We start from the raw sequence: 71,927 nt of genomic DNA, 5'->3' as shown, positions 1-71,927 counted from the left end.
TTTTTTTTTTTTAGTTTTTTATTTTTTAAATCAGAGCTATTCTTAAAAGTTGGATTATGAAGGAAAGGAAAGGTATAGGTCAGTGCTGGGAGAGGGTGGGGTACAGGAGGACCTAGGCAGAGTTTCTTATTTTGGTTTGTTTAGGAGAGACTTGAATATGCTTATATGTTGGAGAGAAAGATCTAGTAGAAATCAAGGAGCTGGAAGTAATTAATGGCATCAGTTCCTGGAAGAAATGGCAAGATTTCGTTTGATTTAAAAATAGGTGTCTAATGTCTGTATATATATTTATATATCAGTAAGACTACATAGATAAAAATAAATTCTCTGGATGGGATTTTAGCATAGTAATATTGAATATGCCTAATATATATTTAAAGCTTTTTTATTGGTGTATATTTGATTTACAATATTGTGTTACCTTCAAGTGTACAGCAAAGTGACTCAGTTATACGTCTACATGCATCTACTCTTTTTTTTTTAAGATTCTTTCTTCATATAGGCCATTACAGAGTATTGAGAAGAGTTCCCTATGATATACAGTAGACTTTTATTAGGTATCTATTTTATATATGCTGCTGCTGCTGCTAAGTCACTTCAGTTGTTTCTGATTCTGTGTGACCCCAGAGACAGAGGCCCACCAGGCTCCCCCGTCCCTGGGATTCTCCAGGCAAGAACACTGGAGTGGGTTGCCATTTCCTTCAATGTATGAAAGTGAAAAGTGAAAGTGAAGTCGCTCAGTCATGTCCGACTCTTAGCAACCCCAGCCTACTAGGCTCCTCCATCCACGGGGTTTTCCAGGCAAGAGTACTGGAGTGGGTTGCCATTGCCTTCTCCATTTTATATGTAGTAGTATGCATATGTCTCAATTTCCCAGTTTATCCCTCTCCCCCCACCCCTTATCCCCTGGGAATGTAAGATTGTTTTCTAATACAGCTGTGACTCTACTTCTGTTTTGTAAATAAGTTAATTTTTTTAAAAATTGCCAATTAAAAAAATTCCACATATAAACTATATCATGTGATATTTGTCTGTGTCTGACATTTCACTCAGTATGACAATTTCTAGGTCCATGCATGTTGCTGTAAATGGCATTATTTTTCTGTTTTTTGGCTGAGTAATTTTCCATTGTATATATGTACCATGTCATTGATGAGCATTTCGGTTGCTTCCATGTCCTGGCTCTTATACTAGCACTGCAATGAACACTGGGGTACTTGTGTCTTTTAAATTATGGTTTTCTCTGGGTATATGCCCAGGAGTGGAATTGCTGGGTCATATGGTAGTTCTACTTTTAGTTTTTTAAGGAAACTTCATACTGTCCTCCATAGTGGCTGTACCAATTTACATTCCCACCAACAGTGTAGAAGAGTTCCCTTTTCTCCAAACCCTCTCCAGCATTTATTGTTTGTAGATTTTTCTATGATGGCCATTCTGACCATGTGAGGTGATACCTCATAGTAGCTTTTATTTGTATTTCTCTAATAATTAGTAATGTCGAACATCTTTCATGTGCTTTTTGACCATCTGTATGTCTTCTTTGGAGAAAAGTCTATTTTTTGATTGGGCTATTTTATTTTTAATGTATATATTGAGCTGCATGAGCTGTTTGTGTATTGTAGAGATTAATCCCTTGTTGATTGCTTTGTTTGCAATATTTTCTTCCATTCTGAGGGTTATCTTTTTGTTTTGTTTATGGTTTCCTTTGCTGTGTAAAAGCTTTTAAGCTTAATTAGATTCCATTTGCTTACTTTTGTTTTTATTTTCATTACGTTAGGAGGTGGATCAAAAATTCTTGCTGCAATTTATGTCAAAGAATGTTCTGCCTGTTTTCCTCTAAGAGTTTTGTAGTGTCCAGCCTTACATTTAGGTCTTTAATCCATTTTGAGTTTATTTTTGTGTGTGGTATTAGCGAGTGTTCTCATTTTATTCTTTTACACATAGCTGTCCTGTTTTCCCAGCATCACTTATTGAAGAGACTGTCTTTTCTCCATTGTATATTCTTGCCTCCTTTTTCATAGATTAGGTGACCATAGGTGCATGGGTTTATCTCTGGGCTTGCAATCCTGTTCCATTGGTCTATTTTCCATTTTTTTTTTGTTCCTGTACCATACTGTTTTGATTACTGTAGCTTTGTAGTATAGTCTGAAGTCAGAGTGCCTTATTCCTCCAGCTCTGTTTTTCTTTCTTAAGATTGCTTTGGCTATTTGGGGTCTTTAGTGTTTGCATACAAATTATAAATTTATTCTAATTCTGTGAAAAATTCTTTAGTAATTTGATAGGGATTACATTGAAATTTGTAGATTGCCTCAAATCTGTAGTCATTTCCCCAATATTGATTCTTCCAATCCAAGAATATGGTATACCTCTCCATCTGTTTGTGCCATCTTTGATTTCTTTTATCAGTATCTTACAGTTTTCTGAGTACAGGTCTTTTGCCTCCTTAGGTAGGTTTATTTCTAAGTATTTTATTCTTTTTGGGGGATTATACTTAATATTTTAAGTGGAAGTGCTATTAACAGCCAACATGATATAACCTGAACTTAAATGCCAACTTTAAAACTTCATTTTGGAAAGTGATTTTTCCCAAATGCTCTACTTCGCCTTCTTAAACAAAATATTATGAATATAATTTGACCTTATCTTGATGACTTGCTTTGAACGTCAATCATTGTCCAATGCTACAAATGTTGCCATGACCTCAGGAATATTTGAGGTCCTCAGGGCTCTTAGCCCCAGGCTAAGTGGTTCCAGACAGCTGTGCATTTGCAGTTCTTCTGTCCTCCACCCTGTCATTAGTCACTTCTCTGCTGTTTTCAGTGTGTCCTGACTCCCTGCTTTTCACCCATTGCCCTCACTTTGTACATACTTGCTGAGTGAGGGCCCAAGAGCAGCTCCAGCCATACAACGTACAGATGCAGATGTGGGGAACAGCTTGTTCAGCCGCTCAGGTGCCCTTATGCAGAGCCTGGCCCAAAGGGATTCAGGCCTTCCTTTCTCCAGGTCTCTTCCCTGGGTTCAGGTGAGAGCTGAGGGTGCAGAAATCTGACTTCTTGGATATAGAGATACAGCTGGCAAGCCTCCAGCTTGGCTTAGCCTCTCCTTGGTCACTAGGCACTCTTCCATCTTGGAGGTGTGTACACCTGAGTCATCAGGGAGCCCTGATTAAACCCTCATTTGCCTATGGTACTGCTCTAAATGAGTTATGAAATCTCACTAGTGTTCTGTTCTTGTTTTTCTGTCAATGAGGCCAGATTATTTTGTCTCTGATAAAAGTGGCTGGAGTTTAACAGCTTCCTTTTCCATTCTTTAGGAACCATATATGCCAGAGACAGATTACCTCATAGTTAGAATCTTTGTTTAATACCCCTGGTAGGAGGTATAATTCTCTCTCTTGGACTGAGTAGCCCACCTACACACACAGATATCCAGAGATGCAGAGGCAGAAGCCAGGAGGTAATTGCTGCTGCTTTCCCTGTAATTGTATCTGTACCCTGACATCTGTGTTAACTACTGGGATGATTTTGACTTTAATTCTTCCAGCTCTTTCTCTATTAGATAATAGAGATAAGAGAATTGGTTCTTGGAGGTTCAGAATTATAAAAGAAACCAGAATATGACTCCAAAATATGATACTGTTGCAGAAGGATTATTTTAAGCTAAAGGTACTTGAAAACCAGCAAGTGTAAGAAGAGTGCTCTGATCTCCCCTTTTCTTCCTAAAAGCAGGAGATAAAACTTCCATGTGAAAGATGTCATGTCCCTACCAAGAGGAAAGAAACATTCTGATCACCTGAAGTGAGGAGTTGAAGCTAAGAGAATTCTGTACAAACAGGCCTGGTTTAAATGATTCCTTTCTTCCATTAGCCTCCCCGTTTATTTTAGTTACTTTCTACAATTGCCTCTAGTTGTTTAACCTAGTGTAAAATCATTCAGGCTCTGCCACTTATTTGGGTCTTCATTTCCTTTTGAAGGTGCCATAAACTTAGAAATTTTATTATGTAAAACTTATATTACATAAAACTTGTATTATTTTCCCACTGTTCACTCTCTTGTATCAGGTAAATTCTTAGTCCTGGCTGGAAACTCTAAGAGGGTAGAGGTAAAGTTTTGCCTGCCTTACAATTAGCTCTGGAAAATGATAGCTTCGCCTCTGGAAGTAGTGGTCAGCATTTTCTGTTCTCCTACCTTTTAAAATATCTAGTAAATCTCTAGAAGCAGAGGGTTGTGTGGGTGTACACCAGGCATAAACCTACAGGTGGACTCACATTTTCACAGGCAGAGGTGATATAGTCAGGGGTATTGGCAGGAGCTGTCAGTGGGCTTCTTAGCACTCAGCTACCATGACATTACTAATGGCAGGTGTTGCTATCCAGCGTTTATACAGTGCCTATTAGGTGTACAGTGATTGTTGAATCATCTATAATGAGATCCTGGAGGTTGTAAAAGTCAGAATAGCTTCCCCTGTTTCTCTTTTTCCAAAGCAATTTTTTCTCTTCTGTGTTACATAATATGCTTTGTGGTTATGGTGGTAAAATCTACTTCCAAGCAAGAGAATAAAAAATTGAAATTGATAGAAAGCTGTTACACTTGATAAAAATGATACCTTTTTTGTATAAACAAATAAACATGTATATTCATAAACACATAGAAAGATCATTTGAAGAAATGTACATAAGGATATTAACAATAGTTTTGTATGGGTAATGACAGAAGTACTTTGAAAAGTATGAATTGGCTTTTTAGGTATAATTTGCATACAATAAATCACATCCAGGTTGAGTATACAGTTTGATGAATTTTTACAGTATATAAGAATTCATAATCATTACCACCACAAAAAGTTTCTCTATGTCCCCTTTAATCAATTCTATCTCCCCCACCCTCCATGCCCAGGCAATCACTCATCTGCTTTTTTGCAGATGTATTTTGAATTATTTTTCTTTTGCTTGTCTATATAATATTCTTCAGTGAACATGTATCTTTTTTAATAAAAAAAGCTATTTTAAAATTCAAAAATTATGTTTAAAACAGGAAAGGAATACAAAAAATTAGTCTATGAAATAGTTATTTCAAATTTATTCATATATTTCTCTCCCATAAAATATGCACCAAAGAGTAGGATTTTATTTTCCTGTTTTGCCCCTGACTCTGAAGGACCTCCCCATCCATCTCCCAACCCACAATCCAGTCATTTAGCTGACCCAGAGTCATTCAGCCCAAACCTCCCCAAAGTTGGGAGCTCCCCACCAGTCTCTCCCCTCCCTAGTCTCTAGGGCTTATAACAATCTTCTCACCCAAAATGGAAAAAAGAGAGATAGCCCTCTTTTCTGATGTTTGTAGATACATGACATTGATATAATTTATTGCACAGGGCAATCATTCAAATTATTATTCTTCCTTCAATTCTCTTTGAAATACCTCCTGACCACAGAGTGATAATTAAATACAGTGGAAGCTTAACACAGTCCAAATATGTTAAAAAGATTGTCTTCCATGGATAGCTCTTCTGCCAAACCACTGGAAACATTCTGAGACTAAAGGAAATGAGGAAATTGTGGTGAATGAAATAAGACAGGATCTTGGGATTAGGTCAGGATGCTGCAGACCTAGGAAGCTGGTAGCTTCTCTACCTACAAAGGTTATGAAGCAGATCCGAGATTAGCTGTTGGGATATGCAAAGTAATTCCATTAAAGCCAAAACAAATGACCAAATATTTGTTGAAGACCTGCCTGCCTAATATCCAGATACAAAATCCTCTTTGTACCATGTACAGTTTGAGTGACGTAGCCCAGTAGCCCTGATCAAAACTATTTTATTTAGTTTACATTGCTCTAGAGGAGTAAGGATACAATAAACACTGATGCTTATCTTGTATAAGAACTTTACATATATTATTTTTCTTGATTGTCTCCATTTCACAGATGAGAAAGTCAAGGCTTTGAAGGCTTAAGCAAATTGGCTTAGGCTGCATGGAAAGCAGCAGACTTGGAATTTAAACCTTCAAAGCCCTGATCTCATGAAGGGCCTCATGTCTGTTTGCTCTGCAAATATGGCTGCAGCACCCTTTAGTCTACTTATTAATCTTGTATTGAAAGCACTTGCAAAAAATTCTCATGGATATTTGTAAGGCTCATGCCTGCACCTTTCTCTTCTCTGAGAGTATTTCTTATATCCTTTCCTCTTGACTCCTCAAATGTGAGATAAAGTGAAAAATTACTGGCTTTTATTTATTCATCTGTTTGTTACTGAGCAAACATTATCACCAAGGAGAAAGAGAACAATTCAAATAAATGGCATTCTCAGTTCCTTTACTGTATTTACACCTGTGTCTGTTAGACCAATTTCTTCATGGGATTGAGTAGTTGTTAGAGTGTGGTACAGACAGAGCAGTTGATTTTCCCTCAATCTCTGAATTATTAAGATTAATTAATGTAGTTAATCTTTATTATTGGTGTGATAGTTTTAAATGGAAGGTGGGGAAATTTTTTATGTGCTAAGGACTAAGTATTTTACGAAGATTGTCTTATTCCTTTTATTAACATTCTTGTTTTTCAGTTTAAGAAAGTAGCTTAGAAAGGTTACATAATTTGTAGAAGGTCATGCAGCTGATAGTTGCTCAAGTTCAACAGAGCCAGCTTTCAAACCCAGGCTGTGTGATTCCAGAGCAGTTGCCCTGTGTTGTCGTTCAGTTGATAAGTCGTGCCTGACTGCACGCCCATGGATGGCAGCCAAGCTCCTCTGTCCTCTACTATCTCCTGGAGTCTGTTACAATCTGCTACACCTCTTCCCAAATTCAACTGGGCTCTTCTAGGGTGGCATACTGAATTCATTCACATAACAAATACATTTGACATTTCTTTGGCAAAAAAATGTGGGGGGAAAACAGCAACAAAAATCAAGCAATATTAGAAATAAATGAATCAAATGGAGAGAGAAGAAGAAGAAAGGCCAGTTAACAAGGGAGAAGAAGTGAAAGGTGGTGGGGTCAATTGGGATCTTGCTGCCTGAAGCAGGGAGTTGTGTTGATGCTTTTAAGGAGATCTGGCAGAGAGTCACATGGCATGAACCAATGCCTATTGAGTGATGAGTTATTTTAATTGTTTGGCTGGTGTGTGGCTTCTAAAAGTCTTTTGTAAAGAGAAGTGTCAGGAGGCTGGGAAGAATGAGACGAAAGGGATGGGCTTTTAAAGTGATTAATGGGAAAGGACTGTATTTATTGTATAAGTGCTGGCAAGATGGATAAGAAATCATTCTGATCCCTTTATGGTGCTGCCTCACAGAGGCCTGGTCACATGAGGTTGTAACAACTGTTCTGAACGGAGCATGTTTCTAATAAGGTCACAGTCATATAAGTCATAGGGACAGTTTACAATAGAGGACATCGTTTTCACCTGACCATGCTCACCCAGCCACCTGCAGCACACTGGTGACAGTGGATTCTGAGTGAGAGGATCTGTGCAAATTCATTGCCATTGTCACACAAAGGATTCTAGGTATCTTGCAATGTTCAGTAATAGAATCTTTTTATGGCACACAAGCAAATGTTTATCGAGCACCTACTATATTTTGGATTCCATTATGGAAATAACTATAGTTATTATTAATTTAGGCATGAAATCCTGATAGCTTTTTAAAAAAATCTCTCACATTAATCTTTCTGTTTCACTTGTTACTATCTTAGGTCAGGACCTCATATCTTACATCAGGATTATTGTTAGAGCCTCCTAAAATGGAATAGATTAGAAAATAATAAATTGTTTTATAGTTGAAGGGATATCATTTAGTTCAAATCAATTACAAGGCTCAGATTCTACCAGAGATGAAAATCTCTTAAATCATTGCCTTATCATGGTGTTCACCTATCTTCTCAAGGATACTCAGGATTTTCCCACAGAGTGTAATTCATAGTTTTTAAGGTCCCACCTTGTATTGTGGCCCTACTCTATCTGTCTAGTCTCGTTTTTCTCAAGTTCCCAAAGCACATCTTCTCCTTTAGATGACCCTAACTTCTTACAGTTGTCTCTCACTCATATGGTACTCAGGTCTGCCTCTGAGACTCTGTTCATGATATTTCTTTCTCCTAAAACATCTTTCCTCCCATTCCTACTGTCTAAATTCCACCATGGACATGAGTTTGAGCAAACTCTGGGAGGACAGGGAAGCCTGTCATGCTGCAGCCCATGGGATCAAAGAGTCAGACACAATTTAGGAACTGAACAACAACAATTGCATCTTTGATGAAGCCTTCTTGGCTGTTCCAGTCTCCATTTATCATCTCTCTCGAACCACTAGTGAAATTACAATGCATTCCATAAATTAGGGATTAATTGTAGAACTTCAGGATTGAAAAGGTCTTTAAGATCACCCAGTTATACTTTTTAATCTGTGTGCTAATCTCCCCTACTATAGCCTTCCCAATGAGCTTTTGCTCTTCACTCAAACATATATTCTGGCAGATCTCACCAACTTTACATTCATTCATACATTCGACCAATATTCACTGAGCACCCAATGTTCCAGGCATTGTACAAGGGGCTGAAAATTCGACAGTGGATAGGAAGCAAAAGTCCATGTACCACCATGAAGATAATATATAGGGATGAATGCTAAAATAAAATAGTGCTGCATTGCAAAGTGACTGGAGATGCTAACTTAGATAGGGTGACCAGAAAAGCCTTCTCATCAGAATTTAGCTTAATGCTAAGGGCCTTAATGATAAAAGGCCAACCATGGACACGTCTGGGGGAAAAGCTTTTCAGACAGCAGGACTAGCAAGAACATGATGCTGAGGTCGGGTTGGTGAGTTTGAGGAATAGGAAGGATGACAGTAGGTGACCTGTAATGAATGGGTGGGAGAGCAGTGGGACAGTGGCTAGAGAGAAGCCTAGTACGGTAGATCCCATAGAGCTCGTTGGCCACGGGTAAATATTTGGACAACATGGTCTGTACTTCATTTGAGCTGAATGTGATTCACTCTAGTTTTCATTGCTTTATCCTACCTCAGCCTCTAGATGTCACACAGAACAAGTATAGACCCTCCCTCCTCCACAGAACAGTCTTTTATATATTTGAAGACTTATATCCTGTTCCCAGTGACCCTTTCGGGGATAGACATTTCCGTTTCTTTCTACTATTTCCTCTTCTGTCACAGAAGCCGTCTTTACTGTGGCCCATTTCTTGTACACGTCCTTCACTGTTTGTGTATATCTCATAAAGATGATACCTGGGCCACTGCCTATTTACTTACTCTTTCTAATATATGTATGATGCAAACATCTCAGTATTATAGTATCTTCTTCTTTTTTTTTTTCCAGCCAGTCACACTGCATAGTCATATTGTGTTTTCTACCAAAGTCCATGAATCATTTTCTGTCATCTGCTGTTAAATTATATGTTCCTTCAACCTGTTACCTCTATGATGGTCATTGTGGGTTTTTGTGGTTGTTAATTTTGGATTCAAGGGAACAGAATTATACTTATCTTTACTATATTCATTATTATTTAATTTAATCTATTACACCAGCCTTTCAAGATTCCTTGGGAATAAATTTCATCATCTGCAGGATCTACTATTTTTTTTTTACCTGCTTGTCATATGAAAATGTAATTAATGTGTTTTCTGGATACTCACCAAAGTCATCTAAAAATGTTTATGAACAGACCTGACAGACTCAAATTTAAGATCCTTAAGGGCAGAAACTGTCTGTCTTGTTCCTTGTTGTTCCTTTTGCTCATCACAGTGTTTGGTACAGACTATGTTTGATGGATTAAATTGGAAAAAGTGCTCAGGCTCTTTGATATGACACCAAGAACTTCCTTTTAAATGGACATAAATTCAACTTGACTACACTTTGAATAACGTATAAATTCATCGGTCTGTATTCACATTCACACAATGTTATCTTCTTGACCACAGGATATTGAGAGATATCTATTTTGTTGCTATTCAAGGATTTCCTACCTACTACAATTTTGCTGTTGCTGCTGTTTAGTCACTAAGTCATATCCTACTCTTTGTGACCCCATGGATTGTAACTGGCCAGGCTCCTCTGTCCATGGGATTTCCCAGGCAAGACTACTTGGAGTAGGTTGCCATTTCCTTCTTCAGTGATCTTCCCCATCCAGAGATCGAACTCACATCTCCTTCATTGGCAGGCAGATTCTTTACCAATGATCCACCTGTAACTCTTGTCCACATGGAATGAGGTGGTCAGAGATGCCTGACTCTTAGAGGGCTTGGTTCATTCTCACACCTGCAGATTGTCTAACTGATCATTTCCTAAGTGCTTACAATCTTGCCCTTTAAAGATTCACTGCAGGATAATTTTGGTGATTAAATTTCAGACCATACCTTCCATCCCGTTTTGGAAATTAAGATGATATTTGCCTGTCCTCCATGTTTCTGTAAAGATCTCTGGTCTTTCAGTAGTTTTCAGCTGTAATTTATTGGGCCTGAAAACATGAACTCAAGGTAAGGAAACTTTCTTAAAGCATGCTTTCTTAAAATTACTTTGCAGAAGTCTTGATTTAGTCATCCCCGTCCATTTTTCCCATACCTTCTCAGTTTGAATACCATTCACCTTTACTGAAAAGACAGAAATAAAAGAGGCAAAGATTTTTTTTTTGGTATTCACAAACTACTATTTGTTTCAGTGTATCCTGATCAAATATAAGCATAAAACTTTTTTTTGTTAACCTTAGCATTTTTTGCAACAAGTAGCCTTTTTTCTTTTGTGTAATTCTTTATATAGATTGATGCCATTCTTTTACTCTTTTTTCATTGGTCTTTTTCTCTTATGCTTTGTATGCAACTGTTATATATAACCTCATGAGAAAACTGTATAATTACATTTCTTTTCCATTTCTTTCTCATAGAGAAACCACATAGTCAGAACTTCATTTTTGATAACTTCTTAACCTCTTAAACTATATCACCTTAAAGAATCTTCTGCCGTGGAATCATATTTTCTTCTGTACCTCAATCTCAGGCTTTCCAATCTTAGGCTATATTCAACTTGTTTTCCTGATGATCATCCAGAGAAGTTTTCTCCTGGGACACCATTACTTTCCTTTCACCAACAAACTCTTCCCTTCTGGCAAGTTTTGGTCCAGAGTTGAAATTCCTCTAGGCACTTCATCTGCTCTTTGGGAGATGAAATTGTCTGTGTATTAAACTAAAAGTTAATCAAGAATTAACTTTAGCTGGATGAGACCCCTAGTAAATGTCTGAATATTTGAAACTACGTCGTAACTATTATTCTATCCATCAAGTGCTTCCTGTGAAAGCATATTTACCATGCCATGCTACAATATCAATGTATCTCCTTTATAACCCATATTCTATGTTAGTATGTAAAACACCTGATGTTATGAGACTCTGAGACTTGTTTAGGACACTATTCTCTATCATTTTTATTGAAATGATTTGCAACACACTCATAGTCATGCTTTTTTCTACATAATTTAGGTAAGAATTGTTTGCTTGCAAGAATTAGATACCCACTCAAATTAAACTAAACTAAATATGGGGGCCTTAATGACAGAATGCAGGAGTATGTTATAGAATATGTGACCATGGAGGATAGCTGAGCTCCACAAGGAACTCAACTGACATCTGACACCTAGGAATTGCTGTCTTTCCGTGCTTCTTTGATTTTGAGGTTCATCTGTACCATTCTCCAGCTTCTGCATCCTAGCATTTGTTGGTTATGTTTGCACAAGGTAAAAAATGGTGATGTTATCTGCAATGGACATGACCCTCCAGATCAAGTGTCCAATCCCTAAACTCAGTCTTGGTACCCCTACTGTATCTTCCATATCTAATTGCCTTGTAATGGCCTATAACTTATGTTCTTCGGTGTTACAAGCTCACTTGCTCCAGCCATCTGGATCTAGAGAAGAAAGATCTTCTTTTCTTGATACCAACAAACTGGGGAAAATAGCTTTTCTAAGAAGAGGGCACAGAAGAAAAATGTCTTGGAGTTTCCATGTTAGAACTACCATCTTTTACTCTCATTATTATTGCTATAGCTTTATTTCTAACTTTTCTTCATAATTACATTAAGTAGTTTATAGACAAACAGTCTTACACTTCTTGGAAAGGTACAGTCCCATCTTAGACATGGCTCTTTAATTTCATTGTTTTAAGTCATGGTTTAGAAAATTTCATTCACTAATATCTCCCATATTTTCCTCTTTTTCCCAAAGGTAATCAATTTAAAATACCTCATGTTCTCAAATATTTGTTTCCTTCCAATAATGTTATTACCCTAAAGATATGTCCCAATTGTCTCTATGGGAATCAGCTTGACTAGGTAACAGTCCTGGGCACATGATTGAGAAAGATAGCAATACTAGCTCTCCTTTGGTTTATTATAGCTGCCTCTAAGTTCCTCCATAGGGAGTTACCAACACCAACATAGATTCCTTCATCCCAGGGTTGTATTTGATAGCTTTGAACTACCAGGACTATTTAGTTCTGGCATTTTTTTCCTTCCTCAAGGGAGGTCCAGTCATATCCCATCTCTACTTCAATGAGAAACACATCCTTTCTGTGCATTTCAAATGAAACAGCATCTTCTATTTCTTCTCTCTGTCACATTCCTATATTTTTTATTCCATGAATTCTGATTTTTATTCTCTTCTCTGATAGATTGTTCTGTTGAAATTGGTATGAAACCACTTTTCTAGAAAGTCTGGATTTACTTCTGAGAGTAAATCTCATACTTATTGTGCATGTTTAGTTCACTTGAATTTCTTCACCTCTGCTATCTCTTTTTCCTTTTATTCGTTACTCTTTTATTCACTACTCATTTTATTCATTCATGCTGTTGGATCAAGTTTTTCTTACCAAGTCCAAGCTCCCTCTGCTTACTGCATGACAGGCCAATAAATCGGGAGACAAGTTGTTGGGGCAAAGAATAGTGACTTTAATCGGAAAGCTAGCAGACTGAGATGATGGCAGATTAGCATCTCAATAAATAAATAAAAGAGCCCCATCTTTTCTTAGCCCCAATTCCAGGATCCCTTTATACAGAGCAGGGGGAGGGGCCCACTGTGGTGCTGACCAATGGCCGAGAGGGGCTGCTATAGGTAGCTCCTGCCCCACCCCTATTACAGTTTCCCACTGTCAATGTTCATTCCACAGTCTTGTAGGAAAATGGGTGATGATCTTTTTGGTTACATCCCACTGAACAGATGTGATGAGGGTGTGATCATGAAATGGAAGTGATTGGCTTTGGGTCTGAAATATTCCTAAAATTTTTAGTAAGCAATATACTTCTCTGTCCTTATTTACAACTATTTGAACCTAGTGAAATTCCTTCTGTGATGAAATTTGAATCTTATCACATCACCTCTGTGATGAAATTTTACTCTTTTAGAAGAGCAATCTTGACCCTTCTATTGCTCTCTAGACCTCTCAGGAGTTGGGTCATTTTCTGATGTCTGTGGGGCTACTTTAACCCAAGTGTGATGAATCTATGGCTTTACTCTAGCTAGCTTGATGGATGAATGTGTGATGAGTAATACCACGTGTGGTCCTACCCACCTTGCAGTCAGCTGGTGTTCAGGCCCTTGTTTCCCACAGGTTTTAAGGAGGATTCAGTCTCCAGACCAGAAAGGATACAAGACTAACTCAGCTGGATAAGCAGAACTACTGGAAACAAACTCATGAACAGAGGTTAGTATAGTGTCCAGAGTTTAACATAATTGGCAACTGTTAGGTTTTTCAGAGCATTTATAGATTCTCCGGCCCAGGTAGACACCTGGAATGGCCTACCATACAATATTTCAAAGGAGCGCAATTTAAGCCTGCTTCTGGGAGCCATGCTGATCCATAGCAAGGCAACTGGCAAGGCCTTATCCCAAGTTAAATTTGTCTCTTGACATATTTTAGCAATGCTCCTTTTTAATGTATGATTTATTTTCTCAGTTTTTCCTGTTGATTGTGGTCTCCAGGATGAATGTAGCTTTCTATTAATTTGCAATATTTTAGACACTTGTTGGGTTATTCTAGAAACAAACACAGGCCCATCACCTCTTTGATGGGACTTAGGCAGTCCAAATTGGGGGATAATTTCCTTAAGGAGGACTTTAACACCTTCGGAAGCTTTTCCTGACCTGGTGGGATATGCTTTTACCTATCCTGAAAAAGTGTCCACAATGCTAGCAGGTATTTGAAGTTTCCTGTGGCTCGAGGCATTTGAGTCAAGTCTATATGCCAGTCCTTGGTGCACAGGTTCCTGTGTTGGGTCCCCATCTGGGGAGGTCTGACAGCAGTCTTTGGGTTATTTTTAGCATAAATTCTATAATTTTGAGTGACTTGTTGGATGGTCCTTTGTAGGTTAGGCCCCAGTACACTCTTTTGTGTCCACTGTAAAGTGACATCTCTCCTAGAAAGGGTACCATTATGAATGTGCTGCAGCACAGAGTCCAAGAGGGCCTTGGGAAGCAAAACATTTCTGTGTGCATGACACTCCCAGCCAGGAGAGGTGTGATGAAGTGTGAATCTCCACTGTCTGACCCTCTCCTTCCCTTTTCTGAATACACAGGCTGGTATTTTGACAGGCTCAGTCTGTGGGAGAAGTCATGGTTTGACCGTCCCCACCTTGGCTACTTTCTTTATAGCTTGGTCAGATAACTAGTTGCCTTTTATTAAATGAGCATTGCCCTTTTGGTGGCCCGGGAAGTGCATTATGGTCACTTGTGGAGGTTTATGGACTGCTTCAAAGAGTGACAGGATTTCAGAAGCATGTTTTAAATCTTCATTGTTTGAAATGAGAAGCCCCTTTTCTTTCCAGATTGCTCTGTGAGCATGCACCACAGAGAATGAGTCTGTGTATGTATTTACTTGCTTGCCTTCAGTGAGTAGTAGGGCTCTTGTCAGAGGAATGACTTCTGCCTCCTGAGCTGAGCTCCCCGGCACAGGGCTTTTGCCCAACAGTCTTTTCAAAGATTACCACCGTATACCCAGTGCACTGCCTACCTTGATCCATGGAGCTGTTTCCATTGGTGAACAGGTCTGATAAGTGTGGTCTGCTGGAATATACTAGCTGAATGACATGTAGGCAGTCATGCTCTGGGGATTGTGCAGCATTAACTGGGAGCAGCGGGGCTGGATTTATGACTGAAGTGACCTGAAGTCCTACATTGGGATTGTCCAAAAGAATTACTTGGTGCTTTCCCATTTTCTCAGAAGTCAGCCAATAGCTCCCTTTTCGTTCCAGTAAAGAAAGGACATGGTGAGGGACATACACACTGGTGGGTTGCCCCAGGGTAAACTCTGCAGCTTCCTGGAGTAATTGCTTCAGCTCAGAGGAAAGGTGGCTCCCAGACTGTCAGTTTCTTGCTCCAACTGCCAAGTGCTGGGGCAGCTGGTGCCACTTCAGGGAATTTTGAAGGGAAGGTCCTCAGGACAAGTGGTCCTGGAAGCTGCTAGGGCCTTACATGAAAATTCTCTAATTGGGGTCAGCTGGCTTCAAGCAGCAATGATCCTGGCTGACTTTACCAAAATTTGTTACCAAGCTGGGGCTCAGTAACATTTTCACCCTCTTCTTTTTTAAAGTCAAGATTTTGTACTTTAAAATTCCTCTTCTAATCTGATTTTGTTGGAATTATTTATGTTCAGATGCTCTCTGCAAAGCCAAAATATATTTTTCAAATCTTCTTATATTTTTAAGTATGTAAGTTAGCTAGCAAGTATTCAAAATTCCCATAACTTATGCTTGCTTCTAACAGGAAGACAAACTTCGTTTTTCCCTCTGCATTCCACTGAACTAGTGACATTATGTCCCATGAATGTTGGTTAATTAAGACATCAAGATATGTATTATCCTATATCACATCATTGTTTAAAACTCATCTCTTGAAATAGAAGTTAACACCATAATAGTCTTAGAGGTCAGCTGGACCTCTGTGATACTGGAAAAGTTACTAAAATTCTGTAGGACTCACTTTCCTTGTCAGTAAAGTAAGGATTATAATAGTTCCTAAAGCATAGCATAGTTATAAAGATCAAATAAGAAAAAGTGGGTTGGCTGTTTACTGCATAGTAGATGCAGTCCCTGGGACAGTAAGGAGATCCAACCAGTTAATCCTAAAGGAAATTAACCCTGAATATTCATTGGAAGGACTAAGGCTGAAGCTAAACCTCCAGTACTTTGGCTACCTGATGTGAAGATCTGACTCACTGGAAAAAACCCTTATGCTGGGAAAAATTGAGGGAAGGAGAAGAAGGGGATGACAGAGGACAAGATGGCTGGATGGCATCACGACTCAATGAACATGAGTTTGAGCAAATTCTGGGAGATAGTGAAGGACAGGGAAGCCTAGCATGCTGCAGTCCATGGGGTTGCAAAGAGTCAGACATAACTGAATGGCTGAATACAGCAACAAAATGCTCAATAAGTGCTGCTGCTGCTGCTAAGTCGCTTCAGTCGTGTCTGACTCTGTGCGACCCCATAGACGGCAGCCCACCAGGCTCCCCTGTCCCCGGGATTCTCCAGGCAAGAACACTGGAGTGGGTTGTGATTTCCTTCTCCAATGCATGAAAGTGAAGTCACTCAGTCGTGTCTGACTCTTAGTGACCCCATGGACTGCAGCCCATCAGGCTCCTCTGTCCATGGGATTTTTCAGGCAAGAGTACTGGAGTGGGGTGCCATCGCCTTCTCTGCAATAAGTGCTAGCTTTAGTTATTCTTATGATTACTTTTGTCAGGTTTAAGCTTATTTAAATTAGGAACCATGTTCCAAATATTATTAAACAGTGAATACCTAATACAAATATATTATTTATTATTCATTTATATAACAGTTATATTTAGTGATAAGAATTCCAGAAAATGAAACACACTGGAATTAAGATTACTAGATTTAATTCTAGTTTATGTTCCACTTCATTATTTCCCCCAAGTTGGTGGGTTGTTTTATTTCTTCCTCTTAATCTGACAATTTTTTCTTTTTGAAAAATAGGAATAATTTCTAAACTTCCTTTTGTCTTTTCTCACTGCAGGGTGATTCACATTCAAATTCCACCTGTATTTTTAAGTGTTAGCTGCACCAGGCTCTGTGCTAGGTACTTGAGCATACCATACAGAAGAAAACCAAGGCTTAGAGAGTTCAACTGAATGTCCCAAGATCGTACAATTAATGGGCTTCCCTGGTAGCTCAGATTGTATAGAATCTGCCTGTAATGCAGGAGACCTGGGTTCAATCCCTGGGTTGGGAAGATCCCCTAGAGAAGAGAATGGCAACCTACTCTGGTATTCTTGCCTGGAGAATTCCATGGACTGAGGAGACTGGAAGGCTACAGTCCATGGGGTCACAAAGAGTTGGACATGACTGAGCAACTAACACATACTAGTTCAAGAATGACCAATTAGACTTAACCATAAACCACTGAAAAGAACTTTAGGAGGAAAATGACTAGTAGTTTGATGTACAGAGAGATAGAAATGTCTCTTCTTCAAAAAGGGGCAAGGAGGAGAGTCAAGGAATTCTTTGTGAAGATGAAATTACTCTAGGAGATGGCCAGTCACTCCATGGACAATTGAGAGCTGACTAATCTGGAACAAAACTTTTTCCTTACACTCCTTTCATTATATATATATATATATTTAAATATATATATATATATAATAAATACATATTTTATTAATTATATATATGTGTATATATATATGCATGTTTATGGCATATAAATGAAAGTAGATAAATTGCCACTATTTGGAAGAAACACAGTAGCCATGGGAGAAAAGCATTTTATTTGATGATATGTGGATCATAAGTACTGGAGAAGGAAATGGCAACCCATTCCAGTATTCTTGCCTGAAAAAATCCAATGGACAGATGAGCCTGGTGGGCTACAGTCCATGACGTCTCAAAGAGCTGGACATGACTGAATGACTAAGATGATGATGGACAATAAGTAAATTCACAGGCTTTTAATATATAAAGAATGAACCCAGTAGAAGACCCCTTATCAGTGTTGAAAATGATAGCACATATGTCCTTTCACCAAGTTTAGTTACAGTTCTCATAATATAAAACTAATCCTTGAAATGCTCGGTAAATGTGCTGATTCTGGGTACAGATGAATCCACCACTTCTGAAAGCTTGGTATGGACTCCGATTTAGGTCTCCAATACATGTCCAGCGATTTTTGGTGCCCTTGCGGGAAATACACCATTTGGCATGATCCTGATAAGAGCTGAAATAAGAGTGTCTAGATATCTTAATTGCTTTGATATTGTAGACATGGTGGGGAAGGGAGCAGTTTGAAGGAAGCTCTTGTCTCTTTCGCTGCCAGGTTTCTGTTAGCAAGTGTGTCTTCAACTGTTGAGCCATCCAGGCTGCAAAGATGTCTAGAGTTTATAAAGGGAAAAATAGCGAGGTTAATATTTATTCTTAGATAAATCCTAAAAATATCCTCAGGAAGAGAATCATCACTCATGCCTGATATGTGGATGTCACAAGCATAATAAAAACAACATGACTGAAAGAGTGGATGGGAGAACATTTTGTAAATGCTAAAATGATATGAAAACAAGTTATTATCATTATTACTAAGATGATATTGGTGCTGAAAATGTCTTCTGTTCTGCACAAACAAGGGAGCAATATATGTTTTTGTCCTGAAAAGACCTTTGGAAAGACTAAGGCTAGAGAAGTAATCAGAGGCCAGCATCTAGAAATCTTTATAAACCAGGCCAGAGTATATGAATTTTCCTGAAATCAATGTGAAATTTTTTAATACTGTATTTTATTTATTTATTCTAAATTAGTTAGTTTTATTTCCTTTGCTCTGGATCTTCATTGCTGCATGCGGGCTTTCTCTAACTGTGGAGAACAGGGGTTACTCTCTACTTGCAGTGCACGGGGCTTCTCATTCAGTGGCTTTTGTTGTGGAGCCCAGGCTCTAGGCTCATGGGCTTCAGTAGTTGGAGCACATGGCTCAGTAGTTGCAGCTTGCTGGCTCCTGGGCATGCAGGCTTCAGTAGTTGTGGCTCATGGGCTCTAGAGTGAGGGCTCAGCAGTTGTGGTGCAGGGGCTTAGTTGCTCTGAGGCAGGTAGAATCTTCCTAGGCCAGGGACTGAACCCCTGTCCCTTGCATTGGCAGGCAGATTCTTATCCACTGTACCACCAGGGAAGTCCTCAACAGAGAATTTTTTAAGGAGTGTTAGTGGGGGATCACAATAAACTGTGGAAAATTCTGAAAGAGATGGGACTACCAGACCACCTGACCTGCCTCTTGAGAAACCTGTATGCAGGTCAGGAAGCAACAGTTAGAACTGGACATGGAACAACAGTCTGGTTCCAAATAGGAAAAGGAGTTCGTCAAGGCTGTATATTGTCACCCTGCTTATATAACTTCTATGCAGAGTACATCATGAGAAATGCTGGGCTGGAAGAAGCACAATCTGGAATCAAGATTGCTGGGAGAAATATCAATAACCTCAGATATGCAGATGACACCACCTTTATGGCCGCAAATGAAGAAGAACTAAAGAGCCTCTTGATGAAAGTGAAAGAGGAGAGTGAAAAAGTTGGCTTAAAGCTCAACATTCAGAAAACTAAGATCATGGCATCCGATCCCATCACTTCATGGCAAACAGGTGGGGAAACAGTGGAAACAGTGGCTGACTTTATTTTTATGGGCTCCAAAATCACTGCAGATGGTGACTGCAGCCATGAAATTAAAAGACGCTTACTCCTTGGAAGGAAAGTTATGACCGACCTAGACAGCATATTAAAAAGCAGAGACATTACTTTGCCAACAAAGGTCCATCTAGTCAAGGCTATGGTTTTTCCAGTGGTCATGTATGGATGTGAGAGTTGGACTGTGAAGAAAGCTGAGCACCAAAGAATGGATGCTTTTGAACTGTGGTGCTGGAGAAGACTTTTGAGAGTCCCTTGGACTGCAAGGAGATCCAACCAGTCCATCCTAAAGGAGATCAGTCCTGCGTGTTCATTGGAGGGACTGATGTTGAAGCTGAAGCTCCAATACTTTGGCCACCTGATGTGAAGAGGTGACTCATTTGAAAAGACCCTGATGCTGGGAAAAATTGAGGGCAGGAGAAGTAGGGGACGACAGAGGATGAGATGGCTGGATGGCATCACCGACACAATGGACATGGGTTTAGGTGAACTCTGGGAGTTGGTGATGGACAGGGAGGCCTGGCGTGCTGCAGTTCATGGAGTTGCAAAGAGTTGGACACTACTGAACAACTGAATTGAACTGAACTGAGTGGGGGAATTAATAGAAACTGATTTATGATCATAAATATCAACTGAGAAACAATGTGCAGGATGAATTGAGAAGACTGCATTGGACTGGAGAGAGGAAAAACACGAGGTTGTCATAATAACTGTGATACCAAGCACAAGTGTAGACTATGGCCATGACAAAGAGGAAAAGTGAGAGTTATTAAGGACCTGGAACTGATTGTATTTGATGATTTGATATGGGGGGGCAGTGAGAAAAAAGAGGAATTGAGAGTTTCCAGGTGACTATGCAAAATATGAGAAAAGGGGTAACATGTGAGGGATAATGATGAGTTTGACATGTTGAATTTTATGTGGCTCTGCCACTCACTGTTGGATACATCTGTTTAGAACACAGGCCTTGGATGAAGATCTAGATTTGGGAATCTCTCAAGGGCTAGCTGGAATTGCCTCAAGTGCATTGTAGATGAGATAAGGATGAGTAGAGGACCACAGGGCAGCCTAGTCACAGAAGGAGTATGCAGAGGAAGAGGACATGGCAGAAGAGACTTAAAAGCAGGAGGAAGACCAGAAGACTGTATACTGCCAGGACTCAGGGAGGGGAAAGTTTCAGAAAGGAAACTGTTCCAACTGTGCCAAATCCTGCAGAAGCTACTTCTGTCCTGTTAATTTGGGGATCTCTCATGCCTACCTCAGGGCTTGACAAGTAGTAGGTATTCAATAAATTTATTCACTATTAAAGGAAGGAAGCAAGGAAGGAAGACTGAGGTCAATTAATGCTGTCATGGGTGACTGGGGATAGATACAGAGAAACAAGACTGTAGTCAGGGAGCAGTGAGCAAGTAAAGACCCTGAAGAGTTTTCTCAAAATAAATTTAGAAGAAAAGAAAAAAAAAAAAACCAGAGATATAGGGAATCTAGAATTGAGGGAGGATTTTTTTAGGAATGTTTGGGGCTCGTAGAATAGGTAGGCTAAAATACAAGAGGGAAAACAGATTGACTGTAAGAATCCATGTATTCTGAGCCGGGATAATTTCTAGGGCACAGGGGGGCACGGCTTCTGTTGGGAAGGGAGGAACTTGGTAAAAAGGAATGAAAGTAGACATGATTGTTGAGGGTGGAGAGTGCACTTGGAGTGGTTTCTCCCTCTATTCGCTCTGTGAAGGAAAAAGTGAAGATGAGTGAAGAGACCGGGAAAGGTAAAAGACTTGAGGGTAAGGAAGGCTTAAAATAATTGCCTAGGGAGTGAAAGAAAAGGAAGAAAGCTTGATTCTGTGCCCAACTGAGGCTGGAGACTGAGTTTTTACTGGCCTCTAGCTAGTGTTCTGGCCTGGAGAATCCCAGGGATAGGGGAGCCTGGTGGGCTGCCATCTATGAGGTCACACAGAGTCAGACACGACTGAAGTGACTTAGCAGCAGCAGCGGCAGCGGCTAGATGGTTGTGATATACTTTTTTTGGATGGATCAGCAATCCTTCTATTCAAATGGCTATTGTTTGAATTGATCGTTGATGTCCCTTTTCCCTTTCCTTTTTTTGTCTTTCCTCCTTTTCTATTTCTACACCCTTAAATAATCAGTATATTTGCTCTTTGCAATCCAAAGTGAGTCCAACAGCACTGTTACAACATATCATTTTGATGATGGTCTTTCTTACCGTCAAGAAAAGAATCAGACTTGGCAAAATGGAGGAATTTTTGTCCCTGGGCTGACTGAAGTGTGGCCAGGTGCCGGCCTGGGATCTCTGAGGAGCTGGATCCAGCACACAGCTGGGGCATGTGGATGAGCTCCATGTGAAAGGTTACAGGGATGGAGCAGCTGTAAATGTTTGGGTTGTAGACCAAGAGCTGAGAGTCTGAACCGCAAACAATAAAGAAAAGTTGAGAATTAAGATACAAATGGAAAAGCTTGTTGGCATTTTAGATCTTGTTGGCATTTTAGATCTTGTTGTGAATTAAAAAACTGAACAGAACAAAAAACAAAAATGAAAGTATTTCCTTCTTTAAGCCAATAGCCTTCAAACTTTTGATTAAAATAGTTGACACCTATTGAGCACTCCCTACTTTTTATTACATGGGTTTACTAATTTAATCATAAGAATATTACCTTATTATTGGGTAAATTATTTTATCACAGTCCTCATTTTATAGATAAATTAATGGTGAATTTATGCCCAAAGCTATAAAACTTGTAACTGAAGGAGTTGATATTCAAGCCCAGGCAGGCTGGCCTTGGAGACCATGTGTTTTTTATCCTATGTGTAAACGTGCAAAAGTAGAAAACACCCATATACTAACCATCCAGCTCCAAGAATGACCAGTTTATCACCGTGAACACCCAGTCTCTATGCTATTAAGCTCTCTAATCTTTGCAGGAGCTCAGCTAGCTAGACCAGGGCTTAATTTGGGTAAGAGGCTCAGTGATCCTTTCCATCAGATGGAAATTTGATTTAAAAAAATCATATTTGAAACCTCCTATATTAGAACAAATCACTCTTTACTATTTAGCAGCTCCCTCAGTAAAAAATGATTGGTAAAATACCATTACTACTTCTCCTCCTCATTTGCACTTTGGATTTTTAAAGTCCAAGTATTTTTGGCCACTTGAGCTTGAGATCTTAAGGGAAAATCATCTGGTTGAGGCTCAGAAGTGTCACGTTGGTGGCCTGTAAGCAACATGTGGTCGGCACTATTTAAAAAATAAGGTGGAGACCATATTAGAAACTCATAAGATCTCTTTCTCTCTCAATTTCTCTTTCTCTCTCTCTTTTCTACTTTACTCTTCCCCTAGATTTCTGCTTCCTCTGAAAAATATGGAGATGTAGGTCTTCATTCTCATGGAGCCACAACATAATGGAGTTGCAGCTTTCGAGGAAAGCTAGTGGAGAGTTACACCCCATTTTGTCAAATTCCCCACTGCCCATGCGATGTCCACCGGTGCCACCCAGTTTTGTCACCTGCCTGGCCCCTTTAGACATTTGAAACTACCACTTCTGATTAAGTTCAAAGACTTCCTTGGACCAGGAAACCAAGGTTCAGTAAGTGAGCCTGCCCAAGATCTCATCATGGCAAAACCAATATTGGAATCTAGGTATCAGGGTTTATGAATAGAGAAGCAAATGAAGTAATACATTTATTCATAATTTCCAAATCCCTTCTTAAATATTATGTCTTTTTTAAAACACTCTAATGTTACCTATTGCTTCATACTGGTTGTACTTGAAAGTTATACAGATGCCAGCTTGTCCATTTCGTCTCCCTGTGGGTGGATAATCATAGCCTTCTTCAGGAACTGGAGGAAAATGGGGAATGGAATGAATCAACCAGAACCCCTGGACTCTGTTCCACAGAAGTACACCTACCAAAGATACAGTTAATACAGATAAATTAGAAAAACAAGACTTCTTTAAAACCAGAGTTCAAAGCTACAACGTTTAAGCCCTTTAAACTTCAGGCTAATGTTTCCTTAGGCTAATAATGACAAGGATAATGTTCTTTTTCAAAGATTTCAAAACAATTTCAGGTACACATTGCCCCATTACTGATGGTAACCCGACACAAAAGGGAGCTAGCGCAGACACCCTGTGAAGAGTTAAGAGGCATTTCATGTTGAAACTACAAGGAAAATTTGTTTTGGCAGAATGCAAATTTGCTAAATTGGAGTTTGACCTCGATAGACTATATAGTCACCTGGCAAGCTTCAGATAATGTTTTTACTGCTAAGCAGCTAGGCCATTTTCAAAACTCAGCTGAAAAACATAGTTGAAAGAGAAAATATCAAATGAAAAAATGTATTTGCAGTAATTTGTTGTGAGAAACTGATGCTCATTTATGTGCAGAAGTCACCCAATTTCACAAGTTTGAAAAAAAGGAAGCAGAAAAGGGGTGGGGGTGGGGATGAAGGAAGCCGTATTCTAAAGCATCCTAGTTACTTGTATTTTGTAAAAATCTCTGGAGCAGACACTATGAAAGCCAGAAAGGAAGAAAACGGAAAGATTTTCAACATCTTGTGACATGGCACAAAGAACTCTGTCCAACAAGCACCTATGACTATTTCTGTGTTTGTAAATATATTAGGATAATTTGGGTATGCTAACTTGGCTTTCTGGTTTGCACATGACCACGCAGACATAAAAGTCATGCTTGCCTTAGTGTTAGAGTGGAAACCAAATGCCTGCCAGTTATTTCTTTTTCAAAGAACATACTTTAAGGGAGCACATTGTTGCTGTCTCGGTGACTGTGGAATCAATGCCTGTGTCGAGATGGAAAATGTTCAAAGTTCAGTTGCCTCACAGAGCTGGATGACCTCAGGGTCTCTCTTCTGCCCAGATGAGTATGCTGTTTGTCTGAAATCCTAACTTTCTGGTACAAGTGCCACAGGATGTTGGAGCACCTGTTGGCAGAGAACTCTGCCATATGACATCAGGTTTCACTCCATTTCCAATCTTCTTTCTGAGCCCTTGTATCAACTAACAGAGTGGAGTGACAATGGTGGTGAGAGGTTGGTAAAGAAGAGTTTGCAGAACGTGGCAGGATGTGCAAATAAGACCATCAGGAGGGCAACTTAGCTAAGTCAAAAGCTAAGTTGCTCATGGCATTTGATAGCCATTACAAATTAAATTCTTAATCAGAGGTTGCAAACGGGCAGCCCACAGGCCAAGTCTAACCTGCAGATACATGTTATGATGCTTGCAGATTATTTTTAAAACTTCAAATTCATTGCCAACAATTAAAAACGGATTTTCCACAAACTCCTCATTTTCTCTGGAAAAAATCACATTGCCATAAGGCAAGCTGAGTGGTAACTGCTTCTTTAGACCATGTGTATACTCTCCAGTTCTCTAGTGACCTGCCAATTCAGCCCCCTTGGCTTGCTGACATCATTTTCCTGACCCTGAAGGCATTTGATTTGGGAACCTTCTGAAAAGTACTTATTGCCATGGGAAGTTATTCATGGTATATTAAGTTGAAAAAAGTTTGAAGTAGTCACTAAAAAAGTTTTATAAAAAATGTTTCAAAATATATATTATAGAAAAAGTAAAAAATATTAGACTCAACTGGGGCTTCCCAGGTGACTCAGTGGTAAAGAATCTGCCTGCAGTGCAGGAGAAGCATGTTTGATCCTTGGGTCAGGAAAATCACCTGGAGGAGAAAACGGCAACCCACTCCAGTATTCTTGCCTGGAAAATCCCATTTTTCAGGAGCCTGGTAGGATACAGTCCATGGAGTCACAAAAGACTTAAACATGACTTAGTGACTAAACAACAAGATTAAGAGTAATTAGCTAATGAATATTAGCATTACAAATTTTTTGTTTACTATCATTTTGACTTCTTCAACAACATACATACTTATATACATAGTTTACAAATAGAAAAATATAAAAATCCCTATAATAAAATCATTATAATATATAATTATTAACAAATTTACTATAATATGAAAATTATTTTAAAATACTTTTTCAAAAATGTTTACTGTATTTTAAATGGGACTAAGAAGAGTGAATTTTATTCTATGTAAATTATACTTCTATAAGTTTGACTAAAATGTGTGTACACACACACACACAGGGTCTGGCTAGTATTTTCAGTAGTCAAATGCTTGTATATCTGCTTTAAAGTATATTTTTAAACTGTTGAGAAATAAAATGGTATTCGTGTGAAGGATATTTCAAAGTCAAATTATATCATTATAAACTGTGATACAGGAATCACTCATCTTGATAACTCAGACAATTAAAAAGAAAAGCTATCTTTTTAGTGTGGAATATAAACCTACCAAAGATAGGATGTTTTAAGAAAATGCTGACTTCCAGTAGGAAAGAGAAATAAGAGCCTTTGTCATACCTTTGGTGTGTCCATACTTTCTGCTGTAATTCACGGATTTAGGGACTCCATCATTGTATATTAGATAGGCTGTGCTGTTATTCTGCAGGAATATTTTAAGGTTATAATGGCATAAGTCTTTCACTCATAAACATTTTTCGCTGACAACATTTCTACCAGCTACCCAGCCTACAATATAGAACTTTCATTAATACACATGAGAAATCATCCATTCCCCTAATAGGCAGATTTTCCATCAATCTGAATTCTGTGACATGCAAGGCAGGAGACAAGTAGTCCATCCTCAACTTTGAACTTGTGTGACAGGAGCCCTGTGCTCTGTGATGTGTGTGTGAGGGCAATATTCTTATTTCTCCCAGTCGTTTTGGACTCATGTTTCTGACGAAGCAACCAGTGTATGATAAAGGAGTCCTTAAATATTTGTTCAGGAAATGAAGCAGGAACAACCAGCCAAGGATTACGTCTGGGCTTTTTCCATTGATATTATAGACACAGCGCAGAAATGGCTGTCAGGGTTTGATTTCCTCTGCCTACTTTGTGTTTACCACTTGGTCATAGCTTCCTGTTTAATCAGAACTCCTCATTCTCTGCTTCTACTACCTCTTTGTTAGTGGAGGATTTTCCTGCAATCTATTTCTCTGTGTCACTTCACCTTTCCAACTAGACATTTCCCTGCTTAAAAAATGTGGTGTAATTGAATGTGTGATATTGGATTTCCTCTGGTAAGGCAAAATGCTAGTAAATTCTCCAGTTTGCCAAATCTGAGTCAAAATGAAGCTATTACTTTGATAGTGTCTTTTTGTCATGTTTTGGAAACTTGCTTCTATTTGTTCAGTGTCACTCCATTTCAGTTGTATCATGAAGCAGTGACTTTTTTTTTAATTTTTATTTTTACTTTATTTTACTTTTACAATACTGTATTGGTTTTGCCATACATTGACATGAATCCACCATAGGTGTACATGCGTTTCCAAACATGAACCCCCTTCCCACCTCCCTCCCCATAACATCTCTCTGGGTCATCCCCGTGCACCAGCCCCAAGCATGCTGTATCCTGCATCGGACATAGACTGGCGATTCGTTTCTTACATGATAGTATACAGAAGCAGTGACTTTAAATGAAGCCAGTAATGTCAATAGTACAAAGTCTCAGCAATATATTAATAATTAAAAGCAGGAAAGGACAACCCATCTCTGTAAAAAAGGTTTTTGTTTTCTTCTGGGAAAAAAATAAGAGTCTCTTACAGTTGCTTCATTATTTGATTTCATTTAAAACCATGTTTTTTAAAAGGCATAAGGTAGTCTGTATAGCATTTTTGGCTACTATGTTTAGGGATATTTGGGGAAATAAGTTGTTTTCTTACCTGCATTTTCCATAATTGACCATAGCTACAGTTGGCATTCATATTCTCCACTGGAGAACTCTGACAGTTATTCTATGAGCCTGTGTTGAATGCGGTAACAAGGCCATTGTGTGCCTTTAGGGTACAATGTGGAGGGCCTCTGGGAAGATTTGATGAGGAACATAATTCTCCAATAGATGAAGTTTATCATTCTAACTAGGACAATCAGCTAAGATTAAATGGGATGTAACTCTAGTGAAGAGAGGCCCTCTTACAAAGAGGAAAAATCATGAACTAACAATAGGGCCCAGAGATTATCATACTAAGTGAAGTAAGTCAGACAGAAAGACAAATATCATATGATATCATTTATATGCAGCATCTTAAAAAATGATGCAAAGGAGCTTTTTTACAAAACAGACTCACAGACTAAGAGAATAAATTTATGGTACCGGGGTAGGGGGGAAAGATGGGGAGGAGGGATAGATTAGGAGTTTGGGACTGACATGTACACACTGCCATATTTAAAATAGATAACCAACAAAGACCTGCTGTATAGCACGGGGAATTCTGCTCAGTATTCTGTAATGAACTAAATGGGAAAATAATTTGAAGAAGAATAGACACGTGTGTGTATGTAACTGAGTCACTTTACTGTGCACCTGAAACTAACACAACATTGCTAATCAACTGTGCTCCAATATAAAATCAAAACAATGAAAGAATAGGCAGACCTAGTCCTGTACCTTTGGACATCTCCATTTCTTTAACTCTTAGCTGGATTTGACTTATTTGACTACTGGATGTTGAGCAAGAAGGTTACGGTCCCCAGTCTAGCTGGGAATATAGTCAGGCAAATATAGGCAACTGTGATATGGTCTAAGTGTTATTGTCAAGGTATATGGAAGGTTCTCATTTACTGACACAAAAGTAGAAGAAGGAAAGTATTTCCCAACATAACCCCAGATATTATCTTAACTTGACATCTGAGATTTAAAACCAGTTAGTCTGATCTTGCTTTCTGCTTTCTGTTAGAAGTTCAGTTCTGGGTCAGAAGACGGGAAAGTTATATTTTCATGGTCACTTCTGGCACGTATGTTCAACTTCCAAAGAGCGTTCAGTCTTATCTGAATATCACCCCCTATTATTGTTATTCTTTTTTTGGCTCTATGCTAATCAAACATGGCAATCAGCCCCTCTACTGTCATTTTCTTCCAGAATCCACCACGCATGGCATTGTGTGTGAGCAGGGTTTACTGAAGCTATGAAACATTGAATGGTTTTACATTACCAAGCTGACCTGCCTCAGTCTCCCTCCATGTTTTCTCTACTTTTGAATTCCTAGCTTCCATCTACTTTTTTTTTTTTTTTTGGCAGAGCAGTTTAGCTCTCCTGCCCTCCTAGGCTCTGGGACTACCTTTGCACTTCCAAAGATCATTATTATAGTTTGTCAAACTAAGAGCCATCCTCCCCAACCAAGATAAATGACAGAGGCTTTGCAGTGTTACTCTTTCCTTCCTCTTCTTGGGCACTGTGAAGTGGGGAGGGGAAGAATATGGTTATTTTTTCATTGATGGGTTATACTCTAGGTTTTCCCACTGCCAACCTTGGAAAGCAGAAGCAGCTGCAGGTAGTTTTGATTTTACATAATAATTTATTAATTCAAAACAGGCTTGTTGCTGAGACTGAAGAATTTCTTCAAGTCTCTAGGACAGTGTTTGGAACATCACATGTATTCAAATAGCTTACAAGTAAGTTTTGACTTGGTAACTTGACTCTGAAGGCTGGTGTTAATGACAGGTGAATACAGTGAAATATTTGCACACACAGAGACAGCTCTCCACACATTTCAAGTAAATGTTCAAATAGCCCTGTGCACTACGGCATCTCAGATGGTAAAGAATCTGCCTCCAGTGCAGGAGACAGGTTCAATCCCTGGGCCGGGAAGATCCCCTTGTGAAGGGAATGGCAACCCACTGTTGTACGCTTGCCTGGATAATCCCATGGACAGAAGAGCCTGGTGGGCTACAGTCCATGGGTCCGCATGGAGTTGGACATGACTATGCGACTAACACTTTCAGTAGTGCTACAGTCTAACTCAGCTGTTGTGGGAATTAAATTAGTTGACATATGTAAAGGCCCAGCACATTGTTAAGTGTTGAGTTATTTCACATTTTTACTTCTCAACAAATTGTTAGGAAATGCATAGATGAATATGAAGTGAAGTGAAGTGAAAGTCACTCAGCCATGTCTGACTCTTTTTGACCCCATGAACTATACAGTCCATGAAATTCTCTAGGCCAGAATACTGGAGTGGGTAGCCTTTCCCTTTTCCAGGGGATCTTCCCAAACCAGGGATCGAACCCAGGTCTCCCACATTGCAGGTGGATTCTTAACCAGCTGAGCCACAAGAAAAGCCCGTAGATGACTGTAACTGGATATTAATTATTGTTTGATTTACTTGTCATCTCTGGTTGAAAAACAGTATCTTGTCACTGAATAGCAGATGTTGCCTGGATGTTGGGAGACTGCACAGAGGCACTAAGCCTATTTACCCGTGTCCCTTTGGCTGGTTTGTTCATTGCCTGATGAAGTCCAGTGTGTGTGCTCAGTCACTCAGTCATGTCTTACTCTTTGTGACACTTTGGACTGTAGCCTGCCAGACTCCTCTGTCCATGGAATTTTTCAGGCAAGCATGCTGGAGTGGGTTGCCATTTCCTCCTCCAGGGGATCTTCCCAATCCAGGGTTCAAACCCACGACTCCTGCATCTCCTGCATTTGCAGGCTGATTCTTTACCGCTGAGCCATCGGGAAAGCCTGATGAAGTCCAGATAGCAGATTTAATCTCCATACAGGCAAGTTAGTTCCAGGGCCTTGAACTAGTTCTTAACCTAGTAACTTAGGTACAGATCGAACCCAGTCCTAGCTCTTAACCTACTATTTTGAAAATGATTAATTAAAAGGAAGACCAAGTGGAACGCTTTACTTTTCCCATCAAACTCATCACACTATGGCATGAACAACCCGTAACTCATGGCATATTGACAATAGATCTATATTGCATTGTAATAGGAAAGCGCTTTTCTCTCTAGTTCCCTTTAAAAGGCTAAGATAGCCAGTACTGAGAAAATTGGCAGAGTTTGGCAGCCAAAAGATTTCAATATGTAATTAGTTCAGTGATGCCATTGGACATAATGCTAAATGTATCAACAATTTGGCATTGCTGTAGAATCTGTTGACATATCCCCTAAGGTCTTGGTTAGGTTGATTGAGATTCTGAGTTAATTTACTTCCAGTTGCTAGGATTGGGGGTTGGGTATGTGAGCAATTATAACTTTTTGGAAGCTTTGGAGTCTGTATAATGCATTTAATGTGATTCAAATGAATGATCAACTATAACATACCTCAGAGGCAGATGCTTCATACAGTTGTTGTAATGTCCTTCCCAAAACACTCCTGGAGGCATTCATTAGTTGCTTACTCCTACTCCAGCTTCTGGTTGTAGAGTCTAGGTATAGGTACTCTAACCCAGTCTCTCTGCTTTCCTGGTTTTGCTTTTTGGGCAACTTATAAAAGGTAAACCTAACAAAGGAAATAATTATGAATTACTAACATTTACTGTTACATTAAAAAAATAATTTATTTATTTGGAGGAAAATTGCTTTACAACGTTGTATTGATTTCTGCCATACAACAATGTGAATCAGGCATGAGTGTGTGTGTACACACACACACATTCATCACGCCTTCCTCTTGAGCTCCCCTCCCCTTCTGCTACCCCATCCCTCTAGGTCATCACAGAGCGCCAGGCTGGGCTCCCTGTGTTATACAGCTGTTTCCCAGTAGCTCTCTGTCTTACACATGGTAGTGTATATATGTCAATGCTCCTTTCTCAATTCATCACACCCTCTCCTTCCCCTGCTGTGTTCACAAGTCTGTTCTCTATGTCTATGTCTCCATTCCTTCCCTGCAAATAGGTTCATCAGTACCATTTTCCTAGATTCCACATATGTGCCTTGATATATTTTTCTTTTTCTGACTTACTTCACTCCGTATAATAGGCTGTAGGTTCATCCACCTCACTACAAATAACTCCAGTTTGTTCCTTTTTGTGATTGAGAAATATTCCATTGCATATACATACCACATCTTCTTTATCCATTCATCTGTCAATGGGCATCTATTGCTTCCATGTCCTGGCTGTTGTAAATAGTGCTGCAATGAACACTGGGGTAAATGTGTCTTTTTGAATTGTGGTTTTCTCAGGGTATATGCCCAATAGTGGGATTGTGGGATCATATGGTGAATTTATTCCTAGCTTTTTAAGGACTCTCCATAATGTTCTCCATAATGGCTGTCTCAGTTTACTTTCCCACCAATAGTGCAGGAGGGTTCCCTTTTTTCCATAGCTTCTTCAGCATTTATTGTTTGTAGATTTTTTGATGATGGCCATTCTGATTAGTGTAAGGTGATATCTCATAGCAGTTTTGATTTTCACTTCTCTAATAATGAGTGATGTTGAGCATCTTTTTCATATGTTTATGTCTTATTTGGAGAAGTGTCTAAGTATTTTGCCTATCTTTTGATTGGGTTATTTGTTTTTCTGATATTGAGCTGTATGAGCTGCTTATATATTTTGGAGATTAATTTCTTTGTCAGTTGCTTTGTTTGCAGTTCTTTTCTCCCATTCTGAGGGCTGGACTGACTATTTTCTTGATGGTAGCCACTGTCAAGCACTTATCATTTCACCTATATTTCACAGAAGGTCTTGAAGTTTGAGGAGAGGGATTTGCTCAAGCTTTCTACCTCTTATATTCCACCCTTACTGTTGCTCCTTCCCAGAGAAGGAAATACAAATCTGACTGTGCGTGTTCTGAAAACATTTACTGGCCTGGTGTGTGAGATCCCTGTGGTGAAAGCCCACATACATTGAGAATGGCTCTCCTATTCTTTCCACAATTGGTAAGAATGCCAAGGCCCGGGCCTGGACTAGAGAAGTCTTAGATGTGTCCCTGCTGCCTGAAGGGCTTGGCACGCACATCTCTTTGCAGCTGGCTGGCTGAATCTGAGATTTGGGTTTGGGCATCAGAGTCAGTGCAGGCTGTTTTGAGCCTCTGGCCTGAGCCACGTTCTTCAGCTCAGTGTATCGGCATACTCTGCATTGAGGATTCAGGGCCAAGACCAAGCAATTAAGTAAGTACCTTGCTTTCTTTACTATCCTCTCCTGTTTGTATGTTTCCTTTGGTTGTCTCACAGGATGGAGAGGTGGTTGGACCTGCATGGTATTCAGACATTCTTGAATCATCTGGCCCAGGGTTTCTCAGTGTGCTCTATTCATATTTTGGGGCTCATTGTTCTTTGTTCTGGGGGGCTGTCCTATGAATTGTAGTATCCCTGGCTTCTACCTGTAAGTAGTACATATTCCCCTGGTCGTGCCAATCAAAAATGTCTACAGACATTGTCGAAAGAACCTGAAAGGTGAAATTGACTTTATCTAGCCAAATACCTTTTAATAGCATGAACACACATTTAACCCTCAAATACTCACACTGAACCAAACATTGTAATGCATTCACTATTACCAGTAACAGCATCTCACTTTACCCAGAAAATCTTCACTTTTCATTGGGTTCTCATCAGTCTTATGCTTCAATTTATGCTCTTTCCTGCCCTATCCAGGCTTTCTGCCTCTCAGGGCCAGGTCCTCACATGTGGCAGGAAACATGAAATTATTCTTTGGTGCTGACCTTATGTTCCTCTGGCCTTTAACTTTCACAGCAAGTTGTAGACTCAAGACTGTGCCTCCCTGTGTGCTCCGTTCAGCATTCTCTCTGACAGATACTGCTAAATGATATCTCCATTCAGTTGTGGCAAAAATAAATTTTTTGTGTTGATCACAATTTGATGGCCCACCCATGAAAGGTTTGTGAATTATCATGGCACACCAGTTAAGGACTAGTGCTTTTATAAACAATATTCCTGGGTGACCATCTCCAGGTATAATCTGAAGATTCTTAAATCTATTTCTAGCCCAGATCTCTGTGCTGAGGTCTCAGTTCAGTTCAGTTCAGTTCAGTCACTCAGTTGTGTCCGACTCTTTGCGACCCCATGAATTGCAGCACGCCAGGCCTCCTTGTCCATCACCAACTCCTGGAGTTCACTCAAACTCACATCCATCGAGTCGGTGATGCCATCCAGCCAACTCATCCTCTGTCATCCCCTTTTCCTCCTGCCCCCAATCCCTCCCAGCATCAGAGTCTTTTCCAATGAGTCAATTTTTCGCATGAGGTGGCCAAAGTACTGGAGTTTCAGCTTTAGCATCCATCCTTCCAAAGAAATCCCAGGGCTGATCTCCTTCAGAATGGACTGGTTGGATCTCCTTGCAGACCAAGGGACTCTCAAGAGTCTTCTCCAACACCACATTTCAAAAGCATCAATTCTTCAGTGCTCAGCTTTCTTCACAGTCCAACTCTCACATCCATACATGACAAGTGGAAAAACCATAGCCTTGCTGAGGTCTAGATAAACCCAAATGCAAAGATGGTTCAGAGACCAACTCCATGTTTTTGAAACCAAGTTCATGATATTGTGCAATGAATCTATTCATTCCCTACTCTTAGGGGACACATTCACACAGTCACAGAAGCTAGCAACCTGTAAGTCTTTCTTAACATCTTCCTCTCTCCTACTACTCTCTGCCCATCCATTACTAAGTTTTCTCAGATGCTCTTCTGCTTTACTTCTACTTCTTTAACTTGAGTATCCAGACATTGTCTGGATACTTTTCTCACCAATTATGCTACAGAAGTCTCGCTGGTCTCTATGACTCTGCACTGGTTCCTGGCTAACAGGCCTTCACAGTACTGCCAGTGGGCTTTCTAAAATGCAAATCTGACTTTTTCAAGTCCCTACTTGACGTCCCTCAGTAGTTCCCTTTCAAGGTCAAGTTCAGACTCGGCAGTTTAACCCATAAAGCCCTTCATGACCTTGCCCTCACTTCTCTCTCTAAGTTCCCCTCTTGCCGTTTCCCCATGTTCTCCTGAAGCACAAACGTTACTCAACTGCTTCCAGACTCTCCCCCTTGTTTATTGCCTCCGGACCTCCTCAGTGCTTCTCCACTGGCCTGAGATGCCCTGACATCTCCTTTGTCTTTCTAACCAACTCAAAATTATTCTCCAAATGTCTCCCAGAGAAGTCTTTTGGGCTCCATCCTCTCTAATGCCCCATCTATGCCCTTACCATACAACTATGAGCTCCTCAAGGGTAAGAACTATGCCTTATTCATATTTATATTTTCAAAACTTAGCACAGGACTGGTGTGTGCTCAGTAACTGTCTGGTGAGAGGGTGAATGAGTGTATCTGTGTCCTCTAGCCTCAACTTTACACAAAGCTTGATGCCAACCATAAAGGCAAAATACCCTAATTAAAGAGTGAAGAAGTGATCAGAGCTTTTGGAGAATCCATGACTGTAATGCAAAGCTGTGTTTCACCACTTTGACACTTCAGGAGATCAGTGGCCTCCCACCCACTCTTAACCAAACAGTGCTGTGTACCATCAAGCCCTCTTTCTCCTTCACATAAGTATACGCTCCACTATCAGGAAAAAGTCAACTTAAAAGGATGCTGGTTCTGTTAGGAAAATCACAAAGCAATTGAAAGAACTTGCCAAATGAGAGAAGCTGTCAGGTCTCCCACACCTCTGTGGCCACCAGCTTTGCCCTGCTGAAAGCATGAATCAGGCCCACAAGGCACTGCTCAGCTCCTTCTCAAGAGAAAACTCCCTCATTCAGAGCCTATCCCTACCTGGATACTTGGCCCATTTACACGCTTTCACTTCCTTTCCTTTTATGGGGAGAGGTGGTGCAGAGGTCTCCTTCAGAACACACAGTGAACCAGGTAACCACCAGTAGTTTGGCTTTCCACTGGCAGGCATGAAGCCTTACATTTCATTTACTTACCAATCCACAGCTTCTCCTTCTTCATTTCTGCATGATATTTTTGTTGCCTCCAGGATTCCAAAGAGACCAAGGAAGAGCACAGTCAGTGGTGTTCCTAGAAGTCTTGCTGTCATTTTCTGTCACCTTTAGTCCATGGTACAGGAGGAAACTTTCCCCTAGATGGTGGAGTATGAGTTTCAAGTTTCCCTCAAACTGTGCTGGCTCTGACGTTTGATTCCATTTACCTCTGCCATTTGCTGTCTGGGCATTTTCAGAATGGGACGCATCCTATGTAATTGTGTGATTCAGTCACAACATGCCAGCGTGACTCCTCATGCCTTTGTGCTGAATTGTTGACTGGTTTGCAAAGTCATCAAAAAGTCCTGGAGAGAAAAAAGGGATGTACAGGTAACTCTTTGGAGTGGACATCATGTGATAGGAAGTTCAGTGGACAGGAGAACTCTGTATTGATAAACAGATGTTGAATTAAATCTATTTCGTGTGTTTTCCCCTTATGATTGTTTCTCTATGAAAAGAAAAGAAAGTAAAGGAAAGTCACTCAGTCATGTCCGACTCTGCGACCCCGTGGACAGGCAAGAATACTGGAGTGGGGTGCCATTTCCTTCTCCAGGAGATCTTCCCGACCCAGGTCTCCCACATTGTAGGCAGATGCTTTACCATCTGAGCCACCAGGGAAGTCCTCTATGAGTTTCTCTATGAGTGAGAGTAAATGTTTGTGGTTCACCCATTAAACAGAAATGACAAAATCTTATGTCTTAATAATAATTAGGATCTATTACTTGTGATACTCTCTATCTTAAGAAAACATTTCCTAAAAAGTACTTCAAAGGCTTGCTTCAAAGAAAGGGCAAATTCAGAATTGCTTTTAGCAAAGCTGTTTACATATCCTCTTCACCTCTTAGTTTCAGCCACTCAGCATGGTGCTTTACTTCAAAGAGGCTTTGCTGTCCAATAGGTTACAATGCAATCAGATAAACATACTGACCACTCTTGCTTCAGATCAAATGAAAAATGTTGCAAGTATTGGTTTTGCCCAAATTATTCTTTGTCGCTCTTGAAACTGAATCTGAAGTTGAAAACAAAGGGAAAATGGCTCATTACCATAATGACTATCAAAAGGTGAGCCTATTCTCTTTTTGGAGGAGGGAAGAGATGGATGGGCATATGAAAAAATTTCTGTAAGCGCCTGCTGTTTTTTAATCAGTTATTAAAGATGCTGTCATAATAAATAGTAGTTTACTTTATACCTGAAAATAATTATGGCTCTGATCTGTCTCTTTGATTATGGATCCAGATCAGAGTTACTTAAGGATTCAGACTAAACTGGACCCTTGCAAACTGGATCACTTCTATGGTTGAACTGGAGTTATTCAGGATTCTTGGGGGTTCATAGGAAAGAGAGAGCTAGTTCTCCTATAATAGAATTTTGTGTGAAATATTCTGGACCACCTGTCCATATTTTCCTGAGGTGCCTGCAAGAAGAATAAAATTGTGGGTCTTGATCCAAACCTGATAAATAAAAATCCTTCCAGTTGGGTCAGGAATCTACCTTAATTACTAAGTTTTTGGTGATCTGCTGTACTTTAAAATTTGAGAATTACTGGCCTGGGATCAAGGCTGTGCTGTATCTGGTTACCAAACTGGTAAACTGAGAAGCCTTTTTCTGACTATTCCTCCATGGGTATCATATCATTTAATGCGTGTTTTTACTGCACTCAGATTAAAATGATCTCAGCAAACCCAAGCTTTTCATCAATTTTTTAAAAATTTCATAGCATGAAGTTTACTTTTCTAAGTTAAAGTGAAAGAAATTTAATTTTATTCATATTTATCTTGTGATACCTTTTCATATTATGATAATAGATGAACACACTAGGCTTAAGATTCATTAATTCATAGAAAATATAAGGAACTTGTTTTCAGTTATGTAAGCTAAAGAACTTTTGTTGAACAAGATAGAAAATAATTCATGTTTTCTCCTCATTACACACTTAGCACATGCATGCATACTTAGTCACTCAGTCGTGTCTGATTCTTTGCAATCTGATGGACGGCAGCCTGCCAGGCTCCTCTGTCCTTAGCATTTTTAAAGCAAGAATATTGGAGTGGGTTGCCATTTCCTCCTGCAGTGGATCTTCCTGACCCAGGGATCAAACCTGCATCTCTTGCATTATTCTGCATTAGCAGGCGGATTCTTTACCAACTGTTCCATCTGGGCAACCTACACACTTAGCACCGTGCATGGCAAATAGAAAATGATCTGTAAATGATAGCTAAGATTATTTTTACTTCAACCTGAGCCTTTCCTGTGACTGGGCTTTAGGATATCTGTATTAGGATGGTTTTACTAAAGCTAATTTTATCTCAAGGTCTGGAAAAACAGGTAGGTTCTTTTCTTGGAGATGTCATTTTCAATAAGCTTTCTTATCTCCTGTTTCTGACCTGATCATGCTGGTTGTCAGTCAACAGCCTTCATTATGCAATCACTAAGTGTCAAACAGTGCACCCCAGACACTGAGGGGATCCAGGGATTTCAACATTACCCTAAAGCCTAAATTCCAGTGTGTCCTGGGTTTTTACTAAAAACAGCAAAGTAATGTCATGGAAGGAAACACAATGAATTTAATGGATAGACAAAACAAACTGGGCAGAATGTTTTTCACATTACCTACTTTTGAAGCCAAAGTAATACAATATTATGAAGATACCATGTCTCTATCATAATGATTCAATCTTTATAGAAGAAATCGTAGAAAACTCCCTTCATTGTAACTTGGCCAAGTATAGTGAACAAAGACGAGTTCTTCACTTGGCACTGGGCTTCTTGTTTTATGGTTAGAAGTTTGCATTAATTCATCCAGTAATTCTAGAAAACCTGTCTTTTAAAATTGAAGTGTAGTTGATTTACAATGTTAATTACTGCCATACAGTAAAATGATTGTTATACACACATATTCTTTTTTAAATACTCTTTTCCATTATGACTTATCATAGGATATTGAATGTAATTCTCTGTGCTATACAGTAGGGTCTGGGTGTTTATCTGTTCTACGTATAAAAGCTTATATTTGCTAACCCCAAGCTCCTAGTCCATTCCTCCGCTGACCCTCTCCCCACCACAAGTCTGTTCTCTGGGTCTCTGATTCTGTTTCAAAGACAGGTTCATTTGTGTCATATTTTAGATTCCACATATAAGTGATATCATACGATATTTGTCTTTCTGACTTCGTAAAATAATCTCTAGTTGCAAAAAGCTCAGTCTTAATCTCTCCAAATTTTGCCTCTTTCACTTTATCTTTATCATATCTTTCTAGAACATTTTTATACTATTCTTTTTCTAAAATTTTTTTTTTCATTGAAGTATGGTTGATTTACAATGTTTTGTTAGTTTCAGATGTACAACAAAGTGACTAAGATACAAAATATTGAGTATAGAGTTCTCTGTGCTGTACGGTAGGTCCTTGTTAATTATCTATTTTATATATAATAGTTGTGTATATGTTACTCATAAATTCCTAACTTATCCCTTCCTCCAACCTTTCCCCTTTGGTAACAATAAGTTTGTTTTCTATGTTTGTGAGTCTGTTTCTGTTTTGTAAATACATTTTATGTTTCTTTCATATATTCGATCTCCTGTGTATCTGCTTTAATCTCTGATTCTTTATTTGGGTCAGTCTCCCGGATCAATCTCTTTGGCAAGAGTAAATTGTTACTTAATCTCTCTTACAAATAACTAATTTTTTCTGTTTCAGTCTGTTTCTTAATCCACTTATTAGTGCATTTCTAGAAGCTCTGTTGGATTCTTTTTCAAATTTTCTTGGTCTTTTTTATGGTTTTTAAAATTTTTTGTTCAAGACAAGCTATCTTAATTTTATTTCTGTAAAAAATATTAAATATATGATTTTACATTTTGTGTCTGATAATTCCAGTATCTAAACTCTTTGCAGCTCAGACTTTGCTACCTGTTATTTCTGTGACTCTCTCTCAAGATACCTTGTTACTATGTATGCTTTTGATTTTTCATTATGAGTTCATGTTCCTTAAAGCTTTATATGTGAGAATGTGAGGATGAGATATAGTTGGGTTTGTCCAGACCATGGTCTATGTTGGCTTCAGCACAGCGCATTCATCTTGCAAGGACTCCTAGGAATTAGACTGCTGGCTTTGTTTCTTTAGCCTCAATAACTCTTTGAGGCATGGCTTCCCTGGTGGCTCAGACGGTAAAGAATCTGCCCACAATGTGGGAGAGGTGGGTTCGATCCCTGGGTGGATAAGATCCCCTGGAGAAGGGCATGGCAACCCATTCCAGCACTCTTGACTGGAGAATTCTGTGGACAAAGGAGTGTGACAGGCTACAGTCCACAGGGTCGCAAAGAGTCAGACACGACTGTGCTACTTTAACCTATGTACTACAACATTGTTACGTTTAAGCCAAACTTTAATTTTGCTCAAACTGTTAAAAAAAAACCTATTAATATACAGAGTAAAATCTAGAATGTGACAAAGTGAAAGAAAAAGTTGATACGCTTGTTGCATTGTTATTTTGATGAAATGGGCTGAGACAAGCAAAATGGCCCAGGTATTTGTAATATAAAGAATTGTTGATGAAAATGTGGTTAAAAGAAAAGATAAGGAGAATAATCAGAAGAGGACCAGACAATCTGCCTGTCAGCTATGTGACTTCAGGAAACTTGCTTAACATCACTGACGTAGCTTATTTTAAAATAAGTGTTCTTTCCGCCAAATCACAGGGCTTTTGTGAGGAATAGATTAGATAGTGTAGGTCTTTAATGGATGGAAAATTTTTAAATGTATAGAAGCGCAAGTTTCTACAGTAGCATGTCCACGTCCCTCCTTCTGTTGGGATCAGAGTACTCCCTTTCTCTCCCTAATGAGTGTAGGGACTTTGATGTAGTAAGATAGAACATATCATTTTAGGGCAAATGGGCTGGGTTTTCCTCCTGCCTCTGTCACCCAATAACTGTGTGACTTTGACAAGTACTTCACCTTAAAGTCTTCCTTTGTGAAACTTGGATAAGGATATCTGCTTCACAGTGTTCTGGTAAAGGGTTAGAGGAAATCATACATGTAAATTTCCCAACACGCATCAAACCCTCACTAAATGGTTGCTACTCTTATTTTCACTTGTAAGTCTTACACATTAGGAAAGAGAAATCTTTCAGTGTATGCATTTTAGTAGAATTTCCTTCCAACTGCATGTTTGGAAGTCTCCATCAATTAAAAAAATTTTTTTTTACAAAGTTTAAAAAACATATTTATTTATTTATTTACAGACTGTGTTGGGTCATAGCTGTGGCAAGAGGAATCTTCAGTTGCAGGATGTAGGCTCTAGTTCCCTGACCAGGGAATGAACCCGGGGCCCCTGCTTTGGGAGAACAGAGTCTTAACCACTGGACCACCAGGGAAGTCCCTCCATCAGTTCTTTGTTGTGAGATTTCTTGCCCCTAATTCTAGAGGCTCCAGAGGCCTGTTTCAGCTAAGGCTGTTGCTACCTTTGAGAGGCTGGCAAGAAGAAAATTAGCATTTCCTTTTGCATTTAGTAATGAGTCTCTCTTCCTTTGTAACAGGCAGAAGTATGAGATAACTGAGCACCTATAAATGGAGTCTTCATTAGGTGACAGGTCGCCTTTTCCACAATAATTATGCTTATGAATTTTTACATTGTTCTTGAAACCTCTGCTTGACAAATCCCTTAGTGTTAGTCAAAACACTTTGAACATAACTTGAGGCATATCCCCCTTTGATAGTAAAAATGAGCCACTCTACAACCTAAAGCAACATGACATTTTCTACGAGATATCAATATTTTTCCATCTGACATTTAGTAGATCCTAAGCAGCCAAAAACAAAACAAAACAAAACAGTTGCCTCTAAGGTTATTATTTATCATTATTGTTTTTATCATTATATGTTATTAAGATCCACCAACATGATATTAAGATGGTTCATATGAATGCTCTTTTTTTCTCATATTAGTTCAGCATTTTTCTTGGAAGTCTTCTTGTTCACAAATGCTCAAGAAAATACCCAGGCAAAGGAAGAACCTAGGCAGAGAATTGGAAGGACTTCTCTAACACATTCCAAAGACAAGGAGGGAGGCATGTTTCCTGGCTGAGTTCTTCCATCTATCACTGCATACTGCAACTGAATTGGTATTTATACATGAGTGATGAGTCCAAAATAGCTTGCACTTCTGTATTTCCCTCTATTATGGTGCGTAGAGATGTGCTTACAAGAGCTCCTTTAATACTTGAGAGAAAATTCTAGTCATTCTAAAATTTAAATTTATAACAGCTTTCTCTTGTCTTTCCTAATATTTTCGACCTCAGATCCATCCACTAGACCTTATAGACCTTAACAGACTCCAGGCTAGCAAATCCTAAACCTGTAGTGACAACCTACTTCACTTTCAGTGTGATCTGGGAAAAACAGAACACTCAGTATCTCACTGCAGAAGTGAAAATGCATGAGTCATTTAAAATCTCTGAGAGTTCTCTCCAACATTACTTAGAGGCAATCAATGATTCTCTATTCCTTTATATTTCAAGACTTGTCTAAGAAAAAGGAACTTTTCTTGTGCAGTGCCAAGTATAGATTTACTCCTACTGATATTTTGTCGAGAGTACTGCTCTAGGAAATTAAGTTTTCTTTTATAACTTTGTACCCCCAAGCCACATAAGCCTGAGGAAGGACAATCAAAGTATGAAGGCAGAAGTAGGCTGGATCATAAAAGCAGTCTTTGAGTTTAGCCACTCTAGTTCTGGACTGACGTGGAGCCTGAGTATTTCTCTCTAATGGTAACTGGAAGAACCCTTTGATGCAAAATATGACATACAATTATTGTTTATTAATGGTAATCATAGCTAATGTTTGTTGAACATTTATTATTTGCCAGGTGCTTTTCTAAGTGTTTTATGTTTATTTTGGTCATATAATCCTCCCAGCAATCCTGATAGATTGGCTCTAGTATTATTGATTTTACAAATGAAGAAATTTGCCTCCATTCAGAGAGTTAATAGGTGGCAGAACAGTAACTCACACTTGGCCCATCTGATTCCATCCTCTCAGCTCCCCGCCCACCCTGCAGATGAGAGCAGCCTTGGTATTTTCCTATCCGGTTATCTTGGATGTGGATCTATGCCCCACACTGTGCAGTGTACACAATAGGATTCTGGCACCTACTTCTGGTTCTCAGACTGCAGAACTGGGGAGGCTTCACTGAGGAGAACAACTTCAGTCTGGCCTGGGCCATTATCTGTTCTGTCAGGTCCTGCTGAGGACTCTTGAGTGTCCCACACTGTTCTTGTTCCTTCTTGCTCCAGCCTCAGATGGTTATGTCCTCTTTATTCTGACTCATTTGCTCAGTAAACATAATTACTCAGCCTTTGCTGGAGTGCCAAGGCCTAGGCAGGGGCTTTCTACGGTTGCTGACCTCTCCGGCATGTGTCACCCACGAACCCCGGGTGGCTATGTGGTGCTGGAGCGCTCTGTCTTGTTAGCATTGTGAACACTTTGTGCTGTGTCACTGACTCTGTCTACCCTCAACTCTGCCCTTCCTGACCTTATTCTCCGGCCAGCTGTTCCTGTGATCTCCGTGCTATGGTGGTCAGACAGCAGAAGTTGCCTTCCCCTCTTTTCTAGGAAGAGGAACTTCCTGATGGGGGTTCTGAGCTGAAGCAGCTCTTCCTGTATTGAAATCTTAGGGGCATTTTCATGAACGAGTGAGTCTGTGTCACTACACAAGAGGTGCAGGTGATGGGGCAGCAGTCAGTCATTCAAGATACGTTTATTAGGCACCTATTTATGTTCCAAGCACTCTGCTGAGCATGGGGGTTGCTATGGCGACCAAGATGGAAATTGTTTCTGCTTTCATGGCTTACTGTTTTTGAACAAATCACACACATGAAGAGGCAGTTATAGTTCTACTTGATAAAGTCTCTGATAAGGCAATAACAGAGCATTTTGAGATCACACAGAAGGGGCACCTACTTCAGACTTGAAGGGCTGGGGCAGATTACCTAGTGGAAGTGACATCTAAGGTTTGAAGAAGCTGAGTCAGAAGTTAGTCAGGTGAAGAGATTGGTAGTCAGATAGCGAGGAACAGAAGAATGTTCAAGAAAGAAGTAATAGTAAATTCAAAGGCCTACTGGCAGAGCAGAAAGTATGCAGAGCCGGGGTGACCACAATTAGCTCAGGATAGCCAAAGTGCAGCTTGAAGTAGAATGTGGTAGAATACAAAGTTGGATTGGTGAGCAGGAGTGGGGATATGAAGGGTAGCTTCCATTCTATCTTTCTTGGTATGTCATGGTAACTACTTGCTTTCTGGGCAAAGGCTAATAGAGTTTTGACAAGGGAACGCACTGGTCATAGCAAACACCCTCTTCTGAAAACACAAGAGAAGACTCTACACATGGACATCACCAGATGGTCAACACTGAAATCAGACTGATTATATTCTTTGCAGCCAAAGATGGAGAAGCTCTATACAGTTAGCAAAAATAAGACCGGGAGCTGACTGTAGCTCAGATCATGAACTCCTTATTGTCAAATTCAGACTAAAATTCAAGAAAGTAGGGAAAACCACTAGACCATTCAGGTATGACCTAAATCAAATCCCTTATGATTATGCAGTGAGAAATAGATTTAAGGGACTAGATCTGATAGACATGGTGCCTGATGAACTATGGACAGAGGTTAGTGACATTGTACAGGAGAAAGGGATCAAGACTATCCCCAAGAAAAACAAATGCAAAGAAGCAAAATGGCTGTCTGAGGAGGTCTTACAAATAGCTGTGAAAAGAACAGAAGCAAAAAGCAAAGGAGAAAAGGAAATATATAAGCATCTGAATGCAGAGTTCCAAAGAATAGCAAGGAGAGATAAGAAAGCCTTCCTCAACGATCAATGCAAAAAAATAGAGGATGTTAAACAATAGAGTAGAAAACACTAGAGATCTCTTCAAGAAAATTAGAGATACCAAGGGAACATTTCCTGCAAAGATGGGCTCGATAATCTCGGCTTGATTATCTTCATGACCCAGATAATCACGATGGTGTGATCACTCATCTAGAGCCAAACATCCTGGAATGTGAAGTCAAGTGGGACTTAGGAAACATCACTACAAACAAAGCTAGTGGAGGTGATGGAATTCCAGTTGAGCTATTTTAAATCCTGAAAGATGATGCTGTGAAAGTGCTGCACTCAATATGCCAGTAAATTTGGAAAACTCAGCAGTGGCCACAGGACTGGAAAAGGTCAGTTTTCATTCCAATCTGAAAGAAAGGCAATGCCAAAGAATGCTCAAACTACTGCCCAATTCCCTCATCTCACACGCTAGTAAGTTGGACACAACTGAAGTGACCTAGCAGCAGCACACGTTAGTAAAGTAAAGCTCAAAATTCTCCAAGCCAGGCTTCAGCAATACATGAACTGTGAACTTCCAGATGTTCAAGCTGGTTTTAGAAAAGGCAGAAGAACCAGAGATCAAATTGCCGACATACTGGATCACTGAAAAAGCAAGAGTTCCAGAAAAACATCTATTTCTGCTTTATTGCCTATGCCAAAGCCTTTGACTGTGTGGATCACAATAAACTGTGGAAAATTCTGAAAGAGATGGGAATACCAGACCACCTGACCTGCCTCTTGATAAATCTGTATGCAGGTCAGGAAGCAACAGTTAGAACTGGACATGGAACAACAGACTGGTTCCAAATAGGAAAAGGAGTATGTCAGGGCTGTATATTGTCACCCTGCTTATTTAACTTATATGCAGAGTACATCATGAGAAACACTGGGCTGGAAGAAGCACAAGCTGGAATCAAGATTGCCGGGAGAAATATCAATAACCTCAGATATGCAGATGACGCCACCCTTCTGACAGAAAGTGAAGAGGAACTAAAAGCCTCTCAATGAAAGTGAAAGAAGAGACTGAAAAAGTTGGCTTAAAGTTCAACATTCAGGAAAGTAAGGTCATAGCATCTGGTTCCATCACTTCATGGGAAATAGATGGGCAAACAGTGGAAAACAGTGTCAGACTTTATTTTTGGGGGCTCCAAAATGACTGCAGATGGATTGCAGCCATGAAATTAAAAGATGCTTACGCCTTGGAAGGAAAGTTATGACCAACCTAGATAGCATATTCAAGCATATTTGCCAACAAAGGTCCGTCTAGTCAAGGCTATGGTTTTTCCAGTGGTCATGTATGAATGTGAGAGCTGGACTGTGAAAAAAGCTGAGCACAGAAGAATTGATGCTTTTGAACTGTGGTGTTGGAGGACTCTTGAGAGTCCCTTGGACCTCAAGGAGATTCCACCAGTCCATTCTAAAGGAGATCAGTCCTGGGTGTTCATTGGAAGGACTGATGTTGAAACTGAAGCTCCAATACTTTGGCCACCTCATGAGAAGAGTTCACTCATTGGAAAAGACCCTGATGCTGGGAGGGATTGGGGGCATGAGGAGAAGGGTACGACAGAGGATGAGATGGCTGGATGGCATCACCGACTTGATGGACATGGGTTTGGGTAGACTCCGGGAGTTGGTGATGGACAGGGAGGCCTGGCATGCTACGATTCATGGGTTCACAAAGAGTCGGATATGACTGAGCGACTGAACTGAACTGAACTTGCTTTCAACGGACTAACCAGCATAGGTACTTAGTGGCAGGGAATGGGACTGAGGAGTAATATTTATGAAGTCTTGCTGTGTGCCGAGGTTGCTGGAAGGTCTCAGAGACCTTGGGTCCTGGACCCCAGCCCATATCACCCAGGGACCCCAAGCCAGCCAAGCGCCTCCCTCCTCTGGGTAGAATTCCTAGTGGTTCTAGAAAGAGCAGAGTCTTCCTTCTGCTGCTGCCAGCAGGGCTCTCCGCTCCAGAAACTAGTGCCCTTGCTCAGGGTTCCTTCTGCCATCTCTGCTGCCGCTGCACCCACAGCCAGACCTGACATGGTCTCTCTTGCTGCGGGGGGACCTCACTGCTTCAGTGGGTACCAGGGATGGAGCCCAGCCCTTCACATGCACCAGCACTTGTTGAGGTAGTTACCTCCATTTTTACAAAGCAGGGGGGAAACTGGGGCTTACAGACATCAAATTATTTGTCACAGCCACAAAGCTATAAATGGCAGGGCGGAATTTGGACCTGGCCTGATTTCAAAGCCACTACAGTCGCACAACTGTGCCTCTTTCCTGGTCAGCATTAGAGTTCTTATTAGGATCCTTTAAATCTCCTCTTCAGTGTTTCTTGAAGGTGAGTCCCCCAAAGATTGGGTCAGAGGCTTCTGAGGAGACTCTCTAAGAGTGTCCCTTCTGCATGTCACTCCTACAGGGGAAGCACCGAATGCAAAGACCTCAGACCCTCAGGGCATGTGCAGCAACAACAGCAGCAAGCCCTACTAGGCTCTGTCTCCAAGATTTAAGACAGCTTCCCCTACCTCAATTTGATAAAGGATATGACAATAATTTCTAATTTTAGTATTTTAAAATTCCTCCTAGGAGGGGGTGGTGATTTTTTACATGCAGGTAGGTGTTTAGGCAGTTCCTGACCTGTCTGAGCATATCACATATGTGTGATTAGCAGGTGAGGTTTCTTCTTTGTGACCTCCCCATATTCTCACTGCATGTTGTTTTTGATTTACTTTTATTTTTGTCACCTTTTCTTATTACCGTTTCTATGACAATTTTCATGCTAAATAAAATAAGTTTTCCTGTCCCTCTGCTCCTTCCTGCCTCTTTTCTCAAAGCCCAGGCACAAGTCTTAAAGGGCCTGGCAGTGGAGACGGGTGTAATCGCTACTGAGGGCTCCAGCTTCAGACAAGGATGCTAATGAATCAATCACTGGCTTTTATTAAGTGTCTCTTCTCTAAAAGCATAGCTCTCCCTACAGCCAGATGGCCCTGGCTCTGTGCTGCTGAAGGTCATCAAGACCCTGTCACTAATTGCTCTTCTTCCTGGTAGCAAGTAGAAGAAGCAATTTTCCAGTTGTTTTTATTGATCATAGGGCTGTTTCTCCAGAATACTACTCTCTATAAAAAGAGGGATATGATTATTTCCAGTTAACATTGTCAAAACACTTTTATAGAGGAAGGCAGTTTATACAGTGGTTGCTGCTACTGCAGCTAAGTCGCTTCAGTCACAATTTGGAGTCAACAGCCCTGAGGGTGAATTCTTGGCTCTATCCTTTACTAAATAGGGCGAGTCACTTATATTCTTTGAACCTCAGTTTTTCTCTCTGCAAAATGGAAATAATATTACTTCATGGAGCTGATACAAGGATTAAGTTAGTAGAGATTAATTAAAACAGAGTAAATAGCCTTATAAGGTACTGTTTTTATTATCATTGGTTAGTATTATCAAGAAAGTCATCTACCTGTCTCTCTTAAGGCCAAACTGATATATTTTAGTCTATTTCTTGCAATTCTCTTTTCTCCATACAAGTCCTCATTCTTCAAAGATAAGGCATGATTTTGGTTTCATGAATAATTTGACTCTTACTGTTCGCGATTATATGATAAAATTAAGGCTAAAAGAAATTGCATTCAAGAGGGAGGGGACATATTTTTACCTCTAGCTGATTCATGATGATGTATGGCAGAGACCAACACAATATTGTAAAGCAATTATCCTCCAATTAAAAAAAATTGCAGTTGACTTCTGGTTTTCATCTAGCCTTCTTCAATAAGATGATTATTTTCATTGCAGAATGATGAAGTGGAGTTTGTCCGAACTGGTTATGGTAAGGATATGGTAAAAGTTCTTCATATTCAGCGAGATGGAAAATATCACAGCATTAAGGAAGTGGCAACTTCAGTGCAACTTACTCTGAACTCCAAAAGAGAGTACGTGCATGGAGACAATTCAGACATCATCCCGACAGACACCATCAAGAACACAGTTCACGTCCTGGCCAAGTTCAAAGGCGTATGTGTCATTCTTCTTCTTAGATGCTGCCTATCTGGATGGAGAATTCACTGTACTATAGTGTGAGGACCGTACTTGCTTATTTCAAGTTCCCTGTACGTTTTAGCTTTATTTTTACATTTAAGCCTTTGAAAAAAAGATCCCTTTTCTATTCTAAAATTCTTAGCTTTACAGAAAATTTCACTTTTTAAAAAACTCACCACTTTATTTGCTTTTCTTTTTTTTTTTCCCTGTTTGTTCTGTTTCCTTGGTTTTCAACTCAGTACAGCATCTTTTAGAAGGCAGAGAATCCTATTTGACAAATTTACATGTTATCACGTATTTAGGATCTTTGGCAAATCAAGGCCCTGAGACAACTTCAGATTAGAATTTTACCCATTGTTGCCATGCATTTATTTGAGTCCTATTGTTTGTTTTTTTTTTTCTTTAAGAATAGTGTGTATTTATAGAAGAAAGTACCATTACTCTTCTTGGTATTACTAAAAAAGAAAATTCAGTATAAGATATAGTTTGAAATCTATCTGTCCAACTTTTAATGCCTTCCTAATTTTCTCAACTCTATGACCACTTAGTGTCCCTAGGGTCTTGGAACTAATAGAATCTGATATTTTTTTAGCACTTTACCTCAGATTTCTCTAAAAAGTGTGAGTGAAATTGTGCTGGATGACCACCAGATTTCTGGGCAATTCAGGATGATTTTTTATTTACTAAGAAGTTAAAAAAGACAAGAAATATAGACTATAAAGTTTCTTTTTCCATGATTTTACATGAAATCCACACCTATAATGCATGAAATGAACAAACTAATTGAAAGATTATTTCTGCAAGGCCTGCCTCCACCCTGAACCTTTCTCTTGCTAATCAGAATGGCCCAGCAAGCACAGACAGTGATCTGGAAAAAGACATTGCTTTCTTTAAAAATAAATTGAAAATCAGCTTCTAGTACTGTGTTTAAGAAGATGATTGGGTACCACAAATTCTTATATTTCCTGTACTATGTGAGAGATATAGAAAAGTGAAGGAATGGACCTGGATGTTTTTTAAAAAATTAAATTCATTCATTGTACATAGTGACCGTAATTTCTTATCCAAACCAAGATACTTTTGAGAGTGCAATAGGATGCTTATAAACCTCAGATATGAAACAAACTATTCTGGAAACCTGTATAGTCTACCTTGCTGCTGCTGCTGCTAAGTCGCTTCAGTCGTGTCCGACTCTGTGTGACCCCATAGACGGCAGCCCACCAGGCTCCCCCGTCCCTGGGATTCTACCTTAATTATACTCAAAACCATAAATAATCTGTAGACTGAACTAGTACCATAAAATAGAGATTAATATGAAGAATTTGGGTGGAAGTAGGGAGCTGCTTTTTGGGGGTAGAGAGTTGGAGATGGTCTATAGAAGGCATATTTGCAGGGAAAGAAAGCTGAAGTGACCCCTCCTTAACATTTTTCCTGGGGAAACTGAAAGGTCTGTTTGCCAGCCTCACAAAGAGAGCAGAGTGTTTTGGAGTATCCTGCAATACTTTTGCTGGCATGGGTGATGACCGAGCTCATCTTGAGGAGAATCTGAATATTCAATTCCTCTTTGCTCCACTGATGTCCACTGATGGACACTGATGGACAGACACATCCTCTCCAGCACACAGTTTTCTTTTAAAAACAGGGTAGTCTCATCTGGTGGTGGTGATCCATTAACTACACTTAGGGGCCCATGTGAAAAATTGGGATAAAAAGATAAATTCATCTCTAAGATTCTCTCTAAGTCTTCATTTCTCTGATTCTAAAAAACAGTTGATCAGGAAAGAGAGTCCCATGGATATTTAAAAATGACTTTCAATTGGGGCAGGTATTGCTGCTCATTCACATTTGTTTCTCTTTATAGATCAAAAGCATAGAAACTTTTGCTATGAATATCTGTGAGCATTTCCTTTCTTCTTTTAACCATGTCATTCGAGTTCAAGTCTACGTGGAAGAAGTCCCTTGGAAGCGTTTTGAAAAGGTTGCCTCACTTATTTGTGTTCTGTTTAATTAAAGACACTGGCTTTATGACATATGCTGAAATTTTATTGGAAACAATCTTTTTTTTTCTAATTTTCAGAATGGAGTTAAGCATGTCCATGCATTTATTCATACTCCCACTGGAACGCACTTCTGTGAGGTTGAACAGTTGAGGAATGGTGAGAAAATGTTTTTCATGTTTGATTCTGTAATAGCAATTTTAGTTTTTTTTTTTTTCTTCTAAACAACTCTGTTTATCAGCACCAAGGAGAACTGTAGAGAATTTTGAACTCTTTAAAATCTGAGATGGGAATGAAAGTTGTGACCTTGGATTACATTAAAGAACTGTCTGCTTTTTATCTTAAAAGTATAAAGATGAAATAATACCCTTTGCAACAAATCTGGGGGTTGAGTGAGGTCAATCATTTTTATTGCATGATCTTGAGGTGAGAGGAAAAAAAGACTCAGGCTGACAAAAGTCTCAAATCTCTGAAATTTCTGACCAGTGCTTTTTATACTATACCAAACTATGATTATAATAACTTTATAGGAAATACCTAGAAAATAACAATCATGTTTCCTTATTTTGTCCTAATAATAAAACCATTGATATTATTATAATTACAATAAAATAAGCTTCATTTAAAATAGCAGTGACAATTATATAGTTCTTTCTGTTTAATAATAAATCTAAACATTAACTGTGGAACATAATTATAATATAGACCTTATTGGTACTGATGACTAAACTTAGCAAAGTATGTCTTTCATTGATTTATTGAGGTTGTCAGAACAGAGTTCAATAATTGGTTAAGAGTTGGACTAGATGAACTTTAAGAACCGTGAAGCCACCATGGTAAAAGTGTCCCTATCCTAATAAAAGATAAACTTTAGTGATCATTATAAATTGAAAGTGAGAACTCTGAATTTTTTCTTTTCTCATCTCTCTTTTCTTTCATCTCCTCTCCTTCTCTTTCCCCCTTGTTTCTTTCATTTCATTTCTTTTACTTTATCTTTCTTTCATTTCTAGCTCTCTTCATTAAGAATTTAAGGTGGTATCTGATAAACATCATAAATATCTTTTAAAAGATTAGTAAAATATAAATGTTTCTTATTCTGAGTTCTACTGGATACTGTCTTCCCTTAGAAAGTCCTAGTCATTTAACATTTTAATCATTTAATGTTTTCCCTATCTGTATTAAATTCTAGGCACAGCCAGGGCCTTCTCGGTGTTTGATTAATAGTTATGAAATTATTATTATATAAAGAAGACTGAATAACTAGTTAATAAGTTGAGAAAATAGTGAGTTTTTAAATCCTCCAAATGTGAAGAGGTTGGTTTGGGCCTTAATCTACTGTACTAGCAAGACTGGTGTAACTAGAAAATTCCTGGTGGTCAAGTGGTTAGGACACCACACTTTCACCATTGAGGGCCTTGGTTAGATCTCTGGTTCAGGAGCTGAGATCCTGCAAGCTGAGCAGCACGGCCAAAAACACAAAACAAAACCAAACCAAACCCTGGTGCAATGAGGAAGTGTTTGCATGGTAGTTAAGTCTACAGTTCTTGCAGACTAAGATGTTTTGCTTCCTTTATTGCTTTCCTATTTTAATTTTTTAAATGTAAACCATTTTTTACATTATAGTTTAATTTGCAGTGTTGTGTCAGTTTCAGATGTACAGCAAAATGATTCAGTTATACACACACATATACATATATGTGTATATATATTCTTTTTCAGCTTCTTTTCCATTAGAGATTATTTAAATCCAAGATGTTGAATATAGTTCCTTGTGCTATACATTAGGTCCTTGGTTGTCTATTTTATATGTAGTAATGTGTATATATTAATCCCAAATTCCCAGTTTATCTTCCTCCTACAGCTGCTATCCCTTTTGGTAACCACAGGGTCCGTTTCTGTGTCTGTGAGTCTATTTATGCTTTGTAAATAAATTCATTTGTATCTTTTTTTTAGATTTCACTTGTAAGTGATATCGTATATTTGTCTTTATCTGATTTACTTCACTCAATATGATAATCTCTAGGTTTATCCATGTTGCTGCAAATGGCATGATTTCATTCTTCATTATGACTGAGTAACAAATATTCTTTATCCGTTCATCTGCCTATGGACATTTAGGTTGCTTCTATGTTTTGTTGCTATTTTTGTTGTTGTTGTTGTTTGGTCACTAAGTCGTGTCTAACTCATTTGTGACCCCATGGACTATAGCCCACCAGGCTCCTCTGTCCACGGGATTTGTAGGTCTCCTTTTTCCTTCTCAGGGGATCTTCCTGACCCAGAGAGTGAATCTGAATCTTCTGCACTGGCAGGAGGAATTTTTTTTTTAACCACTGAGCCACCAGAGAAACCCTTCCATGTCTTGACTATTGTAAACCGTGCTGCTATAAATGTTGGAATGCCTGTATCTTTTCAAATAAGAATTTTCTTTGGATATATGCCCAGGAGTGGGATAGCAGGATCATATGATTAATTCCTTTCTCTCCACAGTCTCTCTGGCATTTATTATCAGTAGACTTTTCAAGTAATGGCCATTCTGATCTGTGAGAGTGATACGTCATTGTAGTTTTGTATTTTTCTAAAATTAGCAATGTATGTATACGTGTATGCACAGTCATATCCAACTTTGTGCAACCCCATGAATTGTAGCCTGCCAGGCTCCTCTGTCCATGGAATTCTCCAAGCAAAAATACTGGAATGGGTTGCCATTCCCTTCTCCAGGGGATCTTCACAACCCAGGGATTGAAACCGGGTTTCCTGCTTTGCAGGCAGACTCTTTACTGTCTGAGCCACCAGGGAAGCCCCAAATTAGCAATATTGTGCGTCTTTTCATGTGCCTATTAGCTGTCTGTATGTCTTTTTTTGAGAAATTTCTCTTTAGATCTTCTGACCATTTTCTGATTGCATTGTTCGCTCTTTTATATTAAGCTGTATGAGTTATTTTCATGTTTTGGAAATTAATCCCTTGATATCTCCCAGTCCATAGGTTGTCTATTCATTTTGTTTATGGGTTTATTTGTTATGCAAAAGTTTTAAAGTTTACTTTGGCTCTATTTGTCTATTTTTCTATTTGTATTACTCTAGGAGATGAATAAAAAAAAAAGTTCCTGCAGTTTATTTCAAACAGTGTTCTGCCAATGTTTTCCTCTAGGAGTTTTATAGTATCTGGTCTTACATTTAGATCTTTAATGCATTTTGAGATTTTTTTTTGTATATGTTATTAGAGAATGTTCTATCTTCAATCTTTTACATATAGCTGTCCTGTTTTCCCAGCACCACTTATTGAAGAGACTATCTTTTCTCCATTGTAAATTCTTGTCTCTTCTCATAGTTTTTATTTTAAAGTCTATTTTGTCTGATATAAGTATGGCCACTCCAGCTTTCTCTCTTAAAATTTTTATTTACTTTTTGGCTGTGCTGGGTCTTCATCGCTATGCACAGGCTTTCTCTAGTTGAGGTGAGTGGGGGCCACTCTTCTAGTGTGTGAGTTCATTTAGTGTGTGCAGTAAGTGAGTTCTCATTGTGATAGTTTCTCTTGTTTAAGAGCACAGGCTCTGGGGACATGCGCTTCAGTAGTTGTGGCACACTGGCTTGAGAGCACTGGCTTGGTAGTTGTGCATGGGCTTAGTTTTCCCACTAAGGCATGTGGCATCTTTCCAGACCAGGGATCGAACCCATATCCCCTATGCTGGCAGGAGGATTCTTAACCACTGGACCACCAAGGAATTCCCTCTAGCTTTCTTTTGATTTCCATTTTCATGAAATACCTTTTCGAATCCCCTCGCTTTCAGTCTATGTATATCATCTAGATCTGAAGTGAGTCTTTTGTAGGCAGCACATATGGAAGCTGTTTCTTTACCCATTCAGCCAGTCTATATCTTTTGCTTGGATCATTTAGTCCATTTATGTTTAAGGCAATTATTGGTATATATGTTCCTATTGGTTTCCCAGGTGGCTCAGTGGTAAAGAATTTACCTGCCAAGCAGGAGATGCGGGTTTGATCTCTGGGTCAGGAAGATTCCCTGCGGAAGGAATTGACAACCCACTCCAGTATTCTTGCCTGGAATATCCCATAGACAGAGGAGCCTAGTGGGCTACAGTCCATGGGGTCGCAAAGGGTCAGACATGACTTAGCGACTAAACAATAGCAGCAGTAGCTTGTTCTTATTGTCATTTTATCAATTGTTTTGGATTTGCTTTTGTAGGTGTTTTTTTCCCCTTACTTCTTTTGTTCTCTTCTTTTGTGATTTGATGACTATCTTTACTATTATGTTTGGATTTCTTTTTCTTTTTCTGTGTGCATATCTATTATAGATTTTTGTTTTGTGGTTATCATGAGGTTTTTGCACAGCAATCTATCTATCTATATAGATAGATAGATACTTTGCATTTGTATTCTCCTCCCCTCATGATTATTGTTTTTGATATTATTTTCTAATCTAAATATTTTGTGTATCCCTTAACTTCTTACTGTGGATACGAATGAGTTTATTACTTTCGTCTTTTAATCTCCCTACCAGCATTTATTACTTTCATCTTTTATTCTCCCTACTAGAATTTCTACTTTTATTCTATGAAAACTGAAGTGTTTTTGAACTTGAGTTCCACTATTTAATGGGCTTCCCTGGTGGTTCAGATGATAAATCTGACTGCAATGCAGGAGACCTGGTTTCAGTCCCTGGGTTGTGAAGATCCCCTGGAGAAGGGAATGGCAACCCACTCCAGTATTCTTGCTCGGGAAATCCCATGGACAAAGGAACCTAGCAGGCAGTCACAAAAGTCAGACACAACTTAGTGAATAAACCACCACCACTTAATAACTTTGTGACTGTTAGCACATTAAATACACTGCTTCAGTGTTTTTTAATTTGTAAGATGAGGATAACAATGTCTCCCTCAGCAATTATCCAGATAATTAAAGGAAATAAATGTTAATTGAAAGCATTTAGTATAGTCCCTAACATATAAGAAGCACTCTTTGAAAGAAAGATGTTATTATTATTCTGAAGGATTATAGAGATCCAGGGAAGGTCTTTGTGTATATATGTGCACATTTGGGTAATTCTGACCAAGATTATGGTAAACTGGCTAGAGAAATAGGCCATAAGGAAACATTTGGAGACTTGTTTCAGAGATGAAGTAATGATGTAGGCTGACCTCAGGCAGTAGAGGCAGAGATGGAGGGACTGCAGAAGCTGTGGAGGGACATTATGTGAGGCATTTTTGAGTGCTTAATAGGTCTGTGTAGTTGCATAGGGATGCAAGGTTAGAGAAAAGGAGGGGTTAAAGTTACCCTAAAGTCAGGAGCCTGGGGGTGTTGACTAAGAATAATACATGTAATGAGGAAGTTTCCAGAGGAAGCTGGTGAGTTTGGAAATAAGGAAAAGATTTGGAGACTGATAGTTGGTGAAGCCATGGGAAGAAGGACTAATCCAGAAAAACATATAAAGTGAGAAGAGGAAAGATGAAAGGGCCATGGGGAAAATTCCCCAGTTTAAGAGTTAAAAGTTTAAAGACTGAGAGAGAAGAATGGTCAGAGAGACAGGAGGAAACTTAGAGACAATGGTATCATGGAAGCAAAAGGAAAAGTACATTTCAGGAAATGAGGGATAGTTACTGGGGTAACAGAATGCATAACAAGTAAGCTTATATGCAGTGGCTTCCTACACAAAGTTTACTGCTATGTGTAAAAGTCAAGTTCACTGTGTATGTGTGTGTGTCGGGAGGGTGCTCTGCTCCAGGAATTTATTCAGGAACCCAGGTTGATGCAACTAGACATTTTAATCCTTTCCTTTCTGGGTCACCTTGAGAGTGGGTCCCATACCAGACAAGTGGCAGAAAAGAGCTTGGAGAAGAAAACGGAGGGGCAAAACCACTCAAGCATAGCACCAGGCCTGAAAGTAGCACAGAGCACATCAAACGAAGAGAACCCAACTACACAACCACACCTGAAGGCTGGGAAATGCAGTCTAGCCAAGGACCCAGGAAGAAGAGAAGCTGCCCATGGTCTCTGCTGCAGGAAGGTTAAAAAGCTTGGCTTGAAAGGAGACTGAAGAGATGATTGTGGGGTTTGGCAGTTAGACATTGGTGACCTCCCTCTGCAAGAATATCTAGCAGAGCCCTGGAGGTGGAAGTGGAGTGGCCAAATTTAGGGCTCAGCGGACCAAAGAAAGAAGACAGGCTTCACACCCTGTTCTTTCCAGGAATTACCAGGAGCTATCATCAGCTTGCATGCTAGTCACCTGGCTGCTGCAGGGTGGGAAAACTTATCAACAGAATCAGGCCCAGAGCTTTTTCTTTCTGCAGAAAACTTCAGGGTGTTGCGATCACTGTGGCGATGTTCCCAGAGCTCCAGCTTGACTGTCTAGAGCCCAGTAAACCCTGCCCCCAGCCCATAGCATGTGGGGCTGGCAGAGATCTGAAGGGAGGAGGCATCTGCTGCCTGGGTGTGTGCAGTGTGTGTGTGCACACATCCCTGAGTGTGCATATCTTCCTGTGTTGTCTATTTGAAGATGATATTCGTACTCTGTCCCTCTTTGGATTTTTGGTGACAAAGTTTAATTCTTAATTTGCTTATTTTCCAAGAGCTAAAGCCACAGATATTATGAGGTGATTCAGTGTACAAATCGTTATCATAAGAAGTGCCCTTACATAGGCTTAACTGAAGAAAATAATTATTATCTGACACACTCCAGTTCACATGCTGAAGGCTACTGTTTTTTGTTATTTAGTTGCTAAGTCATGTCTGAATCTTTTGTGACCTTATAGACTATAGCCTGCCAGGCTTCTCTGTCCATGGGATTTTCCAGGCAAGAATACTGGAATGGGTTGCCATTTCCTTCTCCAGGGATCTTCCCAACCCAGGGATCGAGCTCACATTTGCTGCAATGCAGAATGACAGGCAATGTCAATGACAGGCAGATTCTTTGCCACTGCACCAGCAGGGAAACCCAAAGGCTACTGTTACAACTCTCTAAATAAGACTTTCGGTGGGGGGCTGGCTAGAGTCGTGAGAATTCTGTGCTCTCAAACATATATACTTAATCACACATTCAACCTACAACTTTCCCCAGCAGGATATGTAACTGGGTTTCTCCTAGTGGACTGGATTCATTTTTATTGATTGAACAAACATTTAGAGAAAGCCCACTGAATCTGAGGAACCTATTTTAGGCCCTGAGGATTGCTGTAAAACTCCCACTACTCTATCTTTTCCTACCGTATCTTTTAAAGTTATATCATGAAGTGTACTTCCAGCTGTTTCAGAGTCTGCTAGTTCCATGGGGGAATCTGGAAGAGAGAGAAATTTTTTTCACCAAAGGGATGAGGGTGGGTGCTATGTTTATGACTTCCTCAGCTCTGAGAGGAGAGCGAGGCTCTACATGTGTGGCGCAGGCTGTGGTGTAGGCATTATATGGAACCTCAGTCTTCTAACTCTTTCTCTCACGAGTCTCTGTGAACTGCAAGCTTAGACAAGCCTTGAAGTCACTAGCATGGTTAAGTCACTAACTAGTTGAAATAGGCAGAACACCCTGCCAACACACACACACACACACACACACACACACACACACACACGTACACACACACTATTTGAATTATAATTCATAATTCTTTAAGCATCAAATTTCTCCCAATCTGACACTAATTATAAAAATGCAACTAAAGTATAACCAAATCAAGGAATGAAAAATAAAGAAGATATTTCAAATAAGAGATATTGTCTTCTAGTGGTGAAAAAAAAATCTATTGACATGGGGACTAGCAGGGGTAGGAAGATGGTTTTAAGGAAGTGGGGAGATGAAATTGAAGTCTGGAAGAGGAGACTTAAGAGGTGTCAAGCAGGGCAGATGGAAGAGAAGAGAGAGGAAAACAGGAGACTCAAGACGGAGAGGGCCACTGCCAAGAAGTTTGCTTGTGTCATCCTGATGTCAGGACTAAGGCACTCATCAGTTATTTCAAATGAAAATTTCTTGGCGAGCACAATATCTATTAAAAATTGTCTTGAGGATCACTTTGCTGTACAAAAGCCCAGTTTACTTCCTTCCATAGGGTGACATCAACTCTCCTCCTCCAGAATTGCACACAGAGAGCTTTCACCTTCCTTCCATGAGCTAAATGGACTCTCAGAGGCAAATGATATTTAATTGATCTTCACTTGTTCTAGCACTTTATAGGTTTGAGGTTTTCTACTAGAATTATTTAATATAGTTTTAAAATAGCCCCCTTTTAGCTATTTGTGTCCTTTTTGGAGGTGTTAAATGTGGAAGCAATTATCCTTTTCATGACAGGATTTTTTTTTTTCTTGGCTCAGTAAAGCTTTGTGCTTTGTGACACCTGATGCGTAGGTAAGGAATCAGGCTTATTTTCCATTAATTTGCAGTGAGTTTCTTTCCCTTAGAGACCTGAAGGGGTAGGATGTATGCTTCTCTGAGAGATAAACCACAATCTGTTAAGTGTGTAGGAGGACACTAAAAGCTGGAAAAGATTATGTTCTAGCAAAGGAAAATGCGGAAATCTTCCTTTTGTGTTATCCATAAACATGGCAGAAAGGCAAAGAAGAGCTGATTAAGTGGTTTCATGGGAAGTAACCTAGAAAAGGACAGTCTTTGGGGTTGAATTATTTCTTGTCTTCTAAATTGGAATCTTTTTTAGAGTGTGTGAAGTATCATATTTTTAGTTGATGGGCCCATGAATTTGAAAGGCTCAGGTTCCTACTAGTGTTCAGTAAGTTGGGGCACCGCCAGCAGAAAAGATAAAATAAGCTCCCAGATTTCATCGAGGGTGTCTGATGTGTGCCAAGAGAATTTATTTTTCGCATTCAAAGAGAATAAGTTTTGTTGTTGTTGTTCATAGAATGATGAGCATACCAGCGTAGGTAGTTTGTGTTCTGCCTAAACCATGGCAGTAGTGAACCGTCTTGGAGAATGTAAGATGTTTTATACTGCATGAAACTGCAGCCAAAATATATTGGAAAATACAACTGCTTTCTCCATTTTCAGATTCTAACGAGAAAGTAGATCATTTCAAAGTTGCCTAGCAAACTGACACTCCCCAAAGATGAACAAATATCACCCCAGGGCCAGAGGTGGATAGGAATGGCACGTCAGAAGGAGTTTTCAGAACCCAATGATCCTTTGTGAAACATGGGCACTATTTACAGGGGGTTGAAGTCAGTTAGGGCAAAATCACCTTAGTAACTTCTGCAGAGTATTTCCAATGGGGCAGCCATTTCACTGAGTCCTTTATGTGTGCCGTGTTAGACATCTATCACCCCTAGGAAATAGTTATGATTATCATCTTCTGCAAATGAGAAAATCAAGATAGGGAGAAGTTAAGTAATTCTATCAGGGAAATACTGCTCATAAACAGGGGAGGAGAAGCATGAAGAGCACTGGAATTGAATTCAAAGGATCAGAGTCCCAAGACTGTGGACTCAGCTGTATGGAACACAGAATCTGGAAATCCTTTTACGATTGAGACAGCTGAGGGGTCCAAGTCTGGTTGGCTCACAGAGATGCTGGTGATCAAGGCCATCTATATAGGAAAAGTGAAAATGGATAAAGTTTGCTTTTGGTTTCTCTTGCCTTCTCTTTATCCACCTTCAAGGGTTCCCACCGCTTGTTCTAACTCCACTCCTGATTGCAAATTGAAGTCTCATTTCTAGAGGATTTTTTTCCTAGGGGGGATTACTATTAGAAGTAAATTATGATACCAGTTTATAAAATATTAAGGAGTCACTCCTTTAAGGGGTCTTGGTATTTTAATAGGAAATTTTTGAATGATAAAATATTTTCAAAGCACCTAGGGATCATTTCTAAGAGTCATGCTTCATTTCAAACCAATGGGGATGGTATTTTTCAACTAGGGGCTCTGTCTGAAGCCCTCAAAGCACATTGTGGAATGGTGGTGGCAACTTTCTTGTCTCTTGGAAAGTCTTCTTTTATTACAGAAATGGAAAGAGAGAATTGAAAGAAGGAGGAAGCATTCTGAGGATGGGAAATGATGCAAAAGGGGGGAAGAAAAGCACGAAATCTCATAATGGGGTGGTGAGTTCAAACTCCACCTCTGCTAGTGTCTAGCCGTGTGACTAGGATGCATGTTGGCAGTCAGGACCTTCTCAGTCAGTGCTGATGCCCTCCCCTTCTACGCCTGCCATACTGTCTGAGAGATGAGAGGAGGGCCCAGATCAGGAAGGGAAATGCTAGAGACTGATAGAGAACTGTCTAGAAGAAAAACACACTAAGTTATGAGGCTAAGTTGTTAAGGTGAATCAATGGCAGTGCATTCATTCATTCATTCATTCATTTAACGGATATTTATTGATTGCTTCTGCAGTTCTCTTGGGTCTGAGACTAGACTCACTTGGATGAACTCTACACTGCATTTTGAAATGCTGATTTTGCAGAATTGTGTCTTTATACACTTAGAATCTGATAAAGCCAACCAACTTAAGGTATTAAGTCCAGGTATTCTCTTGATCCTTCTTCAAATAAAGCTTCCAATGAGAACTTCAGAATGTTAAACAAATACCGTTTTCTATCTTACCACATTATTCTAGAATACTGTGGCCAGAATGCTTATTTAAGCAGCACATATTTAATCAGCAGATCTACCACTAACCGTGGCCCCTGCTCGCTCTGGTAGGTATACACATGTGGTTGGGAAAATATAAAAAATATAACCATGGTTTACCTACTTGTGAAATTCCACAGTTCCCAAGTTAACCTCAACAATTGAAGTCACACAGGATGATGTAAACCACTGGATTATTAAGAGCTGTCTAGGATTTTAATTGACGATCATGGGCTACATTCTTGTTCTTCAACCAGGGCCATGTGCAACATAGTGATACGTGATGATATACCTCCAGCTTTTGACTTAAGATTATAGGTCAAAAGGGGTAGATATTAGTCAGGACTAATTTCAAGATCTAAAATAGGTTGACCTTAGTCATCCTGCTTTGACTATGCTATTGGCAGTTTGCACTCAACTGCTCCCTGAGTATACCGGCCTCACCAGCCTGCACATACAAAATAAGGCCATGATGATGTTAATTCCTGAATTTCCCTGGTCTTGTAGTTCTCTTATTATCACACTGTTGTACTTCTCCAGCCCAACTCTCCCACCTTCTCCCAGCTGGGAGGGCTGTCTCACAGGGGCTCAGGGGGAAGTCTGCACCCACTGAGGACAGCTGCTGCCTCACAGCTCTGTCCAGCATCTGCTGTGCCAGTTACCACGGCTCCTTGGGAAGAAAGCTGCTCTCCACAGACACTGTGTCCTGGGCTTCCCAGTGTGTCAGCTGGTGCTATGTCCTCTTCAGGCTACACCAAATTGCTGGAGCTGCAGTGCGTTCCACAGGGGAAAAGAAAGATTCTGCCCCTCACTAACTCAGTACCCTGCCTGTCACCTGGGCCCTGAGCTAGGACTACCTCGCATAAGCAAACAAGGTTTTCAGATTTTTGCCTCTCTCCCCACCACCTTTCTAATGCACCTCATGAGGTGATGTCAGGGACTGCCAGAGAGACATATCATCTCCTCCAATATTTTCAACTCTGCCCTCTCCCTCCCAGGTCCCCACAAACCAACTTTGCCCCCTCTCAGTCCAGTCAAAAGCTAAAAACCTTTATGGGTGTCCACGTATGCAATCTATAACTTATGGATCAGTGGTCTCATCTTCCTAGTCTCCATTTAGGCTCATTCGGGCCCATGCTGCTACCCATTCATAAAATTGTCTGGTTTTGCTCAGTTTCTAAGCACAGGGAACTGAGGGGTCTGATGGGGTCTGAGGTGTCTGGAGCCATTCGGCAGTACAGAGAACCCATATGAGAAGCAGCCCCAATTGAAGGCATCACAGTGCTGGACAGAGGGGCTGCTTTTGAGGAGTTTATGAACTCTCCAGCATGACTGCCTGCTGGGGGAGATGGAGCTCAAAATGTGGAAGGTAATTTGGCCTAGAAGACACACTTGCATGTAGCTGAGAAAAGGTTCCTGTGGGCTTCAACACAGGATGGAGGTTCAGTCTCTGTCCTTCAGTTCTCTTAGGGCATGAGAAGGCAGGGAGTTGTGGAATTCAGATGGGGGAAAGGCACACCATCTTCATCACATGGTCTGCAGAGGGGACCAAGAGACAGAACACTCGGGGAGGGATGTTGCTCTCTGTACAGACACGGTGTGCCATGTTTTACTGACCCCAGAATCCTCAGGGCTAGGCAGCAAGAAGGCACTGTTTCCTTTATGACTTCATCCCCTCTTACCTTTTGACTTAAAACAGGACCTCCAGTCATTCATTCTGGAATCAAAGACCTCAAGGTCTTGAAAACAACGCAGTCTGGATTTGAAGGATTCCTCAAGGACCAGTTCACCACCCTCCCTGAGGTGAAGGACCGGTGCTTTGCCACCCAAGTGTACTGCAAGTGGCGCTACCTCCAGGGCAGAGACGTGGACTTTGAGGCCACCTGGTATGAAGAAGTGCTGGGGTCTGGCACCAGCGCAGGCAGCATCTGCTCTCTTCTCCAGGGCCTAGGAGTCTTCAGCCTGAAAAAGAAACTTGGAGGCCGTTTAGTTCAGCCTCCCCACTGTAAGAAATCCCTTCTGATGGATAACAGAAAGAACACTGGTCTTACTCTGAGTTAGTAAATCCGCACTTGAATCTTAGATGCTCTTAGCTATAACAGCCTTCAGTGGACTGCCTGATTTCTCTGATGCTCTCTTTCCTAACCGACTAAATCAGTAGTACACAAACATGATTGGGTATCAGAACCACTTGGAGGGTTTGTTACACTGTAGCTCACTGAGCCCATCCCCAGAGGTTCTGATTCTGTGGCCTGGAATGGGGCCTGAGAACCTGCATTTTCTAACAAACTCCCAGGTGTTGCCCATGCTGCTGGACCAGAGGCCACACTTCCAGAATCACTGGATCAAATGAGGATAGTGGCCTTGTCACTTCATAGTAGATGCAGGGAGAGCTAAACCAGGCTGACCAAACTCGTCCCAGTCTGTCAAGGGCTTTCCAGATTTTAACACTGAAGCTCCCATGTCCTAGGAAACCCCTTGGTCCCAGTCAAATTGGCCACCATAGGCCAAACTCAAAACGAGATGACAGTTACAGAAGCATTTTCTAAATGATAAGTTCTTTAACATTGTAAAGATATGACTTTTATTTTAACATCCTTGACAAGCAGCGATTAGTCCTCTGAATTCCCAGTTTGCTTTTGACCAGGTATCTCATTCCTTTGTCGAAGTTCTAATTGTTAGAAACTTCTACCCTGTGATGAGCTAGAATCTGCCTCCAGTAGCTTCCTCCCACGGGCAGAGTGTTGCTCTGCTCCTTTTATTATGGGCTAGGTTGGAAACACTTGAAGAGAACCTCACCTCAGTCTTTTTTTTTTCCCCTCGTTTTTAAAAGTGTTACCCATGGGCAGCAGTCTGATGTATTTATGTTGAAATGAGTATGAAATTGAGATAGTCAGGGTACTAGTTGGGCCTCCCACTGAGGAAAGGGACTGAGAGTGGATCATGTAATTTTTAAGCTCATATTCCTTCCAAATTGGGGATAATAATAATAGGAACTGCCTCAGGTACACTGAGAAAATTTAATGAAGTAATCACATAAAACACTTAGCCTACAGCCTGGCATGGTAAAACCCCTGAAAAATGCAACAATTCAAGCAACCAGCCAAGCCAAGCAGAACAAAGTTTAGAATATGAGGAAGTCTTCTTCATAAATTCTTCAAGCATGGAGGGAAATTTACCCTGGAATGCCCATTGAGTCCTGGTGCCAGATTATGAAGATAGCCTGGTTATGCTCAATATGTCTGTTGACTGGTGTGTGTGTGTGTGTGTGTGTGTGTGTGTAAGGAAATGAGAAGTTAGGTTTTTTTTTTTTTTTTCTTTTTGGCATTATAATATATTCCCATGCTGTGCTAAGTCACTCTGTCGTGTCTGACTTTTTGCGCCCCTGTGGACTGTAGTCCACCCGGCTCCTCTCTCCATGTGATGCTCTAAGTCAGAATACTGGAGTGGGTTGCCATGCCCTCCTCCAGAGGATCGTCCCAACCCAGGGATTGAATCTGCATCTCTTAGGTCTCTTGCATTGGCTGGTGCGTTCTTTACCACTAGCTCCACCTGGGAAGTCCCTATAATCCTCTCTAAAGCCAGCAATAAAATTGTTTTGGGGGGGTCGCAGAGAGGTCTGCACATCTTAGTTTCACAGTGAATTCCCAAAGACCACCCTGCGGGAGCCCTCAGTTTTCCTTTCTGTGTTCTAGGGAGGCTGTCAGGAGCATTGTCCTGGAGAAATTTGCTGGACCCTCTGACAAAGGCGAGTACTCGCCCTCAGTCCAGAAGACCCTCTATGACACCCAGGTGCTCTCCCTGAGCCAGCTTCCTCAGGTATGTTTTGTCACTTGCCATTCTGAAGACTGAGAGAACTTTCTGTGTCTCCTGTTAGCTCTGAGAAAGAGCTGAGAGTTAAAATAAGAAAGTGGAAGACACATGAAAAATGACATCTGTTGTTGCTCAAAAGCTTGTTATAGCAAGTGAGAAAAGAGAAAAAAAGTGGAAAAATCTGTGCAACCTGAAAACATAGGCCACTGCTGTAGTTCTTTAGTTTTTTTGAAGACTCTAAGTCTCTTCAATCTGCTACAATTTGAGTATTATATTTAGGACACTCGAATGGCCTGAAGGAAGGGTAATTATCCCAAGGGTCTATGTTTCAGGAGAGCCAGAGAATGAAGGATAGAAGCAGAGAGATTGCATTCTTTCATCCATTTGATATTATTGAATGTTACTATGTCTCTATCAGCACATGAGAAAATCAGGGATAAATTAGACACGCTGCTGCTGCTGCTAAGTCACTTCAGTTGTGTCCAACTCTTTACAACCTTACGGACCATAGCCCACCAGGCTCCTCTGTCCATGGGATTCTCCAGGCAAGAATACTGGAGTGTGTTGTCATTTCCTCCTCCAAGGGATCTTCCCGACCTAGGGATTGAACCCAGGTCTCCTGCATCTCCCGCATTGGCAGGTGGGTTCTTTACCACTAGCGCCACCTGCTGCTGCTGCTAAGTCGCTTCAGTCGTGTCCGACTGCGACCGTAGACGACAGCCCACCAGGCTCCCCTGTCCCTGGGATTCTCCAGGCAAGAACACTGGAGTGGATTGCCATTTCCTTCTCCAATGCATGAAAGTGAAAAGGGAAAGTGAAGTCACTGAGTCATGTCCAACTTTCAGCGACCCCATGGACTGCAGCCTACCAGGCTCCTCCATCCATGAGATTTTCCAGGCAAGAGTACTGGAGTGGGGTGCCATTGCCTTCTCCAACTAGCGCCACCTAGGAAGTGCTAAAACATCTGATGTGGGGACCTCCAGATGCTCTCACTCCAGGGCCTGCAAATGTTGAGGACAGGCCTGGAGAGGAGGGTATGGACTGAGCAGGAACTGAGGAGGTTGACGGGCCAGCATCTGGAGGCCAGCTGGATGCTGAATATCTCCCAGGTGTCTGACCCCAGGAGATTTTACTTTTCTGAGAAATGGATTTCATACACAGAGGGAGGAATGAGTCCATCATTTAATAATAGTACTAGTGAGAGAGAATAGCATCGAGCAGTAGAGGAACACCGGAGGGTGTCCTGGAGACAAATGTGAAATCTGAGTAATGAGCTATTTGGAGGCTGGGGGAGAGTAGTGATAAAGACAGATTCCCAGTTTTCCGACGTGATACATATTATTGTGGATTCCAGATAGAAGATATGGAAATCAGTCTGCCGAACATTCACTACTTTAACATAGACATGTCCAAAATGGGACTGATCAACAAGGCAGAGGTAAGAGAACTTTTAAAATATTTAAAGCACATTTCCCCTGCCTTGCCCACTTTTTAACCCTCTTTGTAAACTTGGGGTGGTACAACTGCCACAACTTTTAATAGCTGTTGCTGTTGGGATATTTATAGTTGCAACTGTTTAGAGCCCACTTAAGACTCTGGCCTTTCAATATCTGAGGCTGGGATGCCCTAGAAGTGGATGAATGCTTATAGAGGAGGCTTGAAAGTTGCAGAGAGTAAAAGACAAAGAAAGAACAGAGTGTGCCCAAAGAAGCAGCTCTGAAATCCACTTCTCCAAAAGGTGCCACAGAAGGTCACAGCTTCATTATTTTTCCATCACAAGGTGATGAGAAGAAAGGAAGAAGATTATCTTTTTATTTTCTTCTATCATCCCTAACTTTTAGATAGTCAGTTTGAATAGCATGCGATAAACACACACAAAATGAAAGATATTTGTGTTTCTAATTGCAATTACAGCAGGCAAGACGAGGAAGTTCAGTTTTCAAAAGGAAACCAGGCCTTAGAACAAGCACTTAACCATGACTTGCTTTTAGCCATGGCAGAAGGTTCAGCCAAGTTAGTGTGTCTCACTAGCCAGCCTGAAGTCCCAACAGATAGGCTTGCTCAGTCCTGGGAGATCAGAACTGTCCCTCCCCACTTGGATCACTCTCAGATTGGCAGGACTTCTCTGATCCATCTTCCCATGGGCTTCCAGTGTGCTAAAAAAAGCACACCATTCTGTTGGCTGCTTCTAGTGTGTTGGGGAAGTGAGATAGGAAGGAACCCTCTATTACCATGGCCGCACAGTCAGAGAATCATCTCCTTTGATGGAAAAAGGTCAGTGAAGGGTGTCCAGCAAGTCCTACCTTCTGGGCCTGCTGCCCCAGGAGCCTTATCAGTCACAGCCGTCTGGCCAGGTACCCTGTTTCTGTTCTGTATGTTATGCTCCATCACGCTCTGTACTGCGACAGCTGTGAGGGAGGCTGGGGAGTAGCGCTGGGTAAGGTCATGCTGAGGTGCCTGGTACGGCTGAAATAGGGCCCCGAGTTGCAGAGGAGGACAGTCACTGTCCATTCAGCTGGAAGGAGAGGCAGCACTGTTTACTTCAGAGGATGGAGGAGATGTAGATTCCCAGAATGCCACTGTTAATTTGGATGTAAACACTTTTCTGACAGCTTACTTTCTAAAGGGAAGAAAAGGGACATGTTCAGCAAAGATGAAACCAATGGGCCCCAAACAGAGAAAGGTTCAGGCTCATGGGTGGAGCAGTGCTTAGCTCAGGAACCCCAACCTAAGGAGGAGGGTCTCCCAAGTCTCCTGATACCCCAGGTCTGCAGTGATCCTAGCTCGATGGTATTCTGGTAGACTGAGGCCACTGTGTCTATTGCTCTAAGAAGTCAGACTCAAAACTTCCCCTGGAGACCTGCAGGCAGGAAGGCCTGAGATCCTCTGGGTCAGGCTCTATGTAAAGGCGCCCAGGGGGGTGAACAAACTGTCCCTCTGTGTTTGCACCTTGAGGATGACTGGTCACTCTTGGGCCCTTACTCAGCAAGTGCCTACAAAGTGAGGGCAACATATGAGAAGCAGGGAGTCAGGACACAAAGACAACAGCAGAGAAGTGACTAATGACACAGTGCAGGACAGAAGAACTGCAAATGCACAGCTGCCTGGAGCCAGTTAGCATCGGGCTAAGAGTCCTGACGACCTCAAATGTTCCTGAGGGCATGACAGTATTGTAGCTTTGGACAATGATTGATGTTCAAAGTGAGTCATCAAGCGAAGGCCAAATTGTGTTCACTACACTCTGTTTAAAAAGCAGGGATATGTAATGTATCTGAGAAACATTTATATACTGATAAGTAAAAATTTTTGAAAAACTCTTTAATTTTCTGGAAAATCACCTCATCTCTCTACAGTGTCTCTGAAGTTGCCCTGTGGTTTTTCTACAGGTCTTGTTACCATTAGACAATCCATATGGCAGAATTACTGGTACAGTCAAGAGGAAGCTGACTTCAAGGCTGTGACACTGTGGCCACCAGTGGGAGTCCATGCTCCATTGAGGCATTCCTTAAGCCACTTGTGATGCTGGAAATCGTAATGCATAGCCATGCAAATTTTCAAGCTAGTATGTTGATTTATAGTGTTCATTTTCCTCCTATATGAAAGAATTCTTCTATACCTAGCTCAGCAAAGTGTTTTGGGATTAGTAATTAAAACATGTTTTGTGGATACAGTTTACTTCACAAATGCTGAGTAGTGTTAGAATAATCATAAATCAGTATTTCATTTTAGTGGTCTTGGGCCTTCCTATCTTAGAGGAGCTTTAGAATACATTCAATAGGAAGATAATCATGAATCAATGGAGGTGTGATAACAGTTAATCTTGTGAACAAATTTAAGAAGCCAGCATTGCTTTCATCCTACTGATGCTAAAACTTCCACCTTGGCAATGCAGAAAATGTAATGATAAAGTAAAATTTTGAAAAATATCACCATTGCGACTTCAATTAGACTGAATACTTGAGTTCTTAAATATGCTCTAGCATATGTACTATTGGGAGTTTATTTCTACTCTAAAAGTACTTTTGAAATTTTAATGTATTGGTTTTATGGATTTTTACAGCCCTTAAAGAATGTTTAGTACACATTGAGGCATTGAAAAAAGTATAAATTGTTTTTCTTTGAATAATGCATCACTTTGGCACAAAGAGTCACATTTAATAAATGGTAAGTCATTACCCAGGTGGTTAAATATACATATGGAAAGAAGACTAAAGACTATATGTATGAATGTATCAGCAGTGATGATTTCTGGATGGTGGGGTTATGAGGGATTTTTATATTTTGTCTAATGATTTTCTGAATCTTCCAGATATGATCATTTATTACTTTTATAATCAGAGAAATAAATATAATTGATTATTTAAAGATATATGCCTATTTGAATGGTGGTTATCTTTACATCACTAAGTGATGTGTCTTACCAACACTAAGTGAAAGTGAAGTGAAAGTGAAGTCACTGAGTCGTGTCTGACTCTTTGCAACCCCGTGGACTGTAGCCCACCAGGCTCCTCCGTCCATGGGATTCTCCAGGCAAGAATACTGGAGTGGGTTGCCACTTGTTGTACATATACCACAAAACTTCATAAACTGGAATTTTAGAAACCCATGACTAAAAGTTGTTTACATGAACATCCTAGATAACCTTCCTCCATTAAAAAATTGTCATCCTGCTTATTTAACTTATAGGCAGAGTATATCATATGAAATGCAGGTATATTATCACCCTGCTTATTTAACTTACATACAGAGTAGTACATCATATGAAATACCAGGCTGGATGAAGCACAAGCTGGAATAAAGATTGCCAGGAGAAATATCAATAAACTCAGATATGCAGATGACACCACCCTAAAGGCAAAAAGTGAAAAGGAATTAAAGAGCCTTTTGATGAAGGTGAAAGAGTAGAGTGAAAAAGCTGACTTAAAACTCAACATTTAGAAAACTAAGATCATGGCATCTACTCCCATCACTTTATGGCAAACAGATGCCGAAACAATGGAAACAGTGACAGACTTTATTTTCTTGGGCTCTAAAATCACTGTGGATGGTGACTGCAGCCATGAAATTAAAAGATACTTGCTCCTTAGAAGAAAAGCTATGACAAAACTAGACAGCATATTAAAAAGCAGAGACCTTACTTGGCCAACAAAGGTCTGTCTAGTCAAAGCTATGGTTTTTCCAGTAGTCATTTGTGGATGTGAGAGCTGGACCATAAAGAAAGCTGAGCACCGAACAATTGATGCCTTCAGACTGTGGTGCTAAAGAAGACTCTTGAGAGTCCCTTGGACAGCAAGGAGTTCAAACAAGTCAATCCTAAAGGAAATCAACCCTGAATATTCATTGGAAAAACTGATGCTGAAGCTGAAGCTACAATACTTTGATCACCTGATGTGAAGAGCTGATTCACTGGAAAAGACCTGGATGCTGAGAAAGATTGAAGGCAGGAGGAGAAGGGGATGATAGGGAATGAGATGGTTGGATGACATCACCAACTCAATGGACAAGAGTTTGAGCAATCTCCAGGAAATGGTGAAGGACAGGGAAGCCTGGAGTGCTGCAGTCAATGGGGTCATAAAGAGGTAGACATGACTGAGCAACTGAACAACAATGATTAAAGATCTCCATTTATTTAAATTTTTTGTCTCCCTTTTTATAAATACATACCCATGAGTACTTAGTATTATTTGACAATTCTGCATTCAGTTTTATAATACTATTACTTAAGGTGCCATGTTTGATTGCACAATCTTGTTTAAATCCTGACTCCGTCTCTTACTAGCTCTGTGACAAGTTTCCTCATCTGTAAAATGGAGGTGAACATATAGAACCTACCTCATAGGTTTTTTTGAGGATTAAATGAATTAATGTCTGTAAAGAACTATGGTAGTAAGGGGGCTTCCGAGGTGGTGGAGTGGTAAAGAGTCCCCCTGCCAAAGCAGGAGACGCAAGAGACAAGGGTTTGATTCCTGAGGCGGGAAGATCCCCTGGAGGAGGAAATGGCAACCCACTCCAGTATTCTTGCCTGGAAAATTTCATGGACAGAGGAACCTGCCGGGCTACAGTCTATGAGACCGCAGTTGGACACATCTGAGCATGTGGTAGGTTTTACACCTGACATGTAAATTTCTGTATGTGTTTGTTAAATGAAAACTTCTGCCTTCTTTTCATTTGTTTTTAGACCTACATGGAAAGTTACCATTGGACTTTGTGGGTGAGATGAGAGATGGGAGGTCTGAGAGCAGCAAACTCTGGAGGGTACTGCAGGCCATTCTCAAGCTGCTGCTGCTTAATGCAGAACATGAGATAAGACTGATGAAGTACCTTGATATGGAGAGTTTTGTGCTGTATTGATTACTCTTGTTACAAAATGTGCTTTGACATCATGTAACTTGCATGGACAAATGGCTAGTACATTTTATTCCTCTGCTGATTTGATAATTCTGTGCAAAGAGGAATTTAGATTCTAACATGATTTTTCCTAAAAAAAAAAAAAAAAGCTTAATTAGTCCCATTTTACTCAATGGTCATATAAATCTTAGAAATACTATATCTGTTTCAGAGAAGAGCAGAATTCTTAGAAATAGTAGTTTACTTTATACATATATGCATGTATTATAATGAATTGAAAAAGAACTATTGGAGGTTATATCCCAGGTATGTGGCAGGAAAGTCTGTAGTCTGTGAAAATTTCAAGGAACAATTTCCTGTTTTGTGTGGTCAAGCCATTCAAGATGGCTATTCTCTTGTTCTCTGTGCAGCTTCTGCTCAACCACGTGACTGCCTCACTCACGTGACTATCCAGTCCTCTGAATCAGAGAGCTTAATCAGCAGCTGCCTATGTGCTTGTCCCCTGCCCCAGCTGCTGCTTTCCCTGGTAACTGATGAGCCAACTTGATGTCAATCCCCCCTATAAAGGGTAGCCGCCTTCCCTAAACAGTGAAGACTGAAGCCATGTCCTGCCTGTTGTTTGCCAGACATGGCGGAATGTTGCTCCAGGATCCTTTGTTTTCTATGTATAAGACATCAAACCACTGATGTCTCTGGCACTGTCTCTGGGCTCTATCTTCAGTCTTGAGCCTGGGCAACTACAAGGCTTGCAGGCCTGTGGGCCTGTGGGTGCAGCCCAACAATTGGCAAGCCAGCCAAGAGCCAAGGAAACTCCCATGAGTGCTGTGATATCAGGAAATAAGGACAGGAAGTGAAAAGCTGTGTGGGTAA

The 71,927-nt window shown here is 40.2% G+C and overlaps 2 protein-coding genes and 1 non-coding gene across 4 annotated transcripts; 1 reads left to right on the top strand and 2 right to left on the bottom strand.

Annotated features, from left to right (window-relative positions):
• Positions 1-17,747: 17,747 nt before the first annotated feature.
• Positions 17,748-35,695, bottom strand: DNASE2B (deoxyribonuclease 2 beta). Its single transcript, XM_012174785.5, has 6 exons — positions 35,373-35,695; positions 30,818-30,995; positions 26,071-26,152; positions 23,418-23,579; positions 21,880-22,077; positions 17,748-18,364 (listed from the first exon to the last, which is right to left on the bottom strand). Exons 1-6 carry the CDS (start codon positions 35,483-35,485, stop codon positions 18,024-18,026), a joined length of 1,074 nt encoding a protein of 357 aa, XP_012030175.2. The 5' UTR covers positions 35,486-35,695; the 3' UTR covers positions 17,748-18,023.
• A 679-nt stretch (positions 35,696-36,374) lies between these two features.
• LOC101109838 (uricase) lies at positions 36,375-69,078 on the top strand. 2 transcript variants are annotated; one of them, XM_004002137.5, is made up of 8 exons: positions 36,375-36,491; positions 48,085-48,303; positions 50,189-50,305; positions 50,405-50,483; positions 62,596-62,782; positions 64,592-64,715; positions 66,064-66,147; positions 68,096-69,078. In XM_004002137.5, exons 1-8 carry the CDS (start codon positions 36,384-36,386, stop codon positions 68,168-68,170), a joined length of 993 nt encoding a protein of 330 aa, XP_004002186.4. In that variant the 5' UTR covers positions 36,375-36,383; the 3' UTR covers positions 68,171-69,078. The 2 variants fall into 2 exon arrangements, with proteins under 2 accessions (XP_004002186.4, XP_060267297.1); XM_060411314.1 differs by having other exon boundaries at positions 62,596-62,901; positions 64,592-69,078.
• On the bottom strand, positions 40,726-40,798 carry TRNAG-CCC (transfer RNA glycine (anticodon CCC)). The gene has a single exon. It is a non-coding gene; the product is annotated as a tRNA-Gly (tRNA).
• Positions 69,079-71,927: the final 2,849 nt, after the last annotated feature.

Source organism: Ovis aries, chromosome 1 (genome assembly GCF_016772045.2).
Source record: "Ovis aries strain OAR_USU_Benz2616 breed Rambouillet chromosome 1, ARS-UI_Ramb_v3.0, whole genome shotgun sequence".
Lineage (NCBI taxonomy): Eukaryota > Metazoa > Chordata > Mammalia > Artiodactyla > Bovidae > Ovis > Ovis aries.
This window is presented reverse-complemented; position numbering and strand designations above follow the sequence as displayed.

Excerpts from the sequence above, each read along its gene's own strand:
- LOC101109838 (XM_004002137.5), top strand. The coding sequence starts at position 36,384 with ATGTTGCAAGTATTGGTTTTGCCCAAATTATTCTTTGTCGCTCTTGAA. Across the intron at positions 48,304-50,188 it reads TCCTGGCCAAGTTCAAAGGC|ATCAAAAGCATAGAAACTTT; the intron begins GTATGTGTCATT and ends TTCTCTTTATAG. Across the intron at positions 50,484-62,595 it reads GGTTGAACAGTTGAGGAATG|GACCTCCAGTCATTCATTCT; the intron begins GTGAGAAAATGT and ends GACTTAAAACAG.
- DNASE2B (XM_012174785.5), bottom strand. The coding sequence starts at position 35,485 with ATGACAGCAAGACTTCTAGGAACACCACTGACTGTGCTCTTCCTTGGT. Across the intron at positions 26,153-30,817 it reads ATGAAGCATCTGCCTCTGAG|AATAACAGCACAGCCTATCT; the intron begins GTATGTTATAGT and ends ATATTCCTGCAG. Across the intron at positions 23,580-26,070 it reads AAAGTATGGACACACCAAAG|GTGTACTTCTGTGGAACAGA; the intron begins GTATGACAAAGG and ends TATCTTTGGTAG.